Source organism: Primulina tabacum, chromosome 9 (assembly GCF_025594145.1).
Source record: "Primulina tabacum isolate GXHZ01 chromosome 9, ASM2559414v2, whole genome shotgun sequence".
NCBI classification, from domain to species: domain Eukaryota; kingdom Viridiplantae; phylum Streptophyta; class Magnoliopsida; order Lamiales; family Gesneriaceae; genus Primulina; species Primulina tabacum.
In genome coordinates this window covers 29,684,901-29,756,989 of record NC_134558.1, presented here as the reverse complement: position 1 = coordinate 29,756,989, position 72,089 = coordinate 29,684,901, and the positions used below count along the sequence as shown (strand labels likewise).

The window sequence follows — 72,089 nt, the reverse complement described above, 5'->3', positions numbered from 1 at the left end:
ATTCTAATGACAGAAACTGATTTTTCATTTTGAATCTTTTTCAGAAATTTGATCAGGAGGCTACTGGTTTGATCTTTTCCAGCAAGAAAGATTACCCAAGTAAATCTAGAAAAATTATCAACAACAACAAGGGTGTATCTCATTCCCCCTAAGCTCATGATAGGGATTGGACCAAATAAGTCCATATGCAATAATTCTAAACATCTTGAGGATGATTTGCTGCCTTTATTTTTGAAACTAGATCTTACTTGCTTACCAAGTTGACATGCAGAACATACATGATTCTTAACAGAATTTATGTCTGGCAATCCATCGACTAAGTTCTGCGTTTTGAGATTGTTGATAGACTTGAAATTTAGGTGATTCAATCTCTTAGTGCCACAGCAAGTGTTTATCACTTAGAGATGCAACTAAACATGTAGGAGCAATGATATGATCTATGTTTCATGAAATTTTATAGGTGTTGCCTTTTCTAACTCCGGTTAAAACAGTAGAGTCATCAGCATTTTTAACTGTGCAAGTGTGCTTCTGGAAAGCTACTGAAAATCCATTATCACATAATTGACTAATACTGATCAAGTTATAACAAAGATTTTCAACTAAGAGCACATCCTTAATAGTGATGTTACCATGGATAATCTTACCCTTACCCACGGTTTTACCTTTTGAGTTGTCCCCAAAGGTTATCTCTGGTCCAGCACAACTCACTATTTCTGATAGTAGACTCTTCTGTCCAGTCATATGTCTGGAACATCCACTGTCCAAATACCATGTTGAGCTACTGATCTTGGCTTTCTTCACCTGTACCTGCAAACACAAATTTTAGTATCTGGTACTCAATCTACTTGGGTCCAAGCCTTATTAGTCCCTTTGGAACCCACAATTGTACAATTTTCGTATTTCGGGTATCCATGGAGGTGTGTGCAACAGAGAGTCTGTTATTTCTAACATTATGCATCTTAGCATGTTGTTCTTCCCTTCTGTTTCTGTTGTCTGGCCTGTATCTCTTCTGAACAGGTCTAGAATTGTAGTACTGATAGTTTTTAATCTTCATAGGAGGTTGTCTTCCTGAGTTGAATCCTCTACTGGATCCAGAACTCTGGACAACTCTTTCCTTAGGTTCAACATAACCCAGACCATAATGCATCCTTTTGTTCATCTGATTTACATTTCTTTCAATTGAAGCAGTAGGTACTTCTGGTTTCTGTACCACACTGGATTTCACAAAATGAATGTACTTTCCTTTGCACATATCCAGTTTTGGCTTAGTATTCGTTACAGAAGTGCCTTCATCATTACAAAATCCGAGACCACTCCTGTCTCCAGATTGTTTTTGTAACTCTTGCATCTTTTCGAGTGAAATAGAGGACTTGTTCCAAGCATTCACCAGTATCGATAACTTCTGGTTTTCAGAAAGCATCGTCTGGTAATCTGCTTTTACTCTTTCATTCTCAGTTTTTAATTTACTCATCTCAACTTGTAAATCATTACAGATGTTTACTTGCAAGCAAGTTAACTTATTGTTCTGATCTCTTAAGTTCTGATTTTCAATCTTAACTTCCTCGAATGATTGAGAAAGTCTTGAATACTCTTCTACCATGTCGTGTAATGCTTTGACTAAATCAGTGCATGTAAATTCATCAGAGTCAAAGTCAAATACCTCTCCGGATGTCGAGGTTGATTCCGTATTTGCCATCAGACATTTGATCTCATCTTCATCACTGTCACTTGAATGGCTATCAGAACCAGAAGATTCGGAACTTGAGTCTGCCCATTTGGACTTACTTTCTTCTGCAATCATTGCCTTTCTGTCTCTTCTGGTCTTTTTATCATTGCGTTTGACACCCTTCTTCTTCTGGTCATCCTTCTTTGGTTTTGGACAATCAGCAATGAAGTGTCCAACTTTTCCGCAGTTAAAGCATGCCATATCACCAGATGGTGATTCTTTATTGAAATTGCGGTTGGGACTTTGAAATGTTATGTGATTCTTTCTCATGAATCTGGAAAACTTCTTAACAAATAATGACATTGCGTCATTGCTTATCTATTCAGCGCTTCTCTCAGAAGTACTTTCTATAGCAGTAGCAGAAGATGAACTTGGGGCAACTGTAGCAGTAGAGTTAACAGTAGCTGCGAGAGCTTTGGTTGGTGGAATTGCTAAGGGCTCTTCTCCACTTCGAACTTCAAGTCAAACTCATATGCCTTCAGATCTGAGAACAAGTCATGTAGTTCTAACTTGTTTAGATCCCTGGAAGCTCTCATTGCCATCGTTTTGACGTCTCATTCTCTGGGTAGGGCTCTCATTACCTTAATGCAACTTCCCTGTTGCCAAAATCTTTCCCAAGAGCTGAGAGTTCATTGACAAGGCTACTGAAGCGTTCATCAAACTCATTCATAGTTTCTCCAGCCTTCATCTTCATATTCTCAAACTTCTACATGGCTACAGAAAGTTTGTTTTCCTTAGTTTCTTCGTTTCCTTCACAGATCTGAATCAAGTTTTCCCAGATTTCCTTGGCAGTAGGGCACATCTTGATTTTGCTGAAGGTATTTTTATCGAGTGTCTTGTACAGAATGTCCTTTGCAACGTTGTCAAGATTGGCTTTCTTCTTGTCCTCACTTGTCCATTCATATCTTGGTTTTTCCAGCATCTGAGGTGCACCTTCGGTGATAGCAACAGCTGGATTTGGCTTTAAGATTTTAATGGACCATCTGTTATGACATACCACATGTCATCATCTTGAGCTGCAAGATGAGCTTGCATTCTGATTTTCCAGTCATCAAAGTCTTCTTTTGAGAACATTTGAATTTTGCTGAAGTGAGCTATTTCTGTTAAATATTTTTCAGAACAAGAATAACCTGCTCTGATACCACTTGTTGAGGATCGGGTTGAGTTTAGAGGGGGGCTGAATAAACTCAACGGCAAACTTAATCGATTTTTCAGAATGATGTGCTAGAATCCTGTTAGAGATGCTAGCGGTTTTTTTGTTCAAGTTTAAAGACCAGCAGATCACAAGATAATGTGCGGAAACGATCTGTTGGTTAGTGGGTGAAAAATAGTAAAACAGAAAAGCAGTAGATGGCACAGGGTTTGTTTCTGGAAGTTCGAAGATGAATCTTCTACGTCTCCCCTTCTTCTGTTTCCAGAAGGTATCACTAAAAGACTTTGGTGAATACAGTACAACAGTTGTACACACCCACTTCAACAGGACTTACCCTTCGCCTACTAAAACTCTTAGTTTTACAACTCAACTACTTGAATAATCTTAAGTTCTGGAAATGACTCTTTTCCAGTTACAAATTCTTCTATTAATGAGATAGTGAAGTGAATAGCTTAAGAAGAGATAAAGAAAATAGCTAGCACAAAATGATCTCAAATGATCAAATGTATGCAATGAAGCGTGTGCTGCTTTTTCAGTGTTGAGCTTTTGAGATAACTGAAAGTTCTAGCGATGCTCGAATGAAATTTTTTGATTGAGATTCGTTCTCTTCTCTCTTTCTTGAAAAGTGCTTCGTCTCCATATATAGGCTTCATCCAACGTTCTAAAATCTGAACGGCTCTTTTGACTTTTCAGTGGTTCAGATTTATTGCTGAAAATGGATCCTACAGAATACATTAAAGCAATCAGTCTCAGTTCATACCAAAAATGGTAAGTCGTCTTAAATGTTCCCGTACAACATTTAATGGCATTTAATGAAGCAATAAATGCTAGTATCACGTTAATAGATTAACGGTAATATTTAAAGACTTGAGATACGCAAAATTCTGCTAGTGTTTATTTCGGGTTTGTATTTCTTCTAGTTCTGGTTTTAGCTAAGAAGTCATTTGTTAAGTAGATTAAGCACTACTGATTTTAGCGCAGTACAAGTGCTTCTGGTTTTCTGCTTATTTACATCTACTGGTTTTGTACTTAAGCCAGCATCTACTGGTTTTTACTAGCATCTCCACAACAAAATTTATTCTAACACTGTATATTAATATTTGTGTGTATAACACTTTGAAAACTGAATCTCTTCTAGAAATTACAAACAAATTAAATTACATTTCAAATCCAAAAATTAAATTTCATTCTGAGAATTATAAACCAAATTCAACTTGTTATTCAAAATTTAAATATGAATTCTGGAAATTTGAAACATGTTTAAAAAATCGTCCCTCAATTTTTTAATTTCATTGATTAAAAATATGAAATAATTATATTTTTTTCACCTCCATCTAAATATTTGATTTTACTTCCCTGCAATTTTTAAAACATTTTTTTACCTCTCAATATTCATTTTCTAGCTCTGTCCTTAATGTGACCAAAGTTATTCATTTTCATAATTAATTATGAACCGCAGTAACATTCAAATGCCATAATCTCCCATCGTGTTGAATGAATTAATTAACATACTCATTAATTTAAATAATATTTTGTACAACCAAATTAATGTATGCATGCGTATTAAATGGTCGTATATATATAAAAATTATTTAATTTCTAACACTTGAAAATTAATTTTAAGTTCACTCGAAGTTTATTGTATTATATATAAAGTAATATATGTAAACCTATAAACCGACACTAGACAAACTAATTTTGTATTATTAACAAGAAAATTCTTAATCTATATTTATTTTATATAAGCTATACATGTATTATTGATTAAACAAAAAAGATATTTTGTCTAACAAGTTAAAGTTTTTTGGTTATTAAATGCATATTTTAAATATTGAATTATTTATATACATTTGTACAGTAAAGTATTTTGTTTTGTCCAATACCCCAATATGCCTTATCAAAATAGATATTTATATAATAATATGCTATATTTAGTAAGTTTCCCACCAAATTTTTTACTAAACTAAGAAATAAAAAAAATATTATTTCCTAATATATTTAATAATATTACAATTTTCAATAACAATAAAATAAGTTGTCTTTTCAAAATTTCTTTTCGAAGTTCACATGTTTATTGGATAATACAATTTGAAATATTTGATAATTGATAATTAATATGTAATTAATTAAAATATGAAAATTAATAAAATCGTTGTAAAACATATAAAATTCTTTTTCAAATTTCAATTTTAAAAATGAATTTCTTGAAAGTATAAATTTCACTTTTAATTTCAAATTTAAATCTAAATATCTTGAAAAAATAAATAGCATTCAAAGATTTGATATCGTTTTCATCACGTGATTTAATATCTTCCATCACATGGTTCATACCAACGAGGTTGTGTTGAATATAATTTGATTGAAAACAATTAATTATAAAATGATAATTCTAAAAAAAGAAAGATATGTCATTAATCTTGAAATAGGTTAATAGCAATAAATGGTTGAAAACAATTAATTTTATGCGATTTTTATTGATATTTTCGTAATAAAGAATTATATATTTTTTAAAATAAAATTCAAATGTGAATGGAAGAAATTTGAAAATATAAACTTTAATTATTGTTTAAATTGATTATATAAATTCGTTTATTAATTTAAATTTGAATTTAATTCATTTTTATATCAATTTAAATGTAATCTATGAATTACGTGTTTTTTATGTTCTTTATTCAAATTGAAACTGAACTCAATTGAAAACATAAACTACTTTTAAATTATTCAAAAATACATTTAGCGCTTAAACTCTGATTAATTCGTTGACACGATCTACCAGCACATGAAAACAACAGAAATTTAAGTTTAAAATATATTTTTCATTATCAAAATTTTATTATTATTTTTTCATACATTTTATTTTTTGATTTAAGGGTATTATTTATATTTTCATTATCTTATATGGTCCACATGCACACACACATATATAAACAAAGTTTTTTCATATCTGAAAAGTTTTTCGTCAAAAATAATATGTTATAAAAAATTATCTTTATTAATGTATTCACATACCGCATTAATATTTGAAACAAATATGAAATAAATACATAATTAAATGTTTCTAACCTTCATGCCAAGATTGTTGTGTTATTTGCCTTGAGCAGGCCTAAATATGATCAGAAGCACAACATAGTGACTTTTAGTTTCCGAATCTTCTCACCACATAGTAGGAAAAATCAGTTCTTTATGATATTTTTTGCTGACATTTTTGTTGTGTTATTTGCCTTAGCATCTGCTTCGTCTTGTGACTTTAGCGTGTGCCATTTTTTACCATACATTTAAAGATGAATTATTGAGATAATTTTTCAATCCCCATCTTTCGTTTTATGATCCCTTTCTTCTGATGAGGATGAGTGTATGCAGAAGCACTTGACTTGATAAATGCTTTAGTAAGCCGGGCCTTTTCAAATGATTTTCGGGGAAAAAAACAGAAGCAAACGCTTAAAAAATCATATTGTATACCTTCTTTGCTTCGAAAGCGTTTTTTTCAATCTGAAAGCCGAACCAACGACTGTTTCTTTTGAGAAATACACGTGTTTTGAAGGAACCATTTTTCTTAGAGAAAATCCTGCCATCAGACACTCTTAAGTTCTGAGTAATCAAATGCGCGAAACCATTTAACTTAACCTTATCATAAAGAAATTGCCTTGATAAATAAACATTTGAACCTAAATAGTTACCCACGTTGTCTATCATCTGGTTAGATTCAATTGCATCTGGTATTATGGTTTCTGTAAAGAAGGAACATGTAGAATTATCCATGCTTAAACGTCAAAAAACCGCAGAAAACGTCCATTTAGTACTGAACTATTCCCTGCGCCACTGTTGAAAAAAAATTATGTGTATCAGAATTGTTAGCAGTTCTGGAAAGCAGAGGATCACGACGGCATGTCTCAGTATTGTTTCTATATGGGAAATTTAATTTGTTTGTTGATGTTATGTTATGTTGTTTTGTAATTTAATTTTATGTACATGTAGTATATTGTGGGTTTTCATCTCCTCGTATATATACTGAAACTTCAAATTTTTCATTGTTTTAATGTATTTGTTAAGTTATTTTGCATTATAACATTATCTTTTGCTATGATAGAGAGTTTATGTACAGAATTAGGAACAAAATTATATTTCAGAGACTTTCGATTGATTTATTATTTTTAATTAAACTAATAATACCGTTTGATTAGGTCAAAAATTTAACTTTTTTGTACAATTCCTCAATTACGCTTAATATATACATCGGTGAAAGAACTAAGAACAGGGAAAACTTTTCCTCGTGTTAATGTGTTGACAACTTCCTTACTGGATTATGATAATAAAAGATAATTTGTTGGATTATATAGCTTTATGCAGTCTTACTCCGTAACTTTTGCCTATTTCTTGTGTTAAGATTGGAACTTGGACCTAACTCAACCCCAAAAGCTAGTTCAAGGGGGAGGATAAGCCCATATATACAACTCTCAGGTTATTTATCCAACCAATGTGGGACAATTAACACACCCCTCTCACGCCCAGGAATGAACATATGGAGCGTGGAGTTTACAAATGACCCAATTATGGGCAGAACTGGGTGGCCTAATTATAGGCAGTCCAACACATAACGGTGGAACCTGGCTCTGATACCATGTTAAGATTGGAACTTGGACCTAACTCAACCCCAAAAGCTAGCTCAAGGGGGAGGATTGTCCAAGCCCATATATACAACTCCCGGGTTATTTATCCAACCGATGTGGGACAATTAACATCTTAAAATATTTTTAGGTTTTGATCAAATCTACATTGAAGAAACGATAAACCTACATCTAGCTGTAAATAATACAAATTTTTTTATCCTCACCTATTTTTTGGGGAATTTTTTTGTATTGAAATGAATAAACCCCGGATGCACTCGGAAAGAATGTCCAAACAGTACTGAGGAGGACGTGGAACAGCTCATTAAGAGTCCGCTTGAAATGGGTGATAGCTGAGTGTGAAAGATTACCTTTGATTTACCAGATGCAGAAGAAGAATTAGTAGCAGGTTATTAAACCCCTCGTTACTGTACGTGGGATTCTCACTGCATACAACTCGCACAGACTCGTAAATTCATCCCGAGCCTTTTCTTACAGCCTCTCCTCTCTCCAATCATCGCCCCTTGATATGATTTTCTAGCCCACCAAGTGGCCAAAGGGAGTGATTAGTTTAGTAAGTCATTAATCATCATCTGCTTGGTTCAAGTATTATTCCTAGGATAAATTTTTGCAGGCCTAAGCCCACGCTATTCATATAATTTATACTCAATCTGAATGATGAGTTCTCCCTGCCACATCGCGTGATGATGGGTGATAAAACTTTGTTGTTACCTTCATACACTCTCTGTGATCAAATACAAAAAACTAAAGCACCCGTATTTCTTTCGATGTACACCATTATTTACAAGAAATATCAGCACAAAAAATGTAAACCCAGTAAAACAAAATGAGATTGAGACCTTTAGCGGTACTTAGAGTTCGAAGAAGGGTTTTGTCAAAAATAGAGATGAAATTTTAGAGTAGTTCTCTTGTGAGACGATCTCACAAATCTTTATCTGTGAGACGGGTCAATCCTACCGATATTTACGATAAAAAGTAATACTCTTAGCATAAAAAATAATATTTTTTTATGAATGACTCAAATAAGAGATCTGTATCACAAAATACAACTCGTGAGATCGTCTCATACAATTTTTTGCGAAATTTTAATATCTAGCGTAAACTAGGAGGGGAAGAAGGAAGAAGATGGGAGAAGACGAGAATGAAGAGAAGGAATTTGGTGGGACTTGGGAGTATAGAGATAGGACGTCATATTTGGATTAAATTTATAATGAGCAATAATAATTTAGTATGCTTTTTTTCACAAATAATTTAATGTGCTTAAATTTGAATAAGAAAAAAATAATGTTTGAAGATATAGTTCTGGCAAAATAGTAAGTAATAGTTGGTTTTTATTTTGAAAAGTAAATATATACGTGGTTATGATAATAATTATTATTATTATTAAATTTCAAAAATATATAGGAGAAAGAAAAATAGAATTGGAGCTAAGTTGGTCATTATAGTAAAATATACAAAATTAATCCACAATTTTTAAATAACATCAAATATCATATAATTTATCATATTATATTTTTTATCATTACTTTTCATTTTCTTATCACTTTAATTATATCATTCATTTATCTTATCCTATTAGCCAAACGTTACCTAAAAGTTTGTTATAACCTGATTGTAGGATGATTAGTTGGAAAAGAAAGTCAAAGAAGGTAAAAGGAGAGTTAAATGTTATATTGTCATATATGCAAGTACCATTGGATCCTAACTATCATAAATGAAGAAAATAAGATGATATATTTATTGAAATATATGGGTAACAAGAAACGAGATGATGCTTGGAAAACTATAGTGATAGAACAAGTAGTTAGTAGATTAGGCTGATTATGAATGCATTCAGTTATAAATATGAAAAAATAACTTTTTTTTCTACAATATAGTGAGGTTAATATGTACCGTGCCTTGAAGGTATTCCAAAAAAGATCAGGGTTTAAACAATTGATGATATGTATTGTGACTATGTATGAAGGCATCAATTGATAGCTCTTATTTTTTGGATTGTGACGGTTGTGTTACCTTTTCAATTTTATTATAATCTAAATCAACGTGGTTCTATTGAACGTGGATATTGTATGATATGATACATGAAAGAGATGGTTGAAGAAACTCAGCTTTGAATTCATTTCTTTGAAAAATACTTACAAAGAGGTTGTGAAGAATGCCTTAGGTCATGTTTACGAGCTAGCTGAAATATAGGTCTACGATTACTTGGATCCGTTTACAAGCCCACATAGTAGTCCAGAAAATTATATTTTTTGGCTACATCATTATTAGATCAAGTTTTCGGATCGGATTGGATTGGATTTGGGACTAAGTTTGTGAAGCCAATCAATCCCATTCAGTAAAAATATAGGATTTGGTTCAAACCGGAACCAATTCGGAATTGGATATTCTGGATGGATCCACACCTATTCAAGATCTGTTACCCTCCATGAGTTGAAAACGATAAATAGGTGGTTCAATGGTTGGGGAACGATCCAACCCATATGGACCTCGATTCAATTCCGAGTCATCCTTGACTCATCGTCTAGTCCGGGCCAGGACATGCTGATATGTTATTTCTATTTTTCTGTTCTCCTATAAATTATTGAGCTCGTGATCAGGGTATTATGATTATATACAATGTTCTAAAAAACTGCATGTGGTAGTCCGACAAACACCTATTGCTTAAGTGCCTAGCACCGGTGCAAAGGTGGCCGCAAGACGGTTTTTATTTTGCTTACTTAAATATCTATTTTTTTTTGTTTATCTTCATATTTCATTCAAAATTAATTGCATAAATCGTTATATTATATAAATTTATTATATATTTTATTTTAAATTTTTTTAAATTTAAAATAAAATATATACTACATTATACTATCACCTAAATAGATCTAGATATAAGAGCAGTGAGCGAAGTAGGCGCCACCGGTTATATTTGTTCATGCTCATGTCATATTCAGTTGACAGAGAATCCAATTTAATTCACAGTTGGCTTGAAGTTGAGTTTTTGACTTTATGTGACTATCTTTGCTGGTGATTTGACCTTTTACCCATTTGACCAAAATGCCCTTTAAAATGTGAGGTCCTGGTGTTCTGTCAAACTGATGGCTCCACAAATTTATGTAAACTACACTGCAAAAACCCAGAAATGCCCCCGATTATTATATATAAAAAAATTGAATCTTTTTTTTTTTTACTTCGAGAAGGGAAATTTTTTACATCTCATTCTCAATAGTAAATTTATTTCTTGAATGTGTCACGGTGTATATTTATGCCTATTAGGTTTTTTGTTAGACGGTCTCACGAATCTTTATCTATGAGACGGGTTAATCCAATCGATATTCATAATAAAAAGTAATACTCTTAGCATAAAAAATAATATTTTTTCATGGATGACCAAAAAAAAGTAACTTTTTTTTTGCTTCGAGAAGGGAAATTATTTCCATTTCATTCTCAATAGTAAATTTATTTCTTGAATGTCACGATGTATATTTATGCAGAATAATTATTTTGTGAGACGGTCTCACGAATCTTTATCTATGAGACGGGTCAATCCAACCGATATTCATAATAAAAAGTAATACTCTTAGCATAAAAAATAATATTTTTTCATGAATGACCCAAATAAGAAATTGTCTCACAAAATACGACCCATGAGATCGTCTCACACAAGTTTTTGTCATTTATGAAAGTACTTTTACCAAATTTTGTGGATGATGATATCCAATATTTCAAATAATTCATTTTAATTTAATTACTGGTATAAAATAATTATGAATATATATAGAGTAATCAACGAAATTCATTATATATATATAACTCGTAATGAAGGTGAAATGAGATGAAATTCAGAGCAAAAAATCATTTATAATATAATATTATTTGAAACTTTTAACAATCCATTTTGAATGTGCATATAGCACTTATAAAAGTTGGGCTAACTGAATTTACAACACAAAATATACTCGGAATTGTTCTCTCTCACAGTATTTAGCATAGCATAAGTAAAAGCAACTCATGGCGCAGCCTCCCTCCTCTGCGCCAAATTTGGCGCAGGAGAAACCCAGTGCCATTTTGGCGCTGGGTTTGGGCTTTTTTTTATTTTTTTTTATTTTTTTAATGTTTTTAATTAATATAAATATGTATTAAATATTTTTAATAATAATATTATATAATTGATGAGTAAAATTAAATCGTGTTGATATAAAATATAATTCATAATAAAAAATAAAACACAAAAAAATTAATTATAATTATATTAGAAAATTTATAAAAATATTTCTAGTTTTTTATTTTATTTTTGACATTTTCAACTCTCGTAAATATATAATTGATAAAATATCAGAAAAACCAATGTTAACATTAATTATAGGAATTAACTCTCGTAAATATATAATTTTTAACTCTCATAAATATATAATTAATACTAATGTTAACATTAATTATAATTATATTGTTAAATTTATAAATAAATAGTAAACAAAAAGAATATTATAAGAATATACTTTTTGGTGTAAGATTTGAAGTAAATGAGTTGGAGATGAATGTTATATTTGGTGCAGGAACTGCACTATTTTGGTGCAGAAACTGCACCAAAATAGATTTATGTGTTGGAGATGACCTAAGGATCCATGCATAAAAAAAAAATCCATCAAAGGAAGGGAGACGGGTGGAAGACATAAAATATTGTTTTTTATTGATAAAATTGTAATTTTGATCCCACATGTTAGTCTTTTTACAATTTGATCTTCTATGTTGGCTATTTTAGTCTTTTCATCTTTTTTTTTTTTAATTTTAGTCATTCTTCTATATTGATACTAGTGTGACACCGATGAGGTGGTGATGTGGAGATGACACAACGTTGAAATTTCTAGTACTATACTAGCATTCTCGATAAAAAAAAAAAAACATATAAGTTGCTCCTCAAGATCCAATAGATGGCTCCAATACAATTGTACTTTTGACTCACATACCACTTATTTTTTGGTGTTTTAATTGATAACCATCTTTAATACAATTCTGTTACTCCTTAGATGTGGACTACACAAATATGATTATGCATAATAGGATACAATAACAACATATATATTAGGTGTATATATTATATATATATATATATATATATATATATATATATAGTCATGCAAGCTCTGATTAGTTTCTAAGATGCAATCAAACTATATATGCATGTACTCGAGTCTTCACAAGTTTTATGTCGGTAGCACCAAGGTGAAATTCCCATTTTCTCCCTCCAATAAGATTTTATATTAATAAATTTCTGAAAAAATGTCACCCACCTTATCTTGACCTCACATACTATTTTATCCGAAGTTAGTACACAACAAAGTGCCATTTTCATGCACAAACATGGAATCATCCGAGCAAAGTTCACGCCACAAGACACCATCTTTGATTCCCCCTTTTCCCAGGGATTCCAGAGGATCCCTCGAGGTCTTCAATCCCTCTTCTTATCCTTCCAGGACCACCAATCCTCCCCGCCAATCTTGGACCACTCGGACTAACAATCCCGACGACGACGCCGCCGCCCCCCATGCTGAAGGAATCACATCATGGTTGGCCCTCAAGGAGACTACTGTTACTCCTCCACCGCTGCCTCAGCACCACATCCATGCCCCTCCGTTGGCTTCCAAGACTATAGCGGAGATATTCAGTGACCACGACAGTGTTAAGTCTCCGGCGAAGTCCCCCGGAGAGGTTGGTGCGGCGGCACAAAGGGCAGCGGAGTGGGGGTTGGTGCTGAAGACTGATGAGGAAACTGGTAAGCCGCAAGGAGTTAAGGTTAGGACCTCAGGTGAGGAACCGAACAGAAAATCCGGGAATCCGAGGAGGGATTCCGGTAACTCTATCCGGACCTCAGGAGATTCCACAGATGACGGAGCAGGTTCGATTCAATTCTATGAAATTTGTTTTCTGTTGTGTGTGTCTCTCGAAAAATGTTTCAAATTTGATTCTAAGATTCATCAAAATAGTTTGTTCAAAAAAAAAAAAAAAAACCGAGTAAGAATTTGATGTATAAATATATTTCTTGAATATCATGAATTGAGACGTTCTTGATCACTACAGTTGAGTACGTATACTGTGGTCTAAGCACAAAATCTCATTCATATCATCATATGGATTCACTTTTAATTCACGCATATACTTATTACGTATATTGTTATTATAATTTTTAAGATGAAGGAGTAGTTTACTATTCTCGGTTTTCGAACTCGAGAAATCGTTTCAAACTTAATTTTGAAGATACATATACTAGGTATTTAGAGTATTTTTTCCTCTAATAAATAAGTATGTATGTAAAATAAATTTATTTTTAACAATATTTTGTTTGTATTTAATTTGATTGCATGAATAGTTATTTGTGTTTTTAAGTTTTTTTAATGATTTTTTTTGTTTGAATTATTTGTTTCTATTTTTTTAAAAAAATTGTGATCTTTTTTTGAAGGTATACTTTTGTATAAACAAAATTATGAAACATCCGAAGCAGAGATACATCCAGAAAATGGAGGTTTGTGGGGAATTTTTATTTTTTTTACAAACTTTTAGTAGAGCAAGAGCAAATATTAAGAGGAAATTGAAAAAATATAATTATTTTTAGATCTCTGGTCGATGAAATCAAAAAATCGAGAACGGTCGCATTTACACACCCTCCGTTGGGTCCGTCCCGGGTCCAAAGTTAATTAGTATAGATACATGCGCATAGGAAAAAGGATAAAATATATTGGCGAACCGTTCATTGGTCCCATCCTTTGCTAGCACGTTCTTAGATAGTAACATTTAGGAATCCAAGCATTATTGTCATCAGTCATATGCAATTCCAAAACTTTTTAAAATGAAGTTTTGCTATAATGGAAATAAAATTTTATAGGGTAAAATTAAATCAGACTTCAGATATATTTATTTAAAGAAATTTATAATTCATCATGATCTCAACAAGATCTTCGGTCCGACACTCAATTGTAACAAACTCTCTCCCAACTAAAAACATACAGTGCCCAGATCAAATTCTTCTATCTAAATGGAACCTAATATCAGATGGTACAATGATCTTTTCTTTTTTTAATTCATATATCAAAATTGTAATGTAGTCTCTCGCTATTTATTATAATTATATTTTGATCTTCAATGCGTCGATACACTAGTATTAATGAATTATCAACGTCCTCGTTAGAAATTTGTTTGCCATAGTTGATTGTGTAAGCAAAAGAAGAATTATTTTAGGGAAAGAGAGGGGTTTCCCAAGAGTATCCGAGGACATTAAGGATGCATTGTCGACATTTCAACAAACATTTGTGGTGTCTGATGCGACCAAACCAGATTACCCAATAATGTATGCAAGCGCTGGATTTTTCAAGATGACAGGCTACACTGCTAAGGAAGTCATTGGTAGGAATTGGTAAGTGTATATTTTAATGCTTATACAATATTCTTTTTTTTTTAATTATTATTTTTCAATTTTATTAGGGTTTTTTTTCCTTCTTTTTTCTATGACCAAAGCTGACTCTTTTTTTTTTTTAACTCGAATTATTCATTTTTTTGGTCCATGGAAAAATGACGAGGTAATTATAATTTGCGACCCTATTATTTAACTCGTTTTAGGGATAGTTAGCAAAATAATCTGAGTCGAACATTTTTGAAAACTAAATTCTTATAATTTGATGTTGAAAACACGATTTTGTGAAGAAATTGTGAAGGTTCTTACTAAATAATGAATGTTGAGTGGTCACATCTATGACATTTTTCCTACTAATAATGTCAATTCATAATTCAACAAGAAAAGCCCCATATGTTTATGATATACTTGTTCACAATTGTGACACATCAAGCAGCACAAAGCCACTTGAATAGTTGAATTAATTCATTACTTTCTTTTTCTTTTTTTTATTACAACACACGCGGGGAGAGAGATCGAACCCAATAAACCGGTTAATCCGGCAGGGGTGCCCGGTCTCAATTAATGACTTTTGAATCTCGAACAAATTTTTTTTTTTCCATTACAAGATTTTTTTGGATTTTGTTTGGACAAATTAACCTTCAAATATATGATAAAAAAATAATATTATATGTCGAAATCTTGGTAAAAAAAAATACTGATAAACAACACGACAATGAGTCGGGTACAATATTTTCATAGAAATTGACATACTTGGCGGTCGAGAGGGGCATTTACGACATTTTTGGTTGCGGGTTCAGTCGATTTTTGCAGGGGAAGGATACAGATCCAGAAGATGTTGCAAAGATAAGGGAGGCATTACAAAGGGGATCAAGTTGGTGTGGTAGATTGCTTAATTACAAGAAGGATGGGAGTTCCTTTTGGAATTTGCTCACTATTTCACCAATCAAGGATGAAACTGGAAAAGTCCTCAAATACATTGGGTAATAACTCGTTTCTTTCAATTCTTTTCAGATTATAAAGTACCAAAAATTTTCTTGAAAATATCAGATCGAACCCGAGATAAATAGTTAAAATATTATATATTGGATGAAACACAATTAACCAATATAAATCGTAGTTGGATTTGATACAATATGTTTCACATTATCTAACATAAAAATTTAAACATACTTTTTAAAATGTGTGTGTGTATATATATATATATATATATATAACAAGAAAGAAGTGAAAAGATAGCATAGCTAAATTGTATTAAAGGTGAAATCGACAGTTTTAAATGCATAGACGTTTTACTAAAATCAGCATAGTAGTTAGCGGTCAAGGAAACCCAATAATTTCAATACTAAGCAAAATTTAATATTATGGTTTAAAAATTGAGATTTATATATAGTATTTGATGTTTGGAAATTATGAGTTTAGTTTGGAGAGTTCCAATTAAATATAGGAATTGTTCACCATCATTTAGAAATATTTTGTACGAATTGGATCGGGTAAAACCCGACTCTTACCTATCATGAAAAATAATACTTTTGGAATAAAAAGTAATATTTTTTCATAAATTGGATCGGATAAAAAGATATGTCTTATAAGATTAACTCGTGAGACAGTCTCACAAGAGCTCTTGAGAGGAAGTATGAAGTTGTTATTATTATTATTATTATTATTGTTATTTTGGGATGATGTTTAAAGTGAGTCTCGAACTGAAGACCTTATTCTAAATTGGAACTTCGAGTGTCATTTGGCTAAGAGGTCGATGGCAAAATTAGGTACACAAAACTCTTGTGAGATGGTATTCTGAGTTAATTTTGTGAGACAGATCTTCTATTTGGGTCATCCTTGAAAAATTATTATTTTTTATGTTAAAAATATTATTTTTATTGTAAATATGGACATGATTGATCTCTCACAGTATGTTTTTATATTGAAGCAATAAATTATGTTAGGTTTCTGAAAATTAAATATGTAGTGGATATATGGTCCCTCATAACATGCTTCAGTGGCTCTCAGAATAAATGTACCTGCAGAACATACATTCTCTCCTTATCCCATTCAATTATTTCTTCCTTTCGTACCCAAATTTCACATCATATATATATTAAGATTTTTGAGAATTGAGATAATTTATCTTTAGAATTTCCGATTTCTTAAATACAATTATTGAAATTGGTAGCATGAAAACATACACCTCTATGGTAGCAGAAGGAAATCATCTGATGAGGATCAAAAGATTATCCATAGAACCACATACCGCGTGCTCCTATATATATGAATACCGAGAACGACTCCAAAAATTCTAAATTTTATTTTACGGGAAATTTTAATTTTCGTCATGGATTTTTGTATCTTTTTGCAAGTTTAATATTTTAAATTGTCAAAATCAGGACATATACCTTTATTGACTTTTTTAGTTCTTTTTTCCGTGAGTGTTGATGTGACACTGCACAATTGAGTATCATGCCGGCGATGTTAGGTTAGTGTCACCTCCACATCATGTAAAGAAAAAAGAATTAAAATTACAAATAATAATTATGGGTTGAGAATAAATTTTGATATTATAAAAGATCATAATGACAAAGAGATAGCCATACATGATCAGAGTTATAATTTTTCCTATTTTATGAGTAGGGATGCAATTTCATGACTAGCCCTTTTCATCTAATGTCAATAATTGCGGAAAATTCTTGTTCGGAATAGGTGTATATTTTATATGAAATACCTGAGATAATTAAATATAGAGTAGGTGAGACGCTCTCACGAATCTTTATATGTGAGACGGGTTAACCCTACCGATATTCACATTAAAAATTAATACTCTTAACATAAAAAGTAATATTTTTTCATGGATGACCCAAATAAGATATCTGTCTCACAAAATACGACCCGTGAGACCGTTTCACCCAAGTTTTTGCCTTAAATATATTTTTTTTTATCCCTAATCAATATTTAGCATTTATTTTTTTTATTTCCAATAAAATTCCCACTACTAAATGCTGATCCATCTGTCCAATTTCATGGTTGAGAGTTGTTTAAAAATATTAATTTTTCTCATTAATAAATTCAAATTTCTTTCTAAAAATTGAATTTGAACTTATTTCAAATAGAAAATCTATATATCTATGTATGATCATACAATTTTCCATAAATATATTATAATAATGAATCTTTTTAAATACATGACGATATTTTGTTTAGTTATTGTTGCATAAGTATTTTTTTCCTAATATTAATTTGACTATGGCAGAATGCAAGTGGAAGTAAGCAAGCACACTGAAGGAGCCAAGGAGAAAATGACCAGACCCAATGGCCTTCCCGAGTCATTGATCCGCTATGATGGTAACATTTGTATTACATTTTTGATTCATCAACAAAGAAGTTTCTTGCTTTAAATATAATACAAACATATAATTTATTTTTTGGAAATATTTGTGAAGCCCGACAGAAGGAATTGGCCTCGAATTCGGTAACCGAGCTGGTGGATGCAATGAACAAGAAACCAAGAGTAAGGGCACTAAGCGAATCGAGTAATCGTCCTTTCATTAGAAAATCAGGCGGCGGCCGGAGCGACATGGAAATCTTTGAGGCTCCGACGAAGAAAAGTTATGACTACCCTATACACCCCCGACGACATTCTCATACCAGCTCAAGACCTTCCATGCAAAAAATTGTTGAAGTCATCGAGGATCCTCAGAAAAAAAATCGTCGCAACTCTTTCATAGAGTAAGAGTTCGACTCTTGTCTTTCTATAGCCATTGCATGAATTTTCATCCATGCATTATACATAAATGCAAACAAACACGCCCTCGATTTTTTTCGAAGTTAATGCATGTATTGCATGTATCTGGATCATAGTTATTAGAATTGCAAGCACATTTTAGACTACAAGTATCTTACAGTCTAGTCCAGAGGAGAAGTTTACACGTTGTTGAATAGTTAGATATTTTTCCTTGCATGAGTATGAACTTTTTTTATTGTGACCAAATGTACTTAGGATTTTAAAGAAAGGGCGGCTATCTACTCCTGCTGAAGACCATATTGAGCCCACTTTCGACCTGGTAGATGATGATGATAACGACGACTATGACTCTTCTTCTGAGAGTGATGATGATGGAAGGCCTCAAAGTGTTGATGACAAAGTGAGGAAGAAGGAAATGAGAAAGGGTATCGATTTAGCCACCACCCTCGAACGTATCGAGAAAAATTTTGTTATTACTGATCCACGATTGCCTGACAATCCTATAGTAAGGGCACAAATATTCGAAACTCGTGGTTATGTAATCCTGGAAATTTGATGCTAATGATAATTTTATACATGTTGTTTGTTAGATTTTTGCGTCTGATAGTTTCTTGGAGTTGACAGAGTATAGTAGAGAAGAAATCTTGGGGAAAAACTGCAGGTAAACATTTTAAGTAAAACTGGATTCTTCATTTGTCGACTTTTATGTATAATTGCTTTGCTGTGTATTCTTTACAGATTTCTTCAGGGCCCTGAAACCGATCCAGCAACGGTCCGGAAAATCAGGGAAGCCATTGATAATCAAACAGAAGTAACCGTTCAGCTTATCAACTATACGAAAACTGGCAAAAAGTTTTGGAATCTGTTCCACTTGCAGCCTATGCGAGATCAAAAGGTGATAATTTACCGGATCCTTTTCTGATTTTCGCTGATATTTCAATTGATTTACAGCTTGTGATTTCGAATATTGAATCTTTTGGTGTAAGTAGGGAGAGGTACAGTACTTTATCGGGGTGCAGCTCGATGGAAGTGAACACGTAGAGCCTCTTCATAACTGTATCCCTGAAACAACAGCCAAAGAAAGTGCGAAATTGGTATATATATTTCAACTCTCTTTTTGCTTTTCATTTTATGTCATGTAATCTCAGTGGTGCTTAAAAATAAGGTAAATTTAAGTGCATTGTCTTATTTCGATGCAAAGACAATGACATTTCTTGTTTGTTGTCTGGTTGTTAGGTGAAAGAAACAGCAGAAAATGTCGATGATGCCGTGAGAGAGCTTCCAGATGCCAACACGGTAGAGCGAAATTTATGCTTGGATTATGTTTTTTGAAAAATGTTTTTGATATCGGATCAATGATGGAACTCCCTATTTTCATTCTGCGTGCAGAAACCAGAGGATTTGTGGGTAAATCATTCGAAAACCGTCCATCCAAAGCCCCATAGGAGGGATAGTCCTTCTTGGAAAGCATTTCAAAAGGTAGGTACTATTTTATGTAAAAAATGAAAAAAAGTCCAATTTCCCCAAGTTTCTCGATCTTTTAATAATGATTTGATCCCTCGAATGTGTCGTTTTTGCTTACTCAGATTTTGGAAAATGGAGAAGAGATTGGCTTGAAACACTTCAAGCCTATAAGACCACTAGGTTCTGGTGATACCGGGAGGTGCGTTTAGCTATAAAACGAGGCTTATTGCCTCCCCATTTTCTTCTTGAGCAACATTTATATGATCGAAATAAAATTTGTTAAACCTGCTTCAGTGTGCATCTGGTAGAACTATGTGAAACTGGGCTATACTTCGCCATGAAAGCAATGGATAAGGGTGTAATGCTCAACCGAAACAAAGTACTTTTCCGATGTTCATGCATTCTAGACTGTTGTACAATCCAATATTATCCATTCTTGTCTTCAAATTTCTCGAGCTCGTTTTCGTATACTTCAGGTGCACAGGGCTTGTGCAGAAAGGGAAATATTGGATTTGTTGGATCATCCTTTTCTTCCAGCATTGTATGCTTCATTTCAGGTTGGATAAAATGAAAAGATCACCATAACAAGAACTAAAAATTTCTGTTCTAGTTTTTCTTCGAATTTTCCCGGTATTTTTTGAATCTTTGAAGCATTTTGCAGACCTAAAACTCATGTATGTTTGATAACCGATTATTGCCCTGGTGGAGAGCTCTTCCTTATTCTTGACAAACAGCCCACCAAAGTATTGAAAGAAGATGCAGTAAGGTGCATTTGATCATACTTTTATTCGAAAACAACGTAAAATATCAAACAGCAAACTTTATACCAACACATTCAAATATAACATCTACTCACCTATGATCAATTAATGTAACTAATATATATCTGTTGTAGATTTTACGCTGCAGAAGTTGTCATAGCGCTCGAGTATCTTCACTGTCAAGGTAAAACTATATTCATATATCAAAATGGAACACATAAAACATAGAAATTCCATCAATATTCTAATATGACCGAATACACATCCACTGTTTTCAGGTATAATCTACCGGGATTTAAAGCCAGAAAACATATTACTTCAGAACAACGGCCACGTTCTTTTGGCAGACTTTGATCTGTCCTGTTTAACATCTTGCAAGCCACAGGTTAATAATTCTCATCCTTGCTTTAAATATCAAACATCATTTTACGCTGTACATATTTATATGATCGATCAGTGTAAAGATATTCGGTGAACTGTGACTTGTACAGCTTCTGATTCCGGAGTCTAAGGAAAAGAAGAAGAGTAAGAAAATAAAACAGGATCCAATCTTTGTAGCCGAACCGATGAGGGCATCAAATTCTTTTGTTGGTACCGAAGAATACATAGCTCCGGTTAGTATGTTTCATGATGTAGATTTTACACTGGTTCTTGGCCAAATATTCTAGGAGATTCACTGGGTTGGCTGCGGAAACTCTTTGGATATATGTGATCTATATATATTGCGAATAGATTATGGTAGTATATTTTCGAAAACAATAGCGAGTTATAATTAAAGATTAATCACCAGAAAGGCAGAAATCCATGGGAGGTCAATCTGCATTATCAACAAACACATTCATTCATTCACCAAAAGCCACCTACACATCCTATCTACTCAGAAAACTAATCAGTGCAGCTATTAATTAAAAAAATCTACTCTTGTGTTCGAATTTTGAATTCGATTTTTCAACAACGCAAATGCTTAAATTCGAACTCAAGAGATTTCTAGTTTTAAATAACCAAGAGGCCTACAAATATTTTGTAACCCGTAGATTTCGAGATTTATAGTGCTAGTATCTCGATCGAGATAGAAAAATGCAGTGATCAAGCATCATAGTATGGTTATAATACTGCCTTATGATCAAAAAGTTCCACTCTTGTCTATATCAAATGAATTATGAATTTTCACTGATAAAATTTCTGTAACTTCTTATTTTTATTTTTATTGCTTATGATGTTTGTGCTATACCTTGCTTCTTCTAAACAGGAAATTATTACTGGAGCAGGCCATACTAGTGCAGTAGACTGGTGGGCTCTTGGTAATTTTATTCTTTCAGCATCTTTCTATATTTTAAACAGTATTTGACAGATCAATCAGTTTTCAAAGTTTTCACAACTTTTTGCATAAATATATGTCTAAAATTTATAGTATCAGAAATTTCAAATTTTCATTGTTTTGGGGAGGGCTATATTATTTAGGAAGCCTCGTTATATATGTTGGACGTGAGAATTACCTCAAAATTCATTGTTTTATCTACATAGCGACCCCTTGACGAATTTATTCAAATAAACCCTTTTAACTCAGTGGTAGAGTAACGTGTAGTAGCGCCTTCGATCGATAAAGCTTCTAGTCAAGAATGTATATAAAAAGAATTTCTTTTTTATACTTCATACTATTAGATAATCTTTTCGGAACTCTTTTTTTAGAACAAGGCAAGCCTCCAAACCTGCGCCTCTTCAAATAGCCCATAAGTGAGTAGTTGGCTTATATTTGTATGTTTCAGCCTTTCTAGTAGAGTATTCTTTCCTATTTGATCCCTTTGAATTCCATATTCGAAGTTGCGATCCAATCACATATCTTGTCACGCCCCAAAACCGAGACGCGTTATCAGCGTCGTTTAACAATTTAAAATCATGAAACTATAAGTCACGTAGTACATAAAATAGCTAAAAGTCAGTCTATTACATAAATCAGGACTGTTTTTATAGTACATAACAAAAATGCGGAATCGATAACGTAAAGGAAAATAAAACTAAAATAGATAATTGAAACTTCATATCTCGAACTTAATCACCAACCTCAAAACATATGTTATTCATCATCTTCCAATTGATCTTCACTCTCATCTGGGAGAAAACTAAATGGGTGTATGTTTGGTGATAACACTCAGCATGTGGGGGTCAATCGTACACAAGAATATCAAAATATACATATAAATGACTTCAAGGTGACATGTCGTAGAATAGGTCGTAACATGAATCCAGACTTGAGACAAACATAATTCGAAATAAGGAATCAGATCATAACTGAAACATGAACTCATCCAAGACACTGCTATTAATCTCTTTATCAATGGTATACTAATCAGTTCCTAATTGTTATTTTTCTAAGGGGGAGATGTCATATATTAGTTATTATAACTCATCATATCAAGGTCTTATCTTATCTTATCAAATTTCGGAAATTTCCTTACCACTTTTAATTCGAATCTTAACAGTGCATTTTCAAGATTTCAAAGCATAGCAAAAGAATCATGCGGAACCAAACATATACAAAATCAAAGGACATGAAACGCGCAGTGTACGATCGAGTTTTCAAAAACAAAAATATCATTATTTTAAAACATATATATAAGCTCACTTACAAAAATTTAAGTGTGCAAATTTTATAAGAAGAATATAAATACCCAAAAGTCCACTTACCTTTGGATCACACCAAAAAATGAGTGAAAATATTGAATTCTTGGATCAAATTCTAGCTTGAAGACGGGCACACCTCGGTAGCACATTGGTTCGAACCAGGCAGAACTTCAGGCAGCATTTCCTTGCTTGACTTCTCGCTTGAGTGGCACAACCTTTGGCTTGAAAATGTGGCAGAATTTTGACACCTAAACAGCTACTGAAGCTCGAATTCTGCAGCACCTAATTTATCTCACTCACTCAAAATTGTGGAATGTTTTTGTGTCTTTGTCACAACTTTGGAGGGGTTTATATAGCGGATGGAGGCAGCTGAATGAAACGTTCATCAGCCATAAAAGAGCCATTAAACTTGGTTTTTATGTCTCCCTAATCAGCCTCCTAATGGGTTCTGTCGATGCTACCTATGGGGCAGTGCCCCACAAGATCTGGGCCGTTGATTTTAAAAAATTTGATGGACCCCGCATATGAATTGGTGGACCCCGCATATATGTGGTTAAATTTGGGCCTTTGATCTTCTCATGGGGCAGTACCCCATGAGGTAGGGTGAAATATTCCCTCCCAATGGCTTATCATGATGGTAAAAGGATGGAGGTTACAAAATGGCTTTCTATCTCCCTAAATTTTTTAATTTGGATTGCTTGATGGCTACATGCATTTCAGAAATTTTATGGGAGTTACAAAGCTTTAATTTTCGAATTTTACAAGGTTTGGATGGCTTGGACAAAAGTTCTTTAATTGTGTAGAAGAGTGATTACAAATTGCATGCTCGTGTCTTCAAATTTTCGAAATATATGTACGCATTGAGATGCACTTGTCTTGAATGCCTACAAACTTTCGTCGTCTTCACACATCTCGTACTCCCCGGCTGTGAAAAGCTAGAACTACCCGTAGGGGAGTTCATATATGTCGCTGATATTCAAAATTCAAACTAAACGATTTGTATACTTCACTTAGCGAAAGCTATAGTTTTCCTTCGCGATTAAATTTGTAGATGATTTTTTGTTACGAATGTTCGATTTGTTATTTCTTTTGTAGGAATTTTGCTGTATGAAATGTTGTATGGATACACACCGTTCAGGGGAAAGACAAGGCAGAAGACGTTTGCAAACGTTCTGCACAAGGATTTAAGGTTTCCAAGAAGTAAAGAGGTGATGTTTCATCTGTTTTGAGTAAACAATTTTCATGTACAAGCATGGATAGAAAGTAGTCACTAGGAATGGGGGAGAAGCTAGGATTCAAAAGTAACTGGGACTGGTAGGTTCGGTTCGTTTAAACCGAACCTAATTTTCTAAAATCGAATTAACCGAACTTTTTTTCGACAAACCGAACTGACTAAACTTTGTTACGAAAATGGAAGAAACCAAACCGGAAAAAAGTTATATCGGTCGGTAACACAATTAACCAAAATTTTAGACTTTTTTAAAAAAAAAAACAAATTTTTAAATAAAAAAATGTAATATAAAAATTGATTAAATAAATTAAAATTTTATTTATTAAAACAAATATTTTTAACTCTAGTTCTATTGTTAAATAAATTTTATTAGAAATTTGTAATATCTATATTCTTATAAACTTTATTAAAGTTTTTGACAATATTAATTTTTTTTATAAAAGTTCGATTTGTTCAGTTAACCTAAGTTTTATATTAAAAACTTGAACTGAACCGAAACTAACCGATATCTTAAAAAATTTAAACCAAACTTTTGAATAAACCGAACTATTTTCAAAGTAATTCATTTCGGTTTGTTATTTTGGTTGAATCCGATATTTTGTTCACCCATAGACTGTAATTGATGTTTGCTCATTATTTGTTGATGTCTGCTCTTTTCGTTTAAAAATAACTTCATAGCTTTTCTTTTCTTCATTCTCTAAGTCATAATTATTTAATTTTCGTTTATTCTAACTAGAAAAATCGCAATATAAGCTCAATAATAATTGCACATCAATAATCATCAAACATTTCAACCAACTGATTATTATACCAAAAATCCGCAACAATAAATTTTTAGGCTAAAAATTCAAACTCCAAAATTCATATATCACAAGTCAATATTATTGCAACTCAAACAATCATAACTAAATATTTGGTATAATTTGACAGTTGTCAAATTTTTACCTCAAAGTCGCATAATTTCAAAACATACGACAATAAACCAATCAATAGACAGTAATGAAGTATGATTTGTAGGAGTTGTTCTGTTTTAAATTTTTAAACATGAGGCTGAAAAAAATAAAAATTTAAAAAATTTCTTTTATTTTCAATATGAGTTGAAAAAAATTTAAAAATTAAAATTACTGGTGGAGATAGAGCCCACCCAACCCAAGGGTGGCTCCACCCCGGCGAGGAAGCCCCTTGGATTGTGCTATATTTCTACTAATTTATGAAGGTCGAACCTATTATAGTACCATTTTGGTACGTCAAAAAATTCTCTCATGTTGTCCTAATTAATGTTATTCATCATATTTGAAAATTTAATTTGATTGTTATTCATCATATTTGAAAATTTAATTTGATTGTTATTCATCATATTTGAAAATTTAATTTTCCTCCTTCAATATTGTTTTGGCCGGGTAAACCACTTTTCATTCCATTTTTCTATCATCGTACATCTATTTCATCATATAAATTGATGTAATCCGAGTTAGAAAAATGATATAATCTTAAGACCATCGATCACACACAACGTGTATGTCACTCTTACTAGTATATATATACATATATATAAATTTGATGTAATCCGAGTTTAAAAAAAAATGATATAATCTTGAGACTACTGATCACATACAATGTGGATGTCTCTCTTACTAGTGTGTGTGTGTGTGTGTGTGTTTATATATATATATATATATATATATATATATATATAGACGAAATTAGTGAAGCAAACAAGCACATTTTAACAAATTTTTTCTATGAACGCATGCATGCAACAGGTTAGTCTCCAAGTAAAACAGTTGATGTATCGATTATTGCACAGAGATCCCAAAAACAGGTTAGGATCAAGAGAAGGGGCTAATGAACTCAAGCAACATCCATTCTTCCGTGGGATCAATTGGGCTCTTATTCGTTGCACGGTAATAATTCCCTCTCTCTCTATATCTATATCTATATCTATATCTATATCTATATCTATATCTAAATGCATGAATTGGTAAATTGAAATAATATTATCAAGAGGTTTTGGTAGACCCAACCTTGGTTTCTTGAAACTACAAATGATCGAAACTGGAACTGTCTCTCAAAAACCTTTTTACCGAACCGGAACTGAGGTTTTATGGTTAGATTCTGGTTCATTTAGTGTTAAACTTTTAAGGTCTTTGTCATATATATACACAATATAATTTATACAACTAAAATTCATAATTTATATAAATTAAAATATGAACTTACTTTAATTAATGTTTAGTGAAAATTACAATAATCATGATATTTTATGAAATATTTAACTTCAATTAGTTTGATTAAATCACCATTTATATCATTAATTCTTTCTTTCCTATTAAAATTTAATTGTTTAAAGTGAAACTGTCATGAACTGGAATGAGAACTGTACCTAAGCAGTTTTGTTATGATTCCACCTTTTATTGGAATCCGAACGGCCGATTTTGGAACCATAGTCAGGCCTAAGTTTCAGATTCGGACTCAGCGACGGTAGTTAAAGAAGATCTAGCGACGATTCAGTTAATTGTCGTTGAACTCAGCAACAGTCTTTAAAAATGAAACGGTTTTCGTTCCTAGTCATAGGGACCTAGTTAAGAAACCTTCCACGGAGGGTAAAACCGTAGTTGATAAGTTAATAATGACCATCTTTTTTCTTTTTTTGTAGTGGCTTGAACACTTTATGAATTGGTTTAATTCTTTGAATGTAGGTGTTTTTTTGGTTGCTCTATGATCTTAGAAATTGATAATTTTTAAATATTTTAATGTATTAGATATTTAACGACTAAGAAATCTTATATGATATTTTTATCTAACATTTTTCTGATTAAATTTTTCAGAATCCTCCTACTCTGGATGTTCCCCTATTCGAGGAGGAACAGAAAGATGTCGATCCTGGGTTGGATGATTTGCAAAAAAATGTGTTTTGAAAGGTAATTCCTCTTCATTCATCTAATTTAAAAGTTAATTAATAAGTTTCATTTAAGTTGTCTCCTTGTCCTCTTGGACCTTTCTTTTGCGAGTAGGTTTTTTGTGAGACAGTCTCACGAATTTTTATATGTGAAACGGGTCACTCTACCGATATTCACAATAAAAAGTAATACTCGTAGCATAAAAAGTAATATTTTTTCATGGATGACCCAAATTAGAAATCGGTTTCACAAAATACGACCCGTGAAACCGTCTCACACGAGTTTTTGTCTTTTTTTGGACATCATATAAACTGGGAAAATAATTTTTTTGATCGGTTAATTTTTCAACCTTGGATTTTGATCCATTATGTTTTCTAACTTTGATTTTGGTATACTAAATTTTAATTTTTAGTTATTTGGGTCCAATTTTTAACGTATCCTGGATAAGTCGACAATTTTCGTTGTCAAGTTAGAATTTTTCAGTATCACGTCTTATTTTTTGGAGCCATGTTGGCACTCTGACGACTTTGGACATAAGGTCAAAAAAAATAAAACTTAGTGTACCACCAAAATTTGAAAACTTGGTGAACTAAAGAGTTATTTTCCCTATTAAATTTTTACTCAACTTTTAGCCCCCTCTAGAGTTACGTTTGAACAAATTTTGATAATTAAAACTTTACATACAATCTTAATCTTTTTGTTCTTGTGTTTGGTAGGGTTTTTCTATTTTGAAACAAAATTATACATGAAATGTAACCATTAAACATATATTTTCTATCACTCTACGCTATGTTTAAATCGAGTCATTTTAAATTCATGACTTCAAATATACTTTGATTTTTATGATAAATTTCATAGGATACATTAGGATGAAATTATTTGAATTTGCGTGCATTTGGATTCCATTGTATTTGATTCATACGAAATACAAGATTTCAAATTTATGCAAGATTTCAAGAGGATCTTAAAAGAGCATTGGATCCGAATCTTAGATTTGAAAATTTTCTACTTCAAATCGTTCAATCTAAATACACCTTATTTCAATTTCACCTATGAGAAATTGAGTATTAATTATATTCTCAACTTTTGTATCTTTTGAAATCCATATATACTTCAAATTACTCGCCAAATCAAATTTTTCATCCAAACTAATTTGGTAATTTTTGACCAGATAAACTAAAACTAAATGCATATTATTATTAGGATTGAAATTCAATGGACTCAACACATGGAAATCAATAAATCCAGCAACGGCTTCCCGGGTGAAATCGAAGCTTCTGCCACCTTCAATAGTTGTAGTAGTGTGAATTTATGTATCATATGGTTTTATCAATAATACTATTGTAAAAATTGTGTGATGCGAATCCGGTTACCCAAGAAAAGCAATCACGAACTAGATCCAGTTGCGCCCTTGATTCAATGAACAACATTATTTCTTTAATCCCTGATCTTTAATATTTGAAAACAAGTAACATGTATTCGCCCCTAAATCATGTGGTTTATTAATAAATAACGCAGTCGTTTGGTCGAATTATGGCTCTGAGTCTGGATTGAGTGATTCGGAATATGGGGATATTAATAAATCAATAGATTTCAAATGACTATATTTTTGGAGAATTTGTAATCCACTGCATCTATATATTAAAATGTTCAAAATAAGATGAAGTAATTTCAAATCCATTGAATCCAAAAGCATATAAAATATGATATATTTAGATAATGAATTTCAAATATTTTAATCCAAACGCATCTCTAAAGTTTACTTTGGTTGAACAATGAAATATGTAATTGATTTGTTATCTTCACCCTGTGTAGCATCTATCCTTCACCATGTGTTTTACATCTGGTGGATGATAGAATAACATGTTGTTGTGTGATGCGAATCCGGTTACCCAAGAAAAGCAATCACGAACTAGATCCAGTTGCGCCCTTGATTCAATGAACAACATTATTTCTTTAATCCCTGATCTTTAATATTTGAAAACAAGTAACATGTATTCGCCCCTAAATCATGTGGTTTATTAATAAATAACGCAGTCGTTTGGTCGAATTATGGCTCTGAGTTGGACCATTTTTTTCCAAAAAGTACCCAAAATGGAGCTTGTAGATAAACATATGGATTTAAAACATATCGAGATGATTCTAGAACAATTGACGGAATCGAATTTGGAATTTCATGCGAAAAGTTATAGGCTATACGAAATTTTCCTAAAACGGAAAAAACGCGATTTCGGAAGCCTAATGAATTTTTTAAAAAAATTTCCCCCTACTAAATTATGAACTTGGCGTCTCTGATACTACTTAAATGTCATACCCCGAGCCCAGGATTAGTGGACACCAGCATTGTTTTACAACCGCTCAATTGAAAACAAGCATTGTGGTACAGTATAAACCAAAACCAGTTTTTTTACTCATAATCAATCATAAAATTTTCTATACAACATAAATTTTTAAAGTTATAAAATATGCGGAATCATTTACAACGAGAAATCAAATAAAAATTAAAACAAACATAAACTAAATTAACTCTTTTTTTTTTCATCCATCACTAGGACCAAACTGATCATGTTCTTTTCCTCTATCTAATCTTTGGACTTATATGAGAGTGAGGGTAAGTGATGAATGATATGGTTGGAACTCAGCAAGTGGGGGCAGTTCGATCACATACATAAAAAACACACATGATTTTCGAAAACAACATATCATGCATAACATAATTCATATGACATATCATCACCATAAACATAAGTATATCTTGGCCTAGGCACTGAAATGCATCTACTTTCCATAATTTACTGATATCAGTCCCTAATTTTTAATCTTTTAAGAGGGCGACACCATATAACGATTACAATCTCACCGTGTAAAAGGCATAAACATATCTCATATTGGTGTTCTCACCCATATTCATTTGAATCCTCACAGTACCAAAACATAGAACATACGATAATCGTATCAAGAAGGGATATAAGAAGAATTGTGCTCTACCGAAAACTTTCAAAAATGAAACAAGGTACAACTGAAATTATACTTTTAAAACAATCTCACTTACCTAAGAACGATTTCGATGCTAGAATATTTGAATCCTCCTTAGATCTGGAGTGCAACAGAGCTTCGATACTGGAACTTGGAGAGCAAATCTCGAAATTATTGAGAACGTTAGAGAGCAACTTTCGAAATTTGGGGAAATTTTCAGGTGTGATTTTCGAATGGGAGGCTACTCCTATTTATATGGGCTGACTACTATCATGGTCGTGTATTGTCTTCGTGTTTAAAATTTTGAATTAAACATTGAATCTAGGATAATTTATCTTCTCTTATCTATCTCCTTAAATAGATTTTCGAAATTATACATTTGCTAGGCCTGGAAACTTGAAATCTAGACCTAATTTTCCAGCATCTGATAGATCTTTTATTCTGTAGTATAACTTTTATGCCCTTAAATTTTCGAATTTTTTTCCTTTATATAAATTCGGATTTTTTCGATCATTTACCTTAATAATGGACTCTTGATTTTCTTGAAATCTTGGTATGTAAACTTTTGAATTTTCATGCATGCATTTCCTTATCGTGTAGATTTTAATCTATTTTCCTGATCTACCTTTATTTTCGAAAATTATATTTATATATATAATATACACATGAAAATTTTGAAAATTTAATATTGCATTATCCTCTTGCTTGATCTCCCTTTTATCTTGATCCATATATGTATCAATATTGTCTTAAATATTATACTTTTATCTTGTTTTTATTCCCGAATTTTGAAATTATATCCCACGATTTTCGAAATACACATTTTAATATCATATATCTCTTTATTTTAATTTTTGGATCTAGATCTATTTATTTATCCCAAAAAAACTCAAAATATAGGCTTATCATCAAGTTTCGAATTCCATGAATTTTTGTACACAATGATTTAATCATCACATAGAACTTTAGATAGTCTAGATAATCTCACTTACGAGCGACACATGTTTATACCAAAAAAATTAGCATTCTTCTGCATTTAATGTATATTAAGTATGAATTAGAGGTCCAGTACGTCACATAAAGCCCAACCCCATATTTTTTAAGCCCAGATAACCCGATAAAGAAAATAATTCAAGCAATTATGACTTAATTTTGGAAATAAATGGACTCGATTTTTTTGTACTTCACGCAGCTATGCTTTGGACTATTGAAAAATAAAAATTAAAATAGGAGTTGATCCCAGGATGAGGTCGGTCAATGTCACACCCCGAGAACGAGGTTAGTCGACATCAGAGTTGTTTCAAAATCACACAATTTGTAAAAAATAAGCCTCGTAGTAATAAAAATAAACAGTCTATTTCATAATTAAATAATCGTCTTTCCAATGCGATTAAAGCGAAATGCGGAAGCGTAAAACATGATAATATAACTAAAAGACAGAATAACAAGACTGATCTTGAATTGAATTGGGTGCATCATCATCCCCAAAAATATTCTTGTTATTCTTCCTCAATTTGTTCTTGGTTCTTATCTGAGGGGAAGAAGTAAATGATGAGTATTTGGACAAATACTCAGTAAATAAGGGTCAATCGATAATAGTTGATAACCAATGTGTATATTATTCGAAGACAGATAGTATGTTCAAATCATATTATATCAATTCAAACAAATGACACTGATAATCATCTTATTTTACATGACCAACTGATCAGTTCCCTAAGTTATATCCTCTAAAGGGGCAAGGCCATAGTATCGATTATTATATCCCACCGCATCAGGGCCATATCAAATCAAAGAAAACATCGGAATTTCCTGATCATTTTTAATATGAATTATAACAGTTCCTTCAAAAATAATTTCCTCAAATATGCTTTCAAATATCATTTAACAAACCGAAGAAATAACATATTGATCGAATTTCAAAACATACGTACTTATTTTTGTACAAACATGGACACACTTATGAAAAACAAGCATATGTCATTTTACATATAGAAAATAGTAGATTTATGAAATACAAGTGCACATAAAAGTATAACAAAAAACAACTTACCTGAGAAATTGTTCTGAAAATCTTGAAATAAACAATTTGGAGTTTGACACCAAAAACCAGTCACCTTGAAAAAATGTTTGCACCTAATTGAACGTTGGATCGATATGAAATTTGAATATGTTGCTCAAAACACTTGTAGGTGTATCTTAAACGTGGAGATCGGATTCAGATGTTTAAAATAATGAGCAAAATTTTCTGAATTTGAGCAGAATTTTTGTACTCGAAAATTGATAGCAACTTGGAGTAGGTTTATGATGTGATTTCTCTAGCATTTGGCCACTATTTATAGGGTTGGTAAAGCACCCCATCACATACCATGATCTCATGATTGTTCATTCACTAAGCCACAACTCCATGAAATCATGTCCCTTAAACCATGATCTCATGATTATTCATCCACTAAGCCACATTTTATGCCACTAAACCATGTTGATTTTCAAGATCTTCACAGTCAAGCCCAATGAACCTTGACCCAAGAGATTCAATCCCAATAAACCAAAGAAGCCAAAGTTTAAGGACTCGGCCTGAATGAAGGGGGTGCGGGACAGTCAGCTCAGAAACCACTCCGAGGGGTCCAAAAATAAAAGGAAAGGTGAACTGCATCTAGGATAAGGTATCATAGCTCAAAGATAGCCCAAAGGAGGCTAAGGTCCTATCTCTGTTAAGGAAATAAGGTACGCGTCTCAAGTCAACAAGAGATCTTACTAGAAGTGATGGTATGTCAATTTGCGAATGAGGTTCAATGTATTCTATTCTCTTAACGAGAATAAGAATCTTTATCGATCTGGCTTGATGTATAATATTTGTAGCCATGCGAGAGTGATTCTTAAGTCATCAATATTCGGCACATAAAACTAGGGGTGGGAAAAAATATCGAAATATCGAAAAATCGTACCGAAAAAATACCGAAATTACCGAAAAAAGCGATATACCGAAAATTTCGGTTCCGTACCGAAATTTTCGGTATCGGTATCGGTACGGAATTTTTTTTCCCGGTATTTCAGTATAATTTATTATTATTAATATTTTTAAAATTTAAGTTCGATATGCCGGAAAAATGTCGGTCGGTATACCGACATTTTTCCGATATACCGACAAAATTTTCGGTGTCGGTACGGTATCCGATATGAACTTTTTTCATATCGAAAATTCGGTATACTGAATGTGCGGTATACCGAATTTCCGGTATCGGTATCGGTATGGAAAATTCCATACCGATATTTACGGTACGGTATACCGTACCGTACCCACCCCTACATAAAACTACCAATTCTTGAAAAGGATTTGTCCAACGGTCAATAAGTGCCTGTTTGGCCGAACTCCAAGGAGGGTGATCTCTTAACAAGGGAGAAAATTAATATTCGACCCGATGCAGAGGTATCTCATAGGGCAGTGGACTTACTCGAATTAAGGGGATCAATTCCCAATCTTGGGCATTGACCCCCAAGTTTTGATGGTATTAGGATTATGCTCTCTCTACCAATATCATGTTGGTTTATGGTTAAAAAAACTAACGTATCTTGTATTCACTTCATCGTATAATTTTCATTATCTGACTTGAGCGTCAGATGAGATATTCGGAGCTCACCTTCAATCTTTTTCTAACGTTCATTTTTAGGTTTCAGGAGAGTAGGTGTCGGCTCATCCAGTCAAAGAAAGTGGTTGGCAGAAGCTTCGTGGAAATTTCAAATAGAAGAGAAAATGCGTTTTTATACGTGTTTTCACACTGACAGGGGCTCTATAAATAGAGCTCCCCCTTCATTCTGAAATCATCATTTCTTCGAGAATTCTCTCGTCTTATAAGCATTTGAGTGCTTAGTTCTATAATATTTGTGAGGTGTTTTGTTCTCATGTATTAAGAGAGTGTGTGTTCTATTTGAAAACACAGTAAGTGGTTGTACACCGTAAAATATTATAGTGGAATTCTTTTCATCTTGCTCGTGATTTTTACCCTAATAATTTTTAGGGGTTTTCTACGTAAATCTCGGTGTCCAGTTTATTCTTTATTTTCGAGTTTATTATCTCAAATTACCGCAAGTGGGACCAACAAGAGGTATCAGAGCCTTGGTTTAAAATTTTTTAAAATTATGAGTATGCTCTGTGATTGCAGCCTAGACTGATCTTCCACATCAGAAAAGATTTTTTGAGATTTTTTATTTAAGGCTGGATTATTTTTTCCAGTATACTAAAATTGTTGTAGACATAATGGCGGGCAGGTACGATATAACAAAGTTCAATGGAAGCAATTTTATGCTGTGAAAAATAAAGATACAAGCAGTTTTAAGAAAGGAGAATTGCTTGACGGCTATTGGAGATAGACCGGTAGAGATTACAGATGATGAAAAGTGGAATGAGATGAATGATAATGCCGTTGGCAGTTTACACTTGGCTATTGCAGATGAAGTACTGTCAAGTATCTCTGAGATAAAAACAGCCAAAGTTACCTGGGATACTCTGACAAAGATGTACGAGGTCAAGTCGCTACACAACATGATTTTCCTAAAGAGAAGGCTTTATACTCTTCGGATGGCGGAATCCTCATTCATTGACCGACAATATCAACACACTAAATACTCTATTTGCCCAACTCACTTCCATGGGGCATAAAATAGGAGGAAAATGAACGTGCGGAGCTTCTACTTCAAAGTCTATCAGATTCATATGATTAACTTATCATCAACATTACCAACAATATTCTTATGAGCTTTCTAAGATTCGACGATGTCTTAACTGCGGTTCTCGGAGAAGAAAGTCGGCGCAAGAATAAGGAAGATAGGTTGGTAACTTCGAAGCAGGCAGAGGCTTTACCGATGATAAGAGGAAGATTTATGGACCGTGACTCCAGTGGAAGCCAAAGACGAGGTAGATCAAAGTCAAGAATTAAGAAAAAAAATATTTACTACTTTAAATATGGCGGTAAAGGGCACTTCAAGAAAGAGTGTACGAGTATCGATAAAAGTTCTCAATGAAATGTGGCCAGTACTTCAGGCAGTGGTGAAATATTATTCAGCGAAGCGGCAACAGTTGCAGAAGGTAGGCACAAATTTTGTGACATATGGATTATGGATTCAGGTGCGACGTGGCACATGACGTCTTGGAGAGAATGGTTTGATCATTATGAACCAGTCTCAGGAGGATCTGTATTCATGGGAAATGATCATGTCATGAAAATCGCTGGGGTCGGTACTATCAAAATTAAAATGTTTGATGTCACCATTCGCTTCATACAGGAGGTACGACATGTGAAGGGACTGAAGAAAAATCTTTTGTCCTTGGGGCAATTGGATGACATCGGGTGCAAAACTCGTATCGAGAACGGGATCATGAAAATTGTGAAGGGTGCGCTTGTGGTTATAAAGGCGGAAAAAGTTGCTGCAAATCTGTATGTACTTTTGGAAGAAACACACAAAGATGCAGAACTAGCTGTTGCATCAATTGGTTCTGGAGAAAAATTAACAGTGTTATAGCATAGAAAGCTCGGGCATATGTCAGAACGAGGGTTGAAAATTCTCTCAGGACGGAAGCTGCTGCCAGGACTTACAAAAGTGTCACTACCCTTTTGTGAGCACTGTGTTACCAGTAAACAACACAGATTAAAGTTTGGCACTTCTACTTCCAGGATCAAAAGCATATTGGAGCTGATTCATTCGGATGTTTGGCAAGCAGCGGTTGTATCCCTAGGAGGAGCGAGATACTTTGTCTTGTTCATTGATGATTTCTCTAGGAGATGTTGAGTGTATCCAATCAAGAAGAAATCAGATGTTTTTCAAGTTTTCAAAGATTTCAAAGCGCGGGTTGAACTTGATTTTGAAAAGAAAATCAAGTGTTTGAGGACTGACAATGAAGGAGAATATATCAGTGACGAATTTGATTCATATTTTCAACATGAGGGCATCAAAAGACAGTTTACGATGGATTACACACCTCAACAGAATGGAGTGGACGGAGCGGATGAACAAAACCTTGTTGGACAGAACAAGAGCTATGTTGAGGACTGCAGGTCTAGAAAAGTAATTTTGGGCAGAAAGCAGTCAAAACCGCTTGTTATATTATCAATCGTTCTCCTTCAGTGGCAATTGATCTAAAGACTCCGATGGAGATGTGGACTGGGAAGCCAACAGATTATTCTCATTTACATACATTTGGAAGTCGTGTGTACGTTCTGTACAATGAGCAAGAAAGATCGAAGTTGAATTCGAAATCCAGAAAATGTATCTTCTTGGGTTATGCTGATGGAGTAAAGGAGTTTCGCTTGTGGGATTCTACTGTTCACAAGCTTGTCATCAGCAGGGATGTTATCTTCGAGGAAGATAAAGTAAAGGGAGACAAAGGCATATTGAATTCAGAAACTACTATATTATAGGTGGAAAATAAGACGGACGAAGGTCAAGTTTCTTGTGAAGCATTACCAGAGCACGAAGAACAAGAACATGTTGAGTCTGAGGTTTCCAATGTGAGGCTAGTCAACTCGAGACAGAAGACCACCAGGTTGGCTTTCAGATTATGTCACTGAAAGTAACATTGCATATTGTTTATTATCAGAGGATGGTGAGCCATCGAGTTTCCACGAGGCTACTCAAAGCTCGGATGTATCCTTGTGGATGATAGCAATGCAAGAAGAGTTGGAGACATTAGACAGGAATAAAACTTGGGATCTTGTTACACTACCACGAGGAAAGAAAGCCATTGGAAACAGATGGGTCTATAAGATCAAGCGTGATAGCAATAACCAAGTGGAGCGGTATCGTGCTAGATTAGTAGTAAAAGGGTATGCTCAGAAAGAAAGCATTGACTTCAATGAGATATTTTCTCCTGTGGTTCGGCTTACAACAGTCAGAGTAGTGTTGGAATTGTGTGCGGTGTTTGACCTACATCTAGAACAGCTAGATGTAAAAACGGAATTTTTTTTCATGCAGATCTTGAAGAAGAAATATATATGCTCCAACCAGAAGGTTTTGCGGAAAAAGGCAAAGAGAACTTGGTTTGCAGGTTGAAAAAATCTCTGTACGGTCTCAAACAGGCACCGAGGTGTTGGTACAAGAGATTTGATTCCTATATCATGAGACCTGAATACAACAGACTGAGTGCAGACCCTTGTACATATTTCAAGAGTTCTGGTGATGATTATATTATTTTACTGTTGTATGTGGACGACATGTTGGTAGCAGGCCCCAACCAAGATCAGGTCCAAGGATTGAAGGCACAGTTGGCTAGGGAATTTGATATGAAGAACTTGGGACCAGCAAACAAGATTTTTAGGATGCAATTTCACCGAGATAGAAGTAACAGAAAGATTTGGATTTCCCAGAAAAATTATTTGAATAAAGTCTTGCAACGTTTCAACATACAAGATGGTAAGACAATATCGAACCCTCTTCCTGTTAACTTCAAGTTATCCTCCAAGATGTGTCCTAGCAGTGAAGCAGAGTGGATGAAAATTTCTCGAGTACCATATGCATCAGCAGTGGAAAGTTTGATGTTCGCTATGATCTGTATAAGACCAGACATGGCTCAAGCAGTGGGAGCAGTTAGTCGGTATATGACGAATCTTGGACGCGAGCATTGCAGCACTATTATGAGGATCTTTAGATACATTAAGGGTACCTCAAATGCTGCATTATGTTATGGAGGATCAGATTTTACACTAAGAGGCTATGTCGATTCAGATTATGCGGGTAATCCTGATAAGAGAAAATCTACTACTGGTTATGAGTTTACACTTGCAGGGGAAGCAGTAAGCTGGGTTTCAAAACTGCAGACAGTTGTGGCGTTATCTAGAACGGAGGCAGAAGACATGACAGCTACTCAAGCTTGCAAAGAGGCAATATAGATTACAAAGTTATTGGAGGAGATCGGACACAAACAAGATAATGTTCCTTTGATTTGTGATAGTCAGAGTGCCTTGCACATCGCAATGAATCCAGTCTTTCATTCCAGGACTAAACACATTGAAGTCCAATTTCATTTGTGCGAGAAGTAGTAGAAGAAGGAAGCGTGGATATGCAGAAGATCCATACGAAGGACAACATAGCTGATTTTCTGACCAAGCCAGTGAACACTGATAAGTTTGACTGGTGTATATCCTCAAGTGGTCTAGCGAAAACGTAAGCAGCAGGGAATGACAAGATTGAAAGGATGTGTGGAGATGTGTTTAATTCTCAATCAAATCTCCAAGTGGGAGAAATGTCGGCTCATCCAGTCAAAGAAAGTGTCGGCTCATCCAGTCAAAGAAAGTGGTTGGCAGAAGCTTCGTGGAAATTTCAAATAGAAGAGAAAACGCGTTTTTATACGCTTTTTCACACTGACATGGGCTCTATAAATAGAGCTCACCTCTTCATTATGAAATCATCCATTCTTCGAGTTTTCTCGCATCTTATAAGCATTTGAGTGCTTAGTTCTATAATATTTGTGAGGTGTTTTGTTCTCCTGTATTAAGAGAGTGTGTGTTCTCTTTGGAAACACAGTGAGTGGTTGTACACCGTAAAATATTATAGTTGAATTCTTTTCATGTTGCTCGTGGTTTTTACCCTAATAATTTTTAAGGATTTTCCACGTAAATCTCGGTGTCCAGTTTATTCTTTATTTTCGAGTTTATTATCTCAAATTATCGCAAGTGAGACCAACAGTAGGTTGTCCAGGTCTTCAAGTTGGGCTGTCAGTTCAATAAATCCGAACTAATTCAACTCAATGATGATTAGAGGATATTGACCCATATTATTTTTATCGAGCATTATGAGTCTTGCATTTGAAGGAATGGAAGAGGTAGCCGACACATATCTAAGGGATTTTGTTTGAATTCGAAAGTTTATTCTTAATTTTAAATTTTTTCTTTATTTTTTAATTAATAATGTTTGAATTGTCGAGAAACATTTTTAAACATATTCTATTCGTTATAATAATAAACTAAATTGTTGTTATCGATTTTAGGGGTTTATTGTTTGAACTTATGATTTGATTATTATTATTTGATTGAATTCTTGAATTTATTTAAGTGCAAGAATTATTGTATTTAATGATTTCACAGTTTGATTAAACTGTCGTTAATCAACGACGTTTTATAAACTGTCGCTAACATTTGCAACGGTTTTGATAAAACCGTCGCAAATCGTCGCAAACATTTGCAACGGTTTTTGTTTAAACCGTCGCAATATTGTATATAATGATTTCAAAGTTTGATTAAACCGTCGCTAATACCTGATTTTTTTGTAGTGTCACTTTGAATGATTTTGTGTATTATAATTAAATTTTTAATAATAGTTTTTATATTATATGTAATTTAAATTTTAAAAATATAGATAAGAAAAATTATTAGGATATGGTAATTATAGATAAGATATAAATATGCTAAATTACCTTAGTGGATTTCTAAGTGATTTTTTCCATAAAATATATTAAAAACAATGGAAGGAATCCAACATTTTCACGTCACTTGATTGACCACACAATTTGATTTCGTCTTTATCTATTAATCTAAACGACTTTACTTTTTAAATTCGATGAATATCATAAATCGATGCAATATTAATTTATAAGCTATGAATTTTAAATAATCCCACAATCCAAAATATTGCGAAAGTGTTTTCTAGCCTGTAATAAATACGATTATTAAGTTCGGACCTAAAATTACTACAAATTTTCAATAAAATTTTCCATAATTCTAGTTGACTGACTTAAGAAAGGAATCAAACTCGTTATTTAAAAAATTATATTCTATTTTTTGTTATCAAATAAATTTGCAATTCGTTCTTAGATCCTCCAAAAAGTCCTCCAAATCCAGAATCAGATACATGTGTGAGTAAATGAGAGTTATTTTTGTTAAATAAGTAAAGAGTAGGTCTCTTGTGAGACGATCTCACGAATCTTTATATGTGAGACGGGTCACTCTACCGATATTCACAATAAAAAATAATATTCTTAGCATAAAAAATAATACTTTTTCATGGATAACTCAAATGAGAGATATGTCTTACAAAATATGACCGGTGAAACCGTCTCACACAAGTTTTTGTCATAAGTAAATGCGAGTTATTTGTTCTCAGTCAACTTTCGGTTTAATATAGGAAAGCCCCTCACCATAAGAATAGATGAAAATTTAATCATAAATAATATGAACATTGAATTGCAACGATGAAACAAAATCTTGATAATCCATTCTCATTGAATTTTCCTTGCTAACTTTAATTGTTTTTGGCTAGAATAAAACCCAAATCAGTATCTTTTATGGACATTGAATAACGACATAGGATTTTTCAAGTTTTCTTCAATATTCTAATGGATTTTTCCAAGAGAATGGCTCATTTTAGTTCAAATTTCCATACCATGAAAAGGCAAGTGGCCATTTGGCTCCTCGACTCAAATAAATTACAACTTACACAACTTCATATATCAAATTTTGTGATACAGATATTTTATTTGAATCACTCATAAAAAAATATTATTTTTTTTATACTGATCCAAAAAATTCGGAAACAAATATTTGATAATTTTTTGTATTTTGTTGCGTTCGTCCAAATTTATTTGTTAAAAAGTAAATTGATGAATATAATAACCTCATTGAAAATCTATGATAAACCTCAAAAATAATGTCAAATTTAACCTATTTTCAAGAACACGGGTTTTTTTTTTTCAGACGAGAAGTTTGTAAAAAGTATATTATATTGGAAACATTTTTCACAGATAACTACAGTCTACAGCTTATGTTCGAACATCATTCCAAAATCCAAAAGCCATTTGAAATAATAGAATTTTTCAAGAGCAACAAAAAAAACATTGAGTCTCATGTCTTTATCTGTGAGCCGGATCAACCCTACTGATATTCACAATAAAAAATAATACTCTTAACATAAGAAGTAATACTTTTTCATGGATGTCCCAAATAAGAGATATGTTTTACAAAATACGACTCATGAGACCGTCTCTCACAAATTTTTGCCAAAATTCATTATATCTTACTTCGAAAACTGCTAAAAGTAATTTCTCATTAATTCTATCAACCAGAAAAATATGAAGCTTGTTCATCTGTTCATCACTAAAACATTAAATAATTATTAAAAATAATATTATCCGTTTAATTAATCAAAGTTAACAATTTATGATTTCAAAAATAATTGATATCGAAGTCAAATTTATGGACACATTATTTGTTCAAAAAGGGGAAAAAATGTTATTCATTTTACAAACTAATAAAGCAGAATTAAAACACGAGTCGAACACGCAACAATCACAAGTTTCCACTAGAACTGCATATTTGTGATGTATACTCCAAATTTCTTGTGTGTTTGCCCTTTTCATTCAACCATGTTTACGTTCTGTTTATACTCAATGAAAACCATGTGTTACACCTGATACTCTTATCATCTGATGTCTTAACTAATTATTCGTGCATTCTGCTAAAGATGAAAACCCAATGTAATAGAAGATACGAAACCGCAATAGCACATCAAGAGAAGAAATTGCAATACGAAAACATGTCAAGAGTAACAAGCTAACGAGACAATCAACAGTAACAAAAAGCACAGTTGATATATCACAAAACAAAAGGCACTACTCACTAGCAGATTCAAGACTGCATTTCCTGCAATGGTAAAGACTTGACTTCAAGACCGTGAACCCTCAACCGGTAAATGCAAGTATGAGAAGCACTCCCATGGTTGGATTCAAAATCGAGCCTAACAGTATTGACAACCATGGACTTCACAGAGTCCAACACCTTAAAAGTTTGAGCATTGCTCTTCGCAAGATCATAAGTGAACTCAATCAGTAGGAACCTCTTTTTGGTATCAAATCCCATGTCAATCGATTCTTGATCGGCCAACCATCCAGATACCCTACAATTCTTTGGAGCACTGGACCTATCATAAGCTACACTCTTAGCAACATGTTCTAGTGTCACGGCCACAGGCACTATGGAAGTCCTAAGCCGAATCACGACAAATCCATTACCACCCTTGAGTGGAAAACATCGTCCAGGTTCTCCAAAGCTAGGCATAAGCATCTTCTGCGAACTCGTAGCTACCCTATTTCGATTTAACAACCCACCAACTTTTCCAACACCATATGCTTCAGAATGCTTTATTACTCTCCCCCCTCCTGACGCTAATGCATAATCCAACATCCCCAATCCATCTGCTGCGTGCTTCTCAATCTCCTTTTCCACTATCTCCCTCGCATACTCCTTGATTTCATCCAAACCCACATCACTACTTACCCCATTATCCTTACTCTTCATGAACTCCTGGAAGAACTCATCAAACTCTTCCTTTGAAAGCAAGCTCTTCGCTCGTAACCCATCAATAAACTTCTCGAAAGCATCACTTCTTACGTCCAAAGCCTTCAACTTCAACTCCATTTCTTCCTCATTCTTCTCCACTCTCTGGCCAAACTCCTTCCTCATCAAACCAACGCCATCCTCCATTTTCCGATCAATAGCATCCATCTGCACCTGCATTGCCTTCACGACCGTCTTAACGAAGCTATGCACCTCCGCGAACCTCCCCTCAAAATCCCCTAAAACTACTTCAAAGCCCTCGGTGTTGTGGCCGGAATTCAAGACAGACCATCCAGACATCTGGATTAAACCGACCATAACAACCATCAATGCTGTGATTTTAGTGACAATGCTTACCAGGGTTAGCCAACGTGGCTTTGATGACCTCCGCGTCGGGTTAGACTTTCGGGATTGGGTTTGTAGAATTTTTCTGCTGTCTGTCTGGATCGCGGGATCCGTGTCTCCCAAATCGGTATTGGGCGTGAGTAAATCTTTCTCTAATGCTCGCCGGCGAGCAGTGGATACTTGATTCGAAGTGGAGACGGTGGATCCCGGCATTTGAATCGTTGGAATTGAATGATTGGAACCAAGAACGTACGAAACCTAGAACCGCCTAGAACGAGGGAAAACGAAATTGAAATTTCAATCTATTTTTTTAAATAAAAAAAAACACTACCACCGTCCAATATACATAAACTTAGGACACCCACGTTGATTGGTTAATGGGTGTTAATAACACCCATTAATTTTCGTCCACCAATATGGGCGCAAGAATTAATAATCATGGCTGACATGGCAGCCAAGAAATTCATCAGAATGAACGGCAGTTATTTCGAAATTTGCGACGGTTTTTTGTAAACCATCGCAACTTTACGACGGTTTTTCGTAAACCGTCGCAAAGTGAAAAATGTCTGTTTTTTTTAAAAAAAGTCGCTATTTGCGATGGTTTTCTAACACACGTCGCTATGTGCAACGGTTTTTGAAAAACCGTCGCTAATTATCACCAACGGCTATTTTCAAAAGGCAAAATTATGCACCAACGGCTATATTCGATTATCGTAATTCGTTTTCTTTGTATTTTGTGTTTTTATTAAAGAAATTATGTTGAATAATATTTTAAATAAAAGAGTCCAACTTTTTTTTCATTTCTTAATAATATTTTAATGAATATTGGAATTAAGTTATTTTTAAAATAATAATACTATTTATTTTTAGTAATATTTGTTGTAAAATTTTAAAAATATTAGAAAGATATTGAAATATTAAAAATAAAAAAAAATGAGTAAGTGGACAGTGGGACCCATAAATAATGAAAGTTGAAATTAAATGAATGTGGGTGTGTGTTAATAACGGGGAAGTGTTAATGTAATGAATATGTGGCTCGTGGACCCCATCATTTTTGATGAGATGGAGAGTTATTAACATTGATTAATTCCGACGGATGCGAATGCCCTTATACAATGTTTTTACATAAATTAAAAAAAAATCATAAAAAATAAATTTTACTAAAAAAATTATTTGACCTTAATTTAATCACTGTTTTAATAGGATAAAAAAATAATGAAAGAAATTAATATATTTAATTTAACATTAGATTTTTATAAGTTTGACACACGCATAAAGTATGTAACATATTAAAAAAAAACTTGCAACTAAAAAGGAAAGAAGACATGTGAAAGTTGTCCAAAATGATAGTTTGGTTAGTGATTTGAATAAGAAAGTAAATATCATTTCGTCCCAATTATATTCTTTTTAAAAAAAACAGTGCTTAAGAAAAATAATTGCAAAAAAAAATTTATATACAAATTTGTTATTTTATTTCTAATTAATTCATTCAAAAAATAGTTGTACGTTTCTCAAGAAATAGTTAATAGAGATATATTAATAATAAAAAAATAGAAAAATATTGTTAAATATGGTACAAGTCTATATAATTGGGACATAAAAAAAGGTAAACTTGTGTGAGACGGTCCACGGGTCGTATTTTGTAAGACAGATCTCTTATTTGAGTTATCAATGAAAAAGTATTAATTTTTATACTAAGAGTATTATTTTTTATTGTGAATATCGGTATGATTGACCTGTCTCACAGATAAATATTCGTAAAACCGTTTTAAAAGAGACCTACTCTAAAAAAAAGTGTGATATATAATTGTGATAGAGAGAATAATATTTATACACAATAAAATTGGAATGGAAACATTAATACTACTTACTGATATTGTTAAGGATACTAACCTTTAAACCAACTTTAATGAAGACTATAAAAGCTTAAAAAGGATAGCCTTGATTTGCATCGTTTCAATATTTAACATGTGATTGCTCGTGGTAATCTCACCGATTAATTAACAATTAATCACATATATTTGGATGATTTAAAATTTTCTTGTAATTTAATCATCCCTACTTTGGGTCAATTTACATATTTTGATGCATATAAAAGACACAAAGTAGTGAATATATGAGGTATTTATTGTCTTTCGTATATATCTTCTCAAAAGGTTCTCATGCTTCATTTGTGGCGTCAATCATTTTTTCAGTTTCATTTCAACATATTCTGTTCTTGCTTAGCAATGTTATCAATGTAACATGAGAATTTTTCCATTACATGAATTTTGAATTGATATGCATTCAGGAAGGTTTTTTCATGACATTTTCTAAAAAACTAAAAATAACCAATTCGAAATTCTTTATCTCTCTTCCAGCCTTTACTCATGGCTGCCTTCAATGCTTGAAAGAGAATTTCTTCCTCTCTTGTTGTCCACACCCGCCTAGTCTTCTCTATTTTTTTCCCTTGTCATGTCCTTTGCTGTTACTTGTTCTAAACTCCATCCCTACCACGTAAAGAAGAAAAAAAATTGTCACTATCTAAGTGTTGGTCTCACGTACGAAATTTGAGATAATAAAACCCGAAAATGAAGAATAAATTGTACACCGAGATTTACGTGAAAAACCCCTAAAAATTATTAGGGTAAAAACCACGAGCAAGATTAAAAGAATTCCACTATAATATTTTGTGGTGTACAACTCACTCACTGTGTTTCCAAATAGAACACACACTCTTAATACAGGATAACAAAACACCTTACAAATATTATAGAACTAAGCACTCAAATGCTTATAAGATGAGAGAAAACTCGAAGAAGGGATGATTTGAAATGATTTATAGTAGAATTTCGAGGTGTGAAACCGCGTATAAAACACATTCCGTCTGAACGCATCCTTTCATTTCAAATCTTTGACATTCATTTAAAATGTGCACCGGCCAAATGGTTGACTTGCCGACACTAAGCGCAATGATTTAACCTTAACAAAAATAATAATAAATCAGAGTAAAAAAATGACAAATCACAAATAATAGAAAAATAATACATTCATGAAAAAAAAAACTGGGAACAGAATATCCACATTCAAAGCCAAGAAAAAAATATGTGTTTGAGGAATAAAATGTATGGCATCAACATTGCTAAATCAAAACATCTACATGTTCAAAATAGTAGGCTTAATGTTAATAAATTATTATTACCCTAAAGTTTTGGTGATTGACAATATCAAAACAGCACCTAACTCTTTTAAGAAACAGTTGCAATCTTCCTTGTATGACAGTAATCATTTCAACCACTTGGTCTTTGACTACTTGATCTTCAAACCACCTATCCTTCAACCATCAGAAAGCAGAAGAACGTCAACCGCTAGAAGAATTCCAACCGGATGTTCCAGGACATATTTCGACCGTTTCATTAAAGAGCTATTTATTGCTCACTCTGACCGGCTCAAGATATTCAATGGTTTTGCATTACTACAAGTCAATCATATCCTGCACAAGTCCCAATAAAGATCTGCATTAATGTTACTATCCCAGAATAGAAAGATTTCTTATACATCCTTCAAGTTCTGTTGAAGATAACAGTCGCCACAAAAAGGATGCTCAACAAGAACTCTTCAACGAACGAGATTCAAAGCTACACAAGAAAAGAGAACATTAAATGTCTGCTGAAGGACATTTAATATAGTTGCACCTGATAGTGACACATCATTCAAGCGATACAGGTTTACGTTATTCATCTTTTCCGACCATTGGAATGATATCCTATAAAAAAAGAGTTGAAGAATGCAGATACAATTTTGATAATTTTAAGATTTTCAACCACGCGATTGACACACTACTGAAGCTTGCACACTCAAAGATTTGAGCGCTCTTAAATTTTATATACTTCATCGCCCATCAAGCACGCACTCAGCAGAAAGATATTTGATCATTTAAGGATCAATTTTGTGCTATTCAAAACATACAATTTTTTTTATCAGTAACATTTTGGTTATTTGATTGTTTGTACGCGTTGTCTGGTGAACCGAAGATTCTTAAAATCCAGAAGTGTAAACTGATCAATAAGAGTTTCAAAACAATCGATGTAATAAGTCCTGATTGGAGTGGGCTGTTGCAATAAGTTTGTAAAGTTAAAGTTTTTTAGTGTAATCTTTCCTAAAGAGGAAGAAGAGATGACGTAAAAGTTTTTATCTCCGAAGAAGGGGTGGATTAAGAGTTTTTATCTCCACACATTATTTGTTCCATCCAAGGCTCCAAGACAGTCCTACGTACAATAGTTATAGGTTACTTTCAAAAAATGTTTGTTATCATAGATTTACATTGATGTTCAAAATATGAATAAACATACCATTTTCACATTTCATTGGTACAATTTTCATCAACAGGGACAAGCCTCACGAGAAGTATTGGGTACAACTTTAAGACTAATTTTAGAACTTTGTGAAAATGAATACTGACAGTGTGTCCACTACGTATGTAGTCATGACTTATGATTCTATTTTTTTTTTTTTATGATGAACTAGTATGGACAAGAAGATAACCACCTTCTCCTCAACCCAAACATATATTCTACAAACCCTCCAACATGTGTAATCAAGTAACACAGTTGTGCAAATGCGTTATGATTTCATCCTCAAATTGACAATATATTGTGTATCTCTTAATTAAATAATCATATGCAAGTAATTTATTTGGGAATGAATTCTTCCTATAATATTGTAAAAGAAGTCTTCTAAACGAAGCCTAAGTTTCCGACATAGTACGTACTTTGTAAACACTCATATTAAAACAGTAAAAACACAAATGTATGCTTAAGTATTTGGTGTAACAATAGCAACACTTGGATGTCCCGATTATCCATGATGTAATAACTGAAAGGGGATCGGTTTTAGGTGCCCGAATTCGCAACGGAAGCAACAAAATTTTCGAAAAACATATTTTCGAACATAAAATTTCGAGCACCACATGTACTAGGTGTGTAGCAAATACAAAAACACGATAAGTGAGAACCACTTGGAAAGTCCTTTTATGGAGGGTTGTTCAGTGAACTCTACCAGGAGCACCTATCTGCATGCTCGGACATCACAATGTCCCCTACCAATGAAACATGGTACTCACATCGCAGATACTAGTTTCGAACTCGAGCGGCCTATATCCTTCTTAGCGGCGGCTGAATCGACTAGGAACTGTTTAGAATATACAGTATTCCAATATGAGTTTCATGATACTCATCATATGAGCATCTCATATTCTTTCTACTATTTCTATATTCAAGGGCTTTATCTATGCAACTAGCATGAGTATACAGATAAAGATGTGCCAAAATAATAATTTCAAATATTATTAAAATAAAGATCATTTATACATAGAGTTTCATTGTGAACACTCGGCCAACACTTGGCTCGACGGGCACCTACTCTAACAATCTCCCACTTGCTCTAGAGCCAACTACCCATATGCTTCAAACTCATCGATTCGCGATGCTTCTCGAATAATGGTCCAGGTAAAGGCTTAGTTAGCGGATCAGCAACATTATCTGCGGAGCTGACTTTGTCAATCGAGATATCTCCTCTTTCCACAATCTCTCGAAGGATGTGGTACTTTCTCAATACGTGTTTGGATTTTTGATGAGAACTTAGCTCCTTTGCTTGAGCTATAGCTCCCGTGTTGTCACACAACACCGGGACAGGAGCAACTCCATTAGGAATGACGTCCAACACTTGGACGAAATTTCTTATCCAAACAGCCTCCTTTGCTGCATCTGATGCAGCAATGTATTCGGCCTCAGTGGTGGAATCCGCAGTACTGTCTTGCTTGGAACTCTTTCAAGAGACAGCAACACCATTGAGCGTGAATACGAATCCAGAGGTTGACTTCGAGTCATCGATATCGCTTTGGAAGCTAGAGTCGGTATAGCCTTCCAATTTCAGTTCTCCACCCTCATAGACCAAGAACAACTTATTGGTCCTTCTCAAATACTTGAGGATGTCTTTCACAGCTTTCCACTGTGAAATACCAGGGTTCGGTTGATATCTACTCACTACACTTAGTGCGAAAGTCACGTCAGGACATGTAGATATCATTCCATACATGATGCTACCAATTGCAGATGCATACGTAATGCGTGTCATCGCATCTATCTCTGCATCAGTCTTGGGAAACATAGACTTGGATAGGGACACGCCATGACACATTGGTAGATGTCCTCTCTTGGACTCATCCATCGAGAACCTCTTCACGATGGTATCAATGTATGTGGACCTGGGTGAGACCAAGCAATCTTTTCGATCTATCTCTATAGATCTGTATTCTCAATACAAAAGATGCTTCACCCAAGTCCTGTATCGAGAACTTACTCGCTAACCATATATTCGTTGATTGCAACATCCCTACATCATTCCCAATGAGTAGAATGTCATCAACATAAAGCACTAGGAATGTCACAGCACTCCCACTGACCTTCTTATACACACAGGGTTTATCAGGATTCTTAGCAAAACCAAACTCTTTGATTGTACTATCGAATCTGAGGTTCCAACTCCTAGATGTCTGCTTTAGACCATAAATAGATTTCTGAAGTTTGCATACCATATGCTCACTTCCGACAGATGTAAACCCTTCAGGTTGAGATATGTAAATCTCTTCCTTAATATCTCCATTAAGAAAGACTGTCTTGACATCCATCTGTCATATCTCATAGTCATACCATGCAGCTATGGCTAGCAATATCCTTATGGACTTGAACATCGCAACTGCAGAAAACGTTTCCTCAAAGTCAACTCCTTGTTTTTGAGTATATCCTTTTGCTACCAATCGCGCTTTGAAGGTCAATACCTTCCCATCCGCCCCAAGTTTCCTCTTGTAAATCTATTTACACCCTATGGGAACAATTCCCTCAGGTGGATCCACGAGATTTCACACTTGGTTCGAATGCATGGAATTCATCTTAGATTTCATAGCTTCAAGCCACTTGGATGAATCGGCATCAGATAACGCTTCCTTGAAGGTCCTTGGATCACATCCATGGTTAGGCTCATCATGACCCTCTTCAAGAAGCAGACCATACCTCATAGGTGGTCTCGAGACTCTCTCGGATCTTCTAGGAGCTTGTATTTCCTCTTTTGGCTCTTCGGGTGTGGGTTTTTCAATTGTGGGTGTTTCTCGAACCTCTTCGAGTTCTATCATCTCCCTTTTTCTATCCAACAGAAACTTTTTTCCAAAAAGGTTGCATTCCTAGAAACAAACACCTTTGTTTCTTGGGGATGATAGAAGTAATATCCAACTGAATTCCTTGGATATCCCACAAAGTAACATAAAATGGATCGACTATCCAATTTATCTCCCACTACCTACTTCACATAAGTAGGGCACCCCCATATTCTAAGATAAGAATACTTGGGAGGCTTACCCATCCATATCTCATATGGTGTCTTGTTAACTGCCTTTGAATGGACATTGTTCAACAACAATGCCGCTGTCTCAAGCGCATATCCCCAAAAGGATGGCGGCAACTCCGTGAACCCCATCATAGACCAAACCATGTCCATCAAAGTCCGGTTACGACGTTCCGAAACACCATTCAACTGTGGTGTAGCGGACGGGGTCCACTACGAGAGAATCCCATTCTCCCTAAGATACTCTTGGAACTCGGCACTCAAGTACTCGCCACCTCGATCCGATCGAAGTGTCTTGATGCTTCGTCCCAACTCTTTCTCTACTTCATTTCTGAATTCTTTGAACCTTTCAAAGGCTTCAGACTTGTATTTCATCAAATACACATACTCATACCTCGAAAAGTCATCGGTAAAGGTGATGAAGTAGGCATGTCCATGCTTAGTGGTGATGCTAAGCGGACCGCACACATCAGTATGGATCAAATCCAATAACCATTTGGCTCGCTCCACATGGCCCTTAAAGGAAATTTTGGTCATCTTTCCTTTCAGACAGGATTCACAAGACGTGAGAGCATTAATATCAGACATATCAAACATGCTCACTCCCACTAGCTTGTTCATCCTTCTTAGGGAAATATGTCCTAATCGAGCATGCCATAATTGTGCCGAATTTAGAGTATCTTGTTTTCGCTTGTTTGTTGTTGTTATTGTTTGGACATTGTTTAGTGGAATATCTTTCAATTTTAAGTTATAGAGATCGTTTTCAAGTTCTCCAGTACCAATTAAACATTCATTCTTGTAAATGTTGCAAACACCTTTGCTAAATAAACAAGAATATCCATCTTTATCAAGCATAGAAATGGAAACAATGTTTTCACCAAATCAGGTACAAACAAAACATCTCTTAAAATCAACTTAAAATCATTGTTCAACAATAAGTAAACATCTCCTACGGCATTGGCAGCAACTCTTGCTCCATTGCCCAACCTCAAGAAGGTCTCACTTTCCCTAAGCCTTCTACTTCTTCCCATCACCTGTAACTCATTACAGAGATGTGAGCCACAACCAGTATCTAATACCCAAGAAGTAGAGTTAATTGAAATGTTTACTTCAATGTAGAACATACCATTTCTAGAACCTTTCTGGGCAAGATATTCTCTGCAGTTACGCCTCCAATGTCCAGGCATCTTGCAGTGATGACATATGTCAACAGTCTTGTCAGCTTTAATTGGTGTAGCTGCCACAACGGGACTCGGAGCTTGCCTCTTCAAGGGCACGTTCTTCTTGGGACGTTGGAAAGAACGCTTCTTTCCCTTCCCAGGTGGACCAGTCTTCGTACCAGATGAAGAGCCCACATAAAGAACCGACTTCTCATCTTTCATAGAAGTCTGCATATAACACTTGGCTTTCAAGTCATGGTCACATCATTCCTTGTAAGTCTGCAATTCCTCAGGAGTGCAGTCAGTCGGAGCCTCAACAGGGGCGAATTAGTAAGTGTATACCCTATCCTTTCCGAATTCAAGACGATTTTTAGATTTCTTAGCCAATTGAGGTAATTAGGTCTGGTTAATACGTGTTTGTCGAGTATTACAGATAGCAAATTGCGAATCGAAAACATTGTCAATTTGTATTGAAAAGTAATACAGATAAATGTTAATGACTATTTTAAAATATTTAGTAAGATATAAAGTATGGACTTTTACTTTATAAATGTTTACTCCCACTGTTTTGACATCTTTCATTACCCTCTAGTGAAAACGGGAAACTCCTTTCCTCAGTAGGTATGCAAGGTCCAATTAGCGAATTATGATCCCGAATAATATCAGTCAATCACAATTCCTAAAAGGTAGTTTCCAATTGCATCTCCATGCAACCCTCTACGTAAACTTTTGTCTCACGTTTGATTAGGACCCAATAATATGACGTCGTTCATCTTCACGTGTCAAGCCTTACCCATCGATGTTGAACCTTAATGGACTATCGCCATGAGTTCCCCCAATAATATGAGCCGAAATTATGGGAGTTCCACGTAGTTCACATCATCATGTCAATGGATGTCACAGCTTTCCGGCACCCAGGGCCCCCCCAATAATATGAGCCGAGCCCCGAGCACGGGTAGCGTTCATCATACACCCATTGTCGATGGAAGACATGGAAATTATAAACAACTTTATAATTCCACTTTTCGGGCTTGATATAAATTTTGAATCTTATTCAAAATGAGGGTTTTTAATTTTGAAAGGTCTCACATTAATTTTATTTAAAAGCTCGCCATGTTTGATCGTATGTTTGCCGGATTCATGCAACTTTGTTATTATCATAATATTAACGCACATACTCATTATTTATAACATATCATGCATATATTATAAACAGTAAACAAAACAAGGATGATCAATCGCCCCAATACTAATGGCCCGTGTGAGCTAAGCACGGGCCTAGGTCCAATCCTAGGGAAATGCAAGGGATGCAAATGTAACTATTACATAAGCTTTCAATATTTACATGTCTTCGATCTTCATAATCATCAAGGCCACCATCTTCCAATCTTGATCTTCCACTATTCTAATATTTACAAATAAATATCCATGGCAAATAGGGATACATTTTATGGGGTGGGAACGGGCCATAAACCAAGCCCACTTTAAATTTGATAATTATTACAATCATTCAACACAAAATATCCTAGCATACACCTAGCAAATTGGGCTTGTGTTTTTATCATCTTTCATGCACAATATCACATATCATACACTATCAATTAATTATCACAATAATTAATTGATCCAATATTATATATCTTGATCAAATCACTAACCGCCACGATTATAAACTAAATTAACAAAGTATACAAACTCCTTTGTCTACTTTCTAATTAATTTATTTATAACCGAATTTCTTGTAAATCACCATTTACTATAAATAATTAAAGTCCAACTTCAATTATTTATTTCATGAGAAATATTTACAACTTTTGTAAATTTAAGCTTAAGGGCCCAAAAAATCATTTTTCACCAAAAACATTTTGGCCTATTTAAATTTACAAATATGTTAGCCATCTAATGGCCCAACAACTCAAGGCCCATGAAACTTTGATATTTCAAAACACCTTTTGAAAACCCTAGTCGTCATCGCCGTCGCCGGAGCTCCGTCGCCGGATTCCGGCCAACATGCCAATTTTTTTTTTTAATTTTAAATGGGGAGGTTCGGGCAGCCCCTCGGGCTGCCCTTGCTGCCCGAAATGGGCAGCCCGAGCTGCCCGAAATATGCCCCAAAAAAGCCTTGATTTTGTTGCAAAAATTCCATCTCATGCGGTTAGAAATCGACATCAATATAATATTATGTATATGCTACAAAAACTAGTACCCTTAGCTCTGATACCACTTGAAAGGGGATCGGTTTTAGGTGCCCAAATTCGCAACGGAAGCAACAAAATTTTCGAAAAACATATTTTCGAACATAAAATTTCGAGCACCACATGTACTAGGTGTGTACCAAATACAAAAACACGAAATATGTCATACATAGTGTGTTTAAGAAAGATATACCTATCAATCTCTTGAGATTGATGTTTGGCTCCATCTTAGTTGATAAACAACTAAGCTCTTCAAGAATGACAATCTACAAGCTTCACCTTTCTTTTGGACTCCTTTCTTCAAATTAGGTTCACCACTAACTAGGTAGATCCACTCTAATTTTGCACTAGAAAAATTAGAGCATTTTTCTTTGAGAAGTGTGTGCTTTCATCAACAAGTGAAGAAGCAAAAAATGGTGGAGAAAAAGAGCACAAATTTTCGTCCAAGCCATGTCCTAGGAGAGAAGGTGAGACTTTTCTTGGTTTAACAAAAAGGTTGTGGTGTCCCAAAAGCATGTCATGCCTTGGACATTGAAAAAGTTGTCTCCCAACCTTTCATCTCCCATGCATGCAATTCTATTTGGGCTTATAACAATTACAAGGCCCATTGACTTTTATTTAAATGTCCCAAACATATTTGAGTCCATTTAAAGTTTACTTGATTTTATTCAAGCTCACTAGTTGAATAATTATTTCTAATTGGGCTCTACAAGGCCCAATGTTGTTTAATTAATTCAACACTTGAATTAATTTAATTACTTGGACTCTACTAGGTCCACTAGTGTTTAATTAATTCAACACTTGAATTAATTTAATTTAGTCCATAATAATGTTTATGAAAATCACAATTTTCAAATACATTACTTGTTTGCCCAACTTTTAATTTAGGAACACTTCCTCAAATTAAAAGTTACATTCTCCTTATAGAAGTTATACTTATATTTTTATTTACGCTTATAAACTCATTTACAAGCCGTTCAACACATTGAACTATTTTACTTCTCAACGGGATCTAGAAAGTTAGCACTTGTGTGACCCTCAATGGTTCATTGATACAACTAGCCGTGAGTTCACATCTCCATGTGATTCGGACTAAACATGTCCTTATACGAGCATACCCCAATTGCTCCATTCTTACTTATCAACTCCTTGATAATAAGAACGTCAGAACTCAAGTCTGATAGTACCCAACCAATCATGTTAAACGCCTAGCAGCATCTCTTACATGATTCCCTAGGTATCAAATGATAGTGCCTGCAAGAACCATTCAATTATGGTTAGCGTACAGTACGGTCCCTTCAACTCATATATCCCGACCGATTCGACAACCATTGGTATATCGAGAGTTGTCACTGAATCGATACTATGTGTCATGTCGTAGTTGCATCGATGGTATAATCTATGAAATCCCTTTCATAATTACCACCATACTCTGATCAGAGATTTCATACTACATACACATAGGATATCCATACCCGAAGGTAAACGGTGAATCCCCGACTACAATGCATCGACTTCTATATGTTTCGACAAAACACCCAACCTTGCCACCTGATGACCCCCTGAGAGTTGGTAAACAAGTCAAAGTGCAATGCTAGCACATAGAGTCTCAATGTTGTCCCGGGTCATAAGGACTAATGGTGTACAACCATAAACTAGGACGTTTCCACTCGATAAGTGAGAACCACTTGGAAAGTCCTTTTATGGAGGGTTGTTCAGCGCACTCTACCAGGAGCACCTATCTGCATGCTCGGACATCACAATGTCCCCTACCAATGAAACATGGTACTCACATCGCAGATACTAGTCTCGAACTCGAGCGGCCTATATCCTTCTTTCTACTATTTGTATATTCAAGGGCTTTATCTATGCAACTAGCATGGGTATACAGATAAAGATGTGCCAAAATAATAATTTCAAATATTATTAAAATAAAGATCGTTTATATATATAGTTTTATTGTGAACACTCGGCCAACACTTGGCTCGACGGACACCTACTCTAACAATAACTTCTGCCACACTATAATAAATATTTTACAGCATGTTAATTGGATTGACAATGCAACAATAATCACAAAATCAGCATAATGAATAAACTTTGCTAGTGTTGCAATCTCAAAAATAGTCTATAATTGTTTTTTAATAAAGAAACTATATCAACACAAACTAAGATAAAAAAAATTATTTTACAGCTTCATATTCTCTACAGATTTTTTATTTGTCTAGGAAAAGAAGAGGATGACTCAAAACAATTCAGGTTCAAAATTTTGTAAAAAATCAAATACTTTAAAAAATTGGTACATGTTATCAATTTAAAACAATATATTATCTTCATTGTACAACTAACAAACTATTAATTAGAAGGGACACGAAATCATAACTTTATATAGTTATAGACTAAAATTGGTGAGCCGGGCGGTACATCATTTTTTTTTTTAAATCTAAATATCTAATTTTCTTTTGTTTATTTTCATATTTCTCTAAAAGTATCTCTGTATCATATTCAAACTCAAAATCAATAATATATATTTTTAAAACGATATAAATTGATTGAAAAATATATCGAACGTCCACACAGACAGCCTCTAAAAATGATACAAAAGTTTGGCAACAGGGAGCTTGAACAAATACAATCTGACATTTGAACTGGCAATCAACATTTTAAGTTAATTTACCAAATTGGAATATTTTTGTCGATTTATTTATTTTATAAGATGACAGCCAATTTAATTCAACATTGTTATTGGTGCGCATAATCGGCACCACTCATCGGACGGTGCGCATCTGTCAATCCGTGTCGCCATCACCTGGTTACTCTCTCTCTACCCTTCGACAATCTTGCACATTCGTATTGTATACGTATAAAAATACGTAAAATTTGATCTCATTTTAAGGTTTTTTTGTGGTAATTTTTCGATTTTACTCATGCATGGTTGTTTCCAGTGGTATATTTACTTGATGTTTAGATGAATATTCAAGATTTGTGAGAGATGAAGTTTTGAGAAAGGATTTTGTGCGACTTTACGGAATTTGATTTGCTGGGTTAATGGCCGCTGCACCGGCGAGGGCTCGAGCAGATTATGATTACCTCATTAAGCTTCTTCTCATAGGTGATAGCGGTTAGTGCTATTGGTTATTCAGTTTTACTTTGGGATTTTTTTTCCATGTTTGATAAGCTTATTTGTTCGGAAAAGGTTGTCTGTTTTCGGATCTGTAGCTAGTGATTTTATGGGATCTTGCTTCATGGTATTTTCGTTATTACTGTGGTGAAAAATGTTGGAATAATGCGTTGAAAGTACTTCTATGGTAGAATTTTAAGTTGATTTTGTAACAAGACCTTTGTTAGTTGGTTAAGTCCTCCTTTACAGTGAGAATAAGATTTTTTAAACTTATGCTTGATTATCAGATAAATTCAAGGGTGGAACTTTTCTTTCCGTGTTAGAATTATGGTGGGTTGTTGGCAGTGTTTCTTGTCTTGAGCTTATTTATTGTTGATATAAATCCGATCAGCAAACTTGCGTAATCAGTTAAAATTGCTTTGTGAGGATATGTCATGTGCTTGAACGCGACAGCTGCAACAAGTGGTACTAAATGGAGTGTTCTTCTATTTTTTATCAGTTGTATTGGTTTAAATATAATTCATAGGGTGTTAAGAATCAGGTTGTATTTTTGCATTTGACGAGAGCAGAAATACTAATGACGATTGTATTTGTGCTTGCATGTCAGCTTTCATCTTCGTATAATTGTATTACCTTTGCTATTGATCTGGCATCCTGTCAGGCAGCATCAGTTGGTAATAACAATCTTAGAATTGTCATGATCGCGCGGAGAACATCATCCGGTTTTGATATGGTTTATGAACTAAAAGATCATTTGTCTTTACTAAATTGGAACTTAGAACAGGACTGTCTCAATACAAATATGTATCGTGTTTGGTGAATTTCATAATTTAGTGTATTCAATGCTCATTGCCCAAGACATTTATTAACATGTAAACAGGAATTAGGGAAATAAATTCAAGGTCATGTTTCGCATGTGTACCATTGATTGTGGAACAATGGATAGCTTATGTCCCTTCCAGTTGTCAACCTTGTCATACTTGAGCACAAAGGACTACATGAGCCAGTATCTATGTATAATTTTATTTGCACGAGTTCGCACTCTCATATCAAAAGAATATTTCGAATCTGCGCATTGCCAATTTTTTATTTACTGTTTTGCTCTATCTGGCAGGTGTGGGTAAGAGTTGTCTTCTTTTACGGTTCTCTGATGGTTCTTTTACAACTAGTTTCATCACCACCATTGGGTGAGTTCTTTGTTGCTGAACATACTATAACCTGTTGTTTGTGGTTCTAAATTCTAATCTAGTGCTTATAATTCTTTCCATAGAATTGATTTTAAAATAAGAACTGTTGAACTTGATGGCAAGCGGATCAAGCTCCAAATTTGGGATACGGCGGGTCAAGAACGGTTCCGTACAATCACTACAGGTAAGCTCATTTCTGGGCCTTATTTCACTTGAAAAACCTTAATGCATTTTCTTTATTTTTCAGGCAATGTGATTAGAAGAAATTTACAGACAGTAAAATAAAACCATATTATCCTCTATAAATACGTCTGTGAGAAAAAAGATTTATTCTGTTTTAAGTGTCTCCTCACCTGTTATCTGCAATATTACTGTTTTCTTCACGATTAACAATAAAGTAAAGGCTGTATGCATATCAACTGATTTTTAACATTAACGTTTAGAAAAGAAAAACAATTTCCTTTGGTTTGCATGTAGACCTATGTAAGGGATGAATCAGGATAACTGAGGCATTTTATTGATCTAGAAACTTCAGCATAGCATGCTATCAAAATTCTAAAGAGCATGCAGTACTCGAATGGAGTTACTTTATTTTCAGCTTCAAAAAACTTAGTAGTAATCATTCATTGAATCTGTGTTCATGTCAAATTTTAGCATTTTGTTAGTCTCATTATTATATTAAGTCATGCAGACATTTATTCATGTTGTTATTCTCAATCCCAGACATTAAGTCATGCAGACATTTATTCATGTTGTTGTTCCCAATCCCATTATTTTCTCCAGCTTACTATCGTGGAGCTATGGGCATATTGTTGGTTTACGATGTTACAGACGAATCATCCTTTAACAGTAAGGTTTTATTTTTATATTATCCATTTGACATGAGTTTCTATGCACTCTCCTCCTTCTCTATGGAAAATTTAAACATATCTTGGTACAAATGGTCTGTTTTAAGACATATCAACCTTATTCTCTTGTGAATTTAACTTTTAGTTGATATGGCTTAATCGAATGATGTGATCTAACATAAAATATATGGCATTGTGTAGACAAGAATGACCTCCTTTCCCTGTTTCTTTCACGTCGCCTGCCATATTTTAATCAAACAACTTAAGTATTTGTATATCATCCCCCCTACTCCTTGCTTTTTGTTCTCTAGGCCCACCCATAGTTGTCAATAGCGAGCGTAGCGACGCGAAGCGAAGCCTTGTGGCTACAGGACGCTACGCACACTGCACTTCAAAGTAGCGAACGGTATCGTCGCTATCATCGCGATAGTGTTTGAGGCGATAGCCATCGCTATCGTAAAGCAAAACTACATAACATTTTTTTAAAATTAACGTATGCTTTGTAGGCCATTTTTATCAATTTTTAGGCCCAAATCTATTTCTATTCTACGTTGCTTTTCCTCTTCTATTTCAATCTTCTCCGCTTATCCCAATCAACCCTAACATAAACCCCAGGTTTCTCCACTGTTTCTCCTCTTTTGTTGCTCGTGGCTCGCCAGACTTCGGGCTGTCCGCCGCGGGACTTATATAAATAACTGCAGCTTCATTCCAAGAAAAGGAATAGATTGCAGCAAAAACGGCTGAATGATTTGGTTTTCATTAAGTACAACAAAGCTCTTAGGCGTTGATACGATAGTCGTGATACTATCGATCCTATCATATTAAGTGAAGTAGATGATGGCAATGAATGGTTGGTAGGGAAACTGGAGGATGAAGTGCTTTACTTTTTCATGTTGGTGATGATTTGACATGGCAAGATATTGCAGATGTTGTTGGAGTAGATGAAGCTCTTTATACATTGAGGAAATCCGAAGGCGCCTCGAAGGCGACCTCTACATCTATGCGGGCCTCAAAGGTGACCACATCTACACGTACAGGAAGCTCGAAGGTGGCCACATCTAAGTCTAGAGGGAAAAGGTCAATAGGAACATCTACTGCACTTAATCTTGTAGATAAAGAGGTTGAATTTGGCTTTGATGAAGAAAGTGAAGAAGAGAGTGATGCCGAGCAGTTATGTAATTTCAAATGAAGAAGATGGCCTCGATCTTGATGAAGAAGATGAAGATGTATTTTAGATTATGTTTTTCTAGTTTTAGAATTGAGGTTTTATATGCTTTGAACTTATATATTTATTATTTAAGCATGAACTATTGAATTGATATTGCTATATGCTATATATTATATATTTATATACTTGTGGCTCTTTATTTTCAAATAGCCTTCGCTACGCTATTCGCTATAGCCACGAGCAACCTTTGCGATACGCGCAATTGACAACTATGTCTATTTGTCGACATGACAAATGATTCATATTTTTGTTATAAAGTTATTTAGTAGCTTGTTGTTGAATGCATAGTTGTCAAGGGTGCAAGGTGCACAAGGGCCATGGAGCCTGAGGCGCGAGGCGTGCCCCTTACTGAAGCAAGGCGCACATTTTTTAATTTTTTTTAAAAATATATTTATCTTAGAATAATATAATAAATATGAAATAATTAGGTAACAATGTCACACAAAACAAAAAATAATTAATAAGTTTATAGTAATATTAGTAACATGATTAAGATTCTTCAATCATCCAAATCAAGTTCATCTTCTTCTATCAATCATCAGAGTCCCCAGAGCTTTCGGACTTTATTCTTCTTGATCTTCGTCATTTTCTCGATTAACATTAATTTTTTCTTCCTCTTCATCCAAAATATGTGAAATTGGTCTTTCTGGTTATTTTAGATGCAAATGTCCTCACCTCGTTCTTCTGTTCAGAGTTCTCTTTTTCTGATTATGGCGTTGGGGCGTTGGGTTGTTAGGGTTTGTGTTTGAGCTTTTTGTTTTAAACAAGTAATTTAAAAAAATTCACTCAGACGCGCTTACTTCCAAGGCTAGTCCAGGCAAGCGTATGAGCTTGCTTTAATGAATTGCTGCGCCTGGGACCCTGGGCACAGGGTCCTTGCCTGGTGGCGCCTCTCGCCTCGAGGAGGCGCTCCCCTTTGACAAATATAATTGAATGAATTTTCTTGTGCATAATTATATTTTTTTGGAATCATACGTTTTATTAAAGTTAATTGATAACTATTATAAAAAGCAATTTAAACCTATGACCATATAAATTAATTTACATGGATTTTGTGAACAGTCTAGCCTGCTTATGTCTTTCCCTTCACTTAATTAATATCAATTTGCATTGTATATTTTTTTATATAATAAGGACATACATTAGATAGTTTAAGTAGGAATATTCTGTAAAACACGTATTTCACATACAAAAATTTGTTCGTCTAATAATTAATAATTGATTTTTAATGTATATCAAGAACATTGAAGAGTAGTCTCTTTGGTGCGTCACCAAAAATGTGGCAATAAGGTGCTCTAACTTAGAATAGAGTAGAGATATTATAGGTTTTACATTAATAGATTCAACATTATTTTACTCGGTGAAAATTTATTCCCAAATGATTATGTGGATTTCGTTGCTCGATTTGGTGGTTTCCTGGTTTCGTAACCCATGTTTGGTTCTGTCTTCAGACATTAGGAACTGGATAAGGAACATTGAACAACATGCTTCTGATAATGTCAACAAGATACTGGTAGGGAACAAAGCAGATATGGATGAAAGCAAAAGGGTAATTTTCCTTGTTCCCAATTTCAGTGTTTACTAATGATTCCGGTAATTTTCCTTGTTCTCAATGTCAGCTTTTACTTATGATTCCTTGTTTGTCGATACTACTGTATTACACAAAAGGGACATTTGATGAATCCATTTGTCTGTGTAAAACAATCCTCGTCGCAAGGAATTAGAAAGGCGTATTAAAATCACCGATAAAGTGATTTCTAAACTCTCATATTTGAGAATGTTCTGACCTATTTTTCACACATAAGGGACTTTTGCAGCTTTCTAGGCAAAAGTCTTTGGATATGACCACAATGAGCTTTAAAGTTTTAAGATATTTTTGGATATTTCAATGAAAAAATAAGAGACATCACGATTACCTTGTACTACGAAACCGTATTAAAAGAGAGTGTCTAACATAAGTTTCTTATGCACTGAACTAATTTAGCCTGGATTCTGTATTTTACTAAATTGATTATTCTATGATTGAATATCTCTTAGGCTGTACCTACGTCCAAGGGCCAAGCACTCGCTGACGAATATGGGATCCAATTCTTTGAAACTGTAAGCATCCCTATGTCCTACATGAATGCCTTAAAAATGCAGTTAATGAAGATTTAAATGAAATTTGTATTGCATTGCTGCAGAGTGCGAAAACAAATCTCAACGTGGAACAAGTTTTCTTTTCGATAGCAAGAGATATAAAACAAAGACTTTCAGACAATGATTCCAGAACTGAGGTGAATCTCTTTGCTTGGTTTGATTTAATTCTTAAAATCAAGAGTTAAGGAATGAACCATAAATTTAGCAGATGGGTGATTTCATGTATTTTTGGAGCAAACTTTATATTTTTTAGAAAAGATTGTTCAAATGTCATTGTTAAATTTTTATGTATTTTGATTACATGCTGCAGCCTACAGCAATCAAGATTAATCCGGCAGACCCTTCTGCTGGAGCTGGTCAACTAGCCCAGAGATCAGCTTGCTGTAGTTCTTGAAACGAATGAAAGAAGAAAAAACAGAAGCTAGTTGTAGTGGAAAAGTGCAATTCTCTCCTCCGAAACGTGGCCTGCTCAGGAATGAATAGGTTCTTGTCCTTCGGAATTCAGTTTCTAGCTTTTGATTTCGTTTTAATGCTCATCCGCGCTGCGACTCAGTTAATCTGATAGTGCATGTTTTGTAAAATTTCAAGGGACCGTTAAATGCGAGTCTTCTCGTGTTCTTACTTTTAGTGTATTTTGGTACAATGTAACCCTTCAACTAAGTTTTACTTGACTTGGAAGACTCATATTTGTGTATATATATCGCATCTGACTGGTGATTCCCATGAAGTCATAATAAGTAATAAAATAAATAAGCGTGGAAGATAAACGGCGGACGCTTTAAATTCAACACCAAGGGAAGAAGTTTATATATATATATATATATATATATATATATAGATAGATATGGATTAATGAGATGCTACACTTTGTGTAATGCGTCACAAGGAGTTAGAACACATTCATTTAAATATCCAACATTTTTCCCGTGGCTTGGAGATATATAGAATTTCGCCTAAATCTTACCCTCATCTTTTGGTACTTCACCTCAACAATGAGGTTTGTTCCACAATCTTAAGCTCATGCGAAGTCGTTTTGACACCAAATGTAACGGTTCAACTTACTTGTGATATTGTCCACTTTGGCTCGTGATTTCAAAACTTTAAAACATGTCACAAGAGATTGTCACGCACCCATGAGATTTCGCTTAAGAACCCTCTCACCCCCTTTTGGGTTTCAGCTTCTTTGCTATGATTTGTCCCACTATTTCAACCTCACGCGGAGTTATTTTGATACCAAATTTAACGACCCAACCCACTTGTGATTTTATCTGTTCTGGCCTCACAAGGATTTGTCACACGCCCATTTAAATGATCATTATCTCTCCTGTGATTTGACAATGTAGACAATATCACAAATGAATTGGACCGTTACACTTAACAGAGTCTTAATGCTGAAGTCAATGATGAACTTTTATCAATAAATGTGGAGTCCACATTTTTCTTAATGGACCCCAAATATGAGAATAAATGTTCGTCTTTACATAAATCATGTCTCCTTGGGATACAATTTTCAACAGATATGAGATATTGCCAAATTTCGATTGTAATTTCTTAAAGATTTGACAATTTAAATAAAACTATATATTGAAATTATTGTATACATGCTTTTGAAGAATAAATTGGAAATTGATACAAATTCTAAAGTACTGCGGATTTGAAGTCATGCAAGTGACATGACAAATCTAGAATTCTTTTTGATTGAATAATACCACCAGAAAATTCCCAGAAAGATCATCAATAATCTGCACTTTTGCACTTCAAATATTCATACAGCATAGGCCACCGCCCACCAAGAACATATACATTCTTCCACTTCGTGCATCAAAACAAAAATACGAAAATGAACTATTTCAAAAGTAATAACAAAACAAGACACAAATGTGGTCAGCTGATTGTTCATGCATCGTATTCGTAGCCATCGGGAAAAAATGTCTTACAATGGAGCAAGACATTAATTTTGCATGAGACAGTTCCCTACTTACCATAAATATGACCATCAGACAACACAAAGACGTCACATTTTGCCTTCGAGCTATGGAAGGAAAGTCACTGGGATATAAATAAATGCAAGCTGCCAATCAATATAGAACAAATTCTATAATTTCCCCAACTTACCAAGGTTTAGTACTAACCTCTGCACACATGGATAACATATTACATCCCATCTTACATTTAGATCTACTTGCCATGCCAAAAGACAGTCATAGATTTAGCTCTTCCTTCCCATAAATACGCTGAAGCTCACGCGTTGCAGCTTGGAATGATTCTAGTGCCAGGACAGAAGGAATAAGCGATAAGGAAGGTGAATTGGGAAATAAGGAAGTGTTTCATAATATGACAGTGTCACTACCTTTCCAGATGCGGAAGGCTTTCTGATTGATAGGAGAGCCAGTCACAGTCTGAACAGCATCAAACAGCATACTTTCTGGAGTGCTTCTCAACTCCTGAACTATCTGATAGATCGTCTTCCCATTTTCAAAGTATATATGGTTGTTTGGGTGCTTGGTTTTGCAATTTGCATGACGTTCGAATTCGTATGCATTAAGCGCCTTTGATGGAAGGAGGAAATATTGTAAACATGTTAGAGAATTGAAGATAGCTACTGTCTGTTTGGAAGGACAAATACGTAGATGGTTACCTTACCTTGGAGAAATTACAAGATTTGCAGCCGCAAAGATAGCCCGAGCCTTTTATAGTTCCAGAAAGCTCCTTTTACATGGGAGAATACTTCCCATAAATCATCTAAAAATAATAATAAAATTTATGATGATAAGAGAAGATCAAACTTAAGAAATACTCACCTCCCGAGAGACAGAAATGTATCGTACAGGCACACCATCAAGCATACCGGTCGCTATCAAACTTCGAACATTAGAAGGAAAACTGTTTGGAGCTTCTTTCCTGCCAGGTCTTGTATCCATCTTGTTCTTAGATGTAGAGTCAAGACGAGATTTAAACAGCTGGGAAGTGGTCAGGGTAGGATCAACATTTGGGAAATTCACTTCCTTTTTGTTGCGTGTTTCTGATGTTAGAACTGAGGATTGTTCACATAATAAGCTATAACTACCAGTTGGCCTTGTCAGGGCTTCAATAATAGAATCATCTTGATAACCCCCAAAAGATATGGTATTAGTGTCCCCTTTACTATAGGAGTGATTCATGGATATGTTATTGTCGCCACCTTTACCAAAAATTGAACCCATCAATCTAATATTTGCATCACCAAGGTCAAAGGAATTGCGGATTAATGTGACATTTCCATCTTCTTTACCATATGGCTGCAACATGGATATGAAGGTGTCTTCATTTTGATGATTGTCAGTCTGGCCTGTGGACATCCCTATATCATGTTCCAAAGATCCGTGCAATACATTAACAGGGTCCTTAACTTGATTAACTTTGACTTTTCTGAGTCCTCCGTAACTTACTCCTGCTTCTTGATCTTCCATTACATAGGAAATTGATAACCCATCAGATGAATCATTCTCAAATTGTTCACTATCAATTTTATTCCTCATATCTACGGCATCTGTGCCAATATTAGAAACACTTCTCCTAGACAAGTCAACATGACTAGATATCTCAGACCCAAACAGCCGATCCATGAATTGGTTTGGTACTGACTGAAATTCAGAAGAATTTTCCCATGGAATTGCATTCGATATGGTGATTCCTGATTCTGGCTTACTAACTGGAGCTTCCACGGCCTGCTTTTTGATGGGAAAGAATGCTGGTTCGGTATCAAAGAAACATTGGAGAGAGCGCTTGGGTTCCATTTTAGATGAGCTATCGAACATCGCATCTTCATCATTTACATGCCCACCACCCTTGGAAGCCCATAAACCTTTCTCCTGGAAAGACTGGAAATCACATTAAAATATCCCCAGATCATCCACTCAATAAAACCACACTAGAAAGCAAGAACAAAAACTTGAAGCAAGAAGAAGTTATCCCAGGCACATTACGAACGCTAGCAAAAAATACAAAAATCTGGGTTGATGGTATCTCGCATTTGTTATTAACATCATCAAAAAGTCCTTCTAATTTGCATACCATAAAGTCTATGGTAATTCATAACCAAAGAAAGGTCATGTTTGTTGTCATACTAATCTTTTACATTCACCAAACTACAAAACTAACCTTGCAAATGCCAAAATAAATTCAACTTAATCCGATTCCATGGTTGTTTCTATTTTTGACCATTAGTAGAATCAAAGGATTGCATCAACTCCGCGTTTTCTAAAACCCGGTCTATCCTAAAGGTGCCACAGATCAAGAATCATATGACATCATAAAATTCAAATCTGTCCGGTCCACTTCTGATGCTGAAGAAACAACTCCAACTCAACAGTGACAATAATCGAGCTCCATTCATGCTTTCTCAAATGATCCACTTTATCAATGAAGCCAAGGTCAAATGTTTACAAACTAAATAGCTACTAAATGCATTTTGCATTTTGATGTATCATTATCAGAAAATCTAGTTCCTGCACTAAAACTCTGCAATTAAATAATGTAATAACATCCCACGTTCTCAAATAAAGGAAGGTCGACAATTAAAGAAAAATCAACCACGATCCACACACACTCTGCATTAAGTATCACTAAAAATTCAAAGAAAAAACTAAACAAAAGCGTACCATCTGGTGGCTTCCTCTTGGCTAAGGGCTATGTCCCTACAATTGGAGAAGATAGTCAATAAAAAAATTAATTAAAATTCATCATATGTAATTCATTTGTTACTTCCACTCCACAACAGGAGACTGAAACAAACAAACAAACAAAAAACAACATTCAACAAAAGGAAACGTGATTCCTCAGATTCCAGTCGGTACAAAGCGATTGCCCCACCTGTGAAGCTACTGAAAATCCTGGTCAATGCTCCAGCTATCTCTTCGGCAAGGATCATTAATCTATTTCTTTGTCAGTAATCTCTTATTAGGGTTTTTGTCTGATTGATTGAGGCGTAGATGTCAAAAGAAGGTGATATATGGGAGATGGAGCACATTATTTATTTATTTATTTATTTATTTATTTATTTATATTATATAATTTTATTTAATTTAATTCTATAAGGTTTTTTTACGCCCAAACAAAATATTTTATTAAACAGAAAAATAGAATTCCACTTTTACTATCACAATACCATAATGAAGTAACACAAAATTAATCTTTGCAACTTATAAATATCTCATTTTATGTCACTACACACAACATAAAATAGTATTGTCTAGAGCATTAGATGGAACATATGCGAGTGTACATGTCCTAAACAAAGATAAACCAAAATTCAGAATTAGAAAGAGCATGATCTCGATTAATGTTTTGGACGTCTACGACCGTGATATGAAATTCATTTATGCCCTAACTTGTTGATGCTCATGTTCTATGAGATGATGTGCATCAACATAATGGACTAAAGGTCCCTAGAGATTAATGCATTATTATTTTGTTGTTACTACATTGCATAATCCTTATGCTTTCAAATTTAATGTGTATGTTATTTAACTGGATGTTACTATTTGTGTGAGAACGGTTATGGAAACGTCGAAGGATTTTTAACACCGTACATGAGAACTCATTATCATCTATCATATTGGGGTACTGATCCCATTGTTTCCCAGAATTACAAAGAGTGCTTCAACACAAAACATTGTTGTAATCGTAATTTAATTAAAAGAGCTTTTGGGTTGTTGACAAGACGGTGGTCTGTTTTCGTTGTCCTTCTAATACTTCTTACACAATTTATAATGGAAAAAGTAATAGAATTTAATTTCGACAATAGTAAATCACAAACAACCATAATAAATAATTTTCACTTTCACAAGTAAGAGATCACGTTGGCAGGAAAATGTCAACTAAAAAATCTCAAGATATGCCAATTTTCTCAAATCAAAAAATCCAAACTCACGTGCTAAGTTCTGAAGTGATGAGTTTTTGCCACCATTGAAAAGATAATTCAATTATATAGCTTAAGCTCCATATTGCAAATTAAATAATAATTTTCATGTTCCATTACAACAATCGGTTCCAATTCCCTTTTACCTTCATTCACACACCAAAATTCATGTATTATGAGAGTAGAATTATATTTAATTTAAATTTTGAAATCATTAACAAAACACTAGTACCTAAGACAACCAACATAAAACAACTCCTAGGATCCTTGTACATGTTATAGTTTCAAATTCCACATAACATAAATGAATTCATTTAAATAAACATTACTAGATAATTGAGAGTGAAAGTTAGTAATTTCAACTTTTATAAACATGAAAACATAAATATTTTGTATCTTTCACACCAAACGATGACTCATGCCTGATAGAAAGCCGATACGAGTTGATAATCCTTAACGTTTGATGGTTCATTTACATGTAATGTCGACCTAATTCACAAGTATGTTATAATTTGCTACAATCGTTGTAAAAACATCCCACCATATAAGTGTGATGACTATCAGAACCACCATAGTCGAATAGATAGTCCATAGCCCCTAATTATGAATATATGTTCAAATTCGTACCACGATTTTGTCCTCGTCATAGAGTAATTCATGTGTCGCGTATTTTTCGCTCGCAAGCGCATGGTCGTTAAGTTTTAATATATGAAAGTAAGGTATCGTTCCCACGAGGAGTGTGCATGTAAAAATATATCAGTGCTTATAATTAAAATAGTCACGACTTTATCTAGAAAAATCAATAAAAGGTTTGGTTTGCTTGAACGAATTAATTGCAAATAAATATTAATCTAATCACCGAGTCGAGAAAATATCAATGAGAGAAAATATATAGAGAAATTATTTCAATGAATTTCCACGATAATTATTCTCGGTTGAATTTATATTCATGAATTTCAATTATTTAATTGCCAAGAACACTTAAGTATTTTATTCTTCCTTTCCCAAGTGACGAATAAATTGTATCAATCAAACTTCGATTCAAACATTCCTAATAAAAATCTAAGTTTAATTGATAAATGCAAACGATGTCCTTACCTAGGTCTCGCTAAAGTTATACGCCTTCCAAACGATGTGTAACATTCAACAATGTGTTTCTAATGATCTATAATTCTAGTCCCTCTCCCGATTTATAGAATTAATCAGGCAACAAAAATTTATGGCCAGTAAATTACAATCGAATAAAAACAAGAAACACAATTAAACCAAAACGGAATTCAATCATATAAACAACCAAGTCAAATCATCGTGTTCACAAAGCTACATAATCCTCTAGACCGAAAAATTAGTTCATAACGAAATCTAAACAAAAACAAAACATGGTTGAAGTTTTAGACATCGCAATACTAAAAAATAAAGAAGTGAAAGATTAGATGACAAATCAAAAGTGGCGTCTTTGTCCCTAGATTCGTCGTTTTTCGTCTTCGTGATCGATCTTCGCGCTCCAGATCTTCGTCTCGTGCGTCCTCTCATCTCATGTGTATTTCTCTCTAAAAACGGCTCCCTCCACCATTCTGAACCCTCGTTTTATTTTATTTCTGCGTCCGGGCCATAAACGAAAGCCCATTAGTTTTGTTCTCGCCGCCACTATCGTCGCGGCGCTGCTTAGGCAGCGCTTAGGCGCCCGTGTCTCGGCAATGTAGGCGCCGTGGTGCTTGTTCCTTAGCGCCTAGGCGCTAACAGTTCGCATTGTAGCGCTGCGGCACTGCAGTGCTTGTGATTCGGGTGTCCTAGTGCTGCAGCGCTTGATTGTTGCGCCTCAGCGCTTCTTCCCCTCTTTTAGGCCTTAGCGTTGCAGCGCTTGATCCTTGGTGCTGCTGCTCTTGTACATCAACATCTCATGTCCAAAAACACCTCCAATTGCCATCAACTATCCAATAATGGTTTGTCTCATGCACGACATAAAAAAAAACCAAGCATAATTTTGTCCGAAACTAACATGATCCAAATGGATTATCATATAAATTAAGTGCAATTCTTGCACTTATCAATATGCAATCAATCATCACAATTTTTTTAAGTTTTCCTAGAAATTTCTTCAACGTGAAAACTTTTTTAAAATTTTATAGAGTTAAAATTGTCTTAGTTTCGATTATGATAATGATTGCTGGTTGTTAGATTTATTTTCTAGATGTTTAGTTGTTGTTTGGATATCCTGCTGGGTGCATAAGTGGTTGCTGAAAAGTCGTGCTGGATATTATTCTATACTTTAGGCTGCGTTTGGTTAGGAGGATAGGATAATGAAATGATTAAAAGAGAAATGATAAAAAGAATGATTGAACTAGAAATATAATATATAATGATAAAATAATATTATGTTTGGTATGATGGATAAGAATGTGATAATTAATAATTTTTTGATGAATTGACAAAACTGCCCTTCTAATTGTGTGTCGGTGGAAGCGGCGGCGGCGGTCGGCCGAAAGCGACGGTGGTGGTCGGCCGGAAGCGGCGGTGGCGGTCGGCCGGAGGTGGCGTCGGTCGGCTGTAAGTAGCGGCGGCGGTCGGCCGGAGGAGGAGGCGGTGGTCGGCCGGAAGTGGCGGCGGCGGTCAGCCGGCGGCAGGGGTTGGCGGTGGACGGTCGGTGGAAGGAAGTGGTTGTGAGTTTGAATTTAGGAGAAGGATAAAATTGGAAAAATAGGATGGATTAAGAGTGTGATAAATAATCCTAGGGGGTGAGGAGGTATTATTTTAACCTACCTAATATAATCTAATCATTCATAAGAGGGATAGACTTGATTAAATAATCACCCGTACCAAACATGTGATTAGGTGGGTTAAAAAAATAAACCCACCTAATCACCCCTACCAAACGCCCCCTTAGGTGATATCAGAGCAAGCTAGAGTATCTCAAGTCATACACTTGCTCTACTTCAAGATTCCTAGATAATCTCTATTAAGTTACATCAAGCTTCATCAGCTAACAACAAGCTAACAACAAACAAGAACAGATAGTCCATAGCTCCTAATTATGTATTCCTTGTTTTTTTCACCTAGCTAATTGAAAACCAGGCTTTGGTTGCTAATTCAACTGAAGTCACTTGTGAGTTTTTAAAACCATAATTTTTAAAGTAATTATTCAGTCCTCTCTACACACTCTTTTGATCTTAACAATTAGTTTAGTCCATCAGAATTTATAGAGATGACAATTTTCCCAACGTGTTCGGTCTCTGAGAGGAAAACCGAAATGGGGAAGATTTGGGGATATGTGTAAAGCCTTAGATTTAAAGACTGTCTCCACTGTACCTGTGACATATCATACTTCTCGTGTTCAATATATTCATTTAAATAAATGCGGAAAAAATAAAATTTGAAATATAAAAACAATATATCTACCATTTCAAACAAAACAAAAAAAAATATTTTTACCCAGGGCAACCTCAAAACTATTCCATGTGACAAAACTTTGATTTTTCATGGATACACAATGTCAAACACTCATAGAAAACATATCATAACATATAAGGGAAACGTCTAACCAACATAAAAATGCAAAACATATAACAATGAGGAAAAATACATTCATTCTTAAAAATTCATAAGGAGTGTGAAGTGTTCTAGGACGAGTGCATGCCACACAATTCTCTCGCCTCTTCGAACTATTGAGACGCTTGCCCATCATC

At 34.2% G+C, this 72,089-nt stretch overlaps 4 protein-coding genes across 10 annotated transcripts; 2 read left to right on the top strand and 2 right to left on the bottom strand.

The window, feature by feature from the left end:
• Positions 1 to 12,781: 12,781 nt before the first annotated feature.
• Positions 12,782 to 28,855, top strand: LOC142555138 (phototropin-1-like). Its single transcript, XM_075665840.1, is given in 23 exon segments — positions 12,782 to 13,388; positions 14,726 to 14,900; positions 15,698 to 15,880; positions 18,142 to 18,233; positions 18,332 to 18,617; positions 18,889 to 19,138; positions 19,224 to 19,294; positions 19,372 to 19,528; positions 19,623 to 19,727; positions 19,870 to 19,929; positions 20,023 to 20,112; positions 20,220 to 20,296; positions 20,392 to 20,476; positions 20,574 to 20,664; positions 20,761 to 20,863; positions 20,993 to 21,042; positions 21,137 to 21,243; positions 21,350 to 21,472; positions 22,108 to 22,159; positions 24,576 to 24,688; positions 26,475 to 26,615; positions 27,540 to 27,632; positions 28,815 to 28,855. Coding segments are annotated over 22 exon segments (3,036 nt in total). The 5' UTR covers positions 12,782 to 12,853; the 3' UTR covers positions 27,630 to 27,632; positions 28,815 to 28,855.
• Positions 28,856 to 42,030: 13,175 nt separating this feature from the next.
• On the bottom strand, positions 42,031 to 43,549 carry LOC142555137 (SUN domain-containing protein 2-like). Its single transcript, XM_075665838.1, has one exon. The coding sequence runs from the start codon at positions 43,463 to 43,465 to the stop codon at positions 42,200 to 42,202; it is 1,266 nt and encodes a 421-aa protein (XP_075521953.1). The 5' UTR covers positions 43,466 to 43,549; the 3' UTR covers positions 42,031 to 42,199.
• Positions 43,550 to 56,637: 13,088 nt separating this feature from the next.
• On the top strand, positions 56,638 to 63,199 carry LOC142555136 (ras-related protein RABE1c-like). Of its 3 annotated transcripts, none has more exons than XM_075665835.1 (9): positions 56,639 to 56,796; positions 56,930 to 57,105; positions 58,220 to 58,292; positions 58,376 to 58,476; positions 59,076 to 59,141; positions 61,820 to 61,917; positions 62,406 to 62,468; positions 62,552 to 62,644; positions 62,818 to 63,199. In XM_075665835.1, exons 2-9 carry the CDS (start codon positions 57,033 to 57,035, stop codon positions 62,899 to 62,901), a joined length of 651 nt encoding a protein of 216 aa, XP_075521950.1. In that variant the 5' UTR covers positions 56,639 to 56,796; positions 56,930 to 57,032; the 3' UTR covers positions 62,902 to 63,199. The 3 variants fall into 3 exon arrangements, with proteins under 3 accessions (XP_075521952.1, XP_075521950.1, XP_075521951.1); XM_075665836.1 differs by lacking the exon at positions 56,639 to 56,796 and adding an exon at positions 56,816 to 56,834; XM_075665837.1 differs by lacking the exons at positions 61,820 to 61,917; positions 62,406 to 62,468; positions 62,552 to 62,644; positions 62,818 to 63,199 and adding an exon at positions 60,067 to 60,344 and having other exon boundaries at positions 56,638 to 56,796.
• Positions 63,200 to 64,226: 1,027 nt separating this feature from the next.
• LOC142555135 (uncharacterized) lies at positions 64,227 to 67,500 on the bottom strand. Of its 5 annotated transcripts, none has more exons than XR_012822344.1 (7): positions 67,359 to 67,500; positions 67,148 to 67,183; positions 65,309 to 66,367; positions 65,151 to 65,216; positions 64,858 to 65,056; positions 64,640 to 64,773; positions 64,227 to 64,556 (listed from the first exon to the last, which is right to left on the bottom strand). XR_012822344.1 is itself a non-coding variant. In XM_075665833.1 (6 exons), exons 2-6 carry the CDS (start codon positions 67,148 to 67,150, stop codon positions 64,709 to 64,711), a joined length of 1,392 nt encoding a protein of 463 aa, XP_075521948.1. In that variant the 5' UTR covers positions 67,151 to 67,183; positions 67,359 to 67,500; the 3' UTR covers positions 64,227 to 64,708. The 5 variants fall into 5 exon arrangements, 2 of the variants coding, with proteins under 2 accessions (XP_075521948.1, XP_075521949.1); XR_012822345.1 differs by having other exon boundaries at positions 64,227 to 64,319; XR_012822346.1 differs by having other exon boundaries at positions 64,227 to 64,773; positions 65,146 to 65,216.
• Between the last annotated feature and the right edge of the window lie 4,589 nt (positions 67,501 to 72,089).

Excerpts from the sequence above, each read along its gene's own strand:
- LOC142555135 (XM_075665833.1), bottom strand. Across the intron at positions 65,217-65,308 it reads ACATTTCTGTCTCTCGGGAG|GAGCTTTCTGGAACTATAAA; the intron begins GTGAGTATTTCT and ends CCCATGTAAAAG. Across the intron at positions 64,774-64,857 it reads AGCCTTCCGCATCTGGAAAG|AATCATTCCAAGCTGCAACG; the intron begins GTAGTGACACTG and ends TCCTGGCACTAG.
- LOC142555137 (XM_075665838.1), bottom strand. The coding sequence starts at position 43,465 with ATGCCGGGATCCACCGTCTCCACTTCGAATCAAGTATCCACTGCTCGC.
- LOC142555136 (XM_075665835.1), top strand. The coding sequence starts at position 57,033 with ATGGCCGCTGCACCGGCGAGGGCTCGAGCAGATTATGATTACCTCATT. Across the intron at positions 58,293-58,375 it reads AGTTTCATCACCACCATTGG|AATTGATTTTAAAATAAGAA; the intron begins GTGAGTTCTTTG and ends TTCTTTCCATAG. Across the intron at positions 62,645-62,817 it reads ACAATGATTCCAGAACTGAG|CCTACAGCAATCAAGATTAA; the intron begins GTGAATCTCTTT and ends TACATGCTGCAG.